The 72,089-nt window shown below is 32.1% G+C and overlaps 3 protein-coding genes, 1 non-coding gene and 2 pseudogenes across 4 annotated transcripts; 5 read left to right on the top strand and 1 right to left on the bottom strand.

The window, feature by feature from the left end:
* Nucleotides 1-12,735: 12,735 nt before the first annotated feature.
* LOC101955958 (olfactory receptor 6C6) lies at nt 12,736-13,698 on the top strand. The gene has a single exon (XM_013366150.2). The coding sequence runs from the start codon at nt 12,742-12,744 to the stop codon at nt 13,696-13,698; it is 957 nt and encodes a 318-aa protein (XP_013221604.1). The 5' UTR covers nt 12,736-12,741.
* A 13,605-nt stretch (nt 13,699-27,303) lies between these two features.
* Nucleotides 27,304-28,260, top strand: LOC101955662 (olfactory receptor 6C1). Its single transcript, XM_005342239.3, has one exon. It carries the CDS (start codon nt 27,304-27,306, stop codon nt 28,258-28,260), a length of 957 nt encoding a protein of 318 aa, XP_005342296.2.
* A 7,176-nt stretch (nt 28,261-35,436) lies between these two features.
* LOC101955368 (olfactory receptor 6C3-like) lies at nt 35,437-36,364 on the top strand (annotated as a pseudogene).
* Nucleotides 36,365-42,361: 5,997 nt separating this feature from the next.
* Nucleotides 42,362-43,073, bottom strand: LOC101954804 (ubiquitin carboxyl-terminal hydrolase isozyme L5 pseudogene; annotated as a pseudogene).
* Nucleotides 43,074-51,983: 8,910 nt separating this feature from the next.
* On the top strand, nt 51,984-52,092 carry LOC120888749 (U6 spliceosomal RNA). Its single transcript, XR_005732438.2, has one exon. It is a non-coding gene; the product is annotated as a U6 spliceosomal RNA (small nuclear RNA).
* A 1,350-nt stretch (nt 52,093-53,442) lies between these two features.
* LOC101976715 (olfactory receptor 9K2) lies at nt 53,443-54,414 on the top strand. Its single transcript, XM_005342232.2, has one exon. The coding sequence runs from the start codon at nt 53,473-53,475 to the stop codon at nt 54,412-54,414; it is 942 nt and encodes a 313-aa protein (XP_005342289.2). The 5' UTR covers nt 53,443-53,472.
* Nucleotides 54,415-72,089: the final 17,675 nt, after the last annotated feature.

Below are 72,089 nucleotides of genomic sequence, written 5' to 3'. Positions count from 1 at the left end.
CAGCACTATACTATTAAATTGCTGGGGACAGGACCAGGGCAACTGGGGACACGACCATTTCCTATGCTGTTGTGCTACTCAAGTGTTTTTTGCCTTCCTACTTGGAGCATCAGAATTTTACTTGTTGGCATCTATGTCTTATGACCCTTATGTGGCCATCTGTAAGCCCCTTCATTACATGACCAGCAAAAACATGCATTCAGCTGGTCCTCAGTTGTTGGCATGCTGGCTTGTCATCTTCCCACCACTCATCTTATGTCTAAATATTGACTTCTATGCCTCCAACGTTGTTGATCATTTCTACCGTGATACTACACCCCTCATGCAGATCTCCTGCACAGACATACAGCTCCTGGAGATGATGGGATTCATTTCAGTTTTGGTGACACTCTTGGTCACACTGATCATGATGATGGTATCCTACACCTATGTTGCTCTGATCATTCTAAGAATCCCTTCAATTAGTCAGAGGAAAAAGGCTTTTTCCACATGTTCTTCTCACATGATCATGATATCCCTTTCCTATGGCAGCTGCTTCTTCATTTATCTTAAACCTTCAATCAAACAAAGAACATCTTTTTCCAAGGGAATCGCTGTCCTTAATACCTCAGTTGCTCCACTTTTGAACACTTTCATCTATACCTTATGGAATCAACAAGTGAAAAAGCCTTTGTTAATCTGATACACAGGATTGTCTCTTTCTCAACGAAATTAATGTTTTACTTTGTTATACAAAGGATATGAATAAAGAAGGCCCAGGTAGTATCAACAGCTCCCAAGAGATAGTTTCCTCCTTTACTTTTTATTTCATTGCTTTGACATTTAATTTTATATCCTTTGAAAAATATTTTTTTCATAAAACTTTGGTTTGAAATGCTATTTTTTCTTTTAATCTCCATTAAAGCTGCCTTTTATTTTTGACTTTATTTCCTCCTTTCTCTTAGTTTTCTTTCTATGGACATATGAAAATGTTGAACTTTCACATTTAATATGTCTCTTTTGTCCCTTAAGAATTGCAAAAAGGTAAGACTATAAAAGTTTTTCTCATTTAAAATTGCATTTGACTTATGACCCATCAAACTAATTTAGAATTAATATTTATTTTTATGCTTCCAATTAACTGATGTATATTGTATTTAAGTAAATTAAAAGAAAATTATAGCAGAGTTTTTCATGTTTCCTTTGAGCACTATTTATCTTTGACATGTATATTCAAATATTTTATATGTGTTTCTCTAATTGTATATTCACACATATCTATGTATATGTGCATAAGCTCTAAAATAACGAATCACTTAATTTTTATCTGAAAGAATTTACATTTATAAATGATTTTTATCATAATTAAAAGAAAATGTGATTATATTACTGGCTCATTCTGAAAATCAATAATAATATAACACTTATTTGATGGTCTCAATCTCCCCCAAATTCCTCTGATTAACTTGAGATAATCCTAAAGCAAATTCTAAATGATTTGTGAATCTTTGTGAAATAAGAGCAATGCTAATTCTATTTTGTTTTCAAATTTTATTTGTCTGACTTCAATGTCTGACCTAGGTATATATTAGTACAGATATGCAGATTGATATAGTTATAGTATACTTCCTACCAGTGATACCAAGATAGTAGAAGATTCAATTTCTAGCTTACTGATTTCCTAGCTTACTGAATCTATTAGGAGACTCTGAAATTTAAATTTTGTGGAATAAACAGAACTTCAAAAGAATAAAATATAATAGTATTTTTAAAGATACACATCTAATTTCATGAACATTTTCCTATAAACATCTGTATTAGATCGGATTTCCTTTTTCATTTCATTTTTTAAAAGTGAGAATCTTAGTTGGAAAAAATATATTTGAAAATATCACCCAAAGGGATGGGATTAAATATACCCAGGGAGAAAAATAAACATAGCATATAATTAGACAATTATATAAGTTTCTGTATAATTTGTAGAATGAATTGAATATTAGAAAATATTTAGGTTATAAACATGATTTCAGGAAAAACTATTTAAACAATTGATTATACATTATTTATAGTTTTTTTCATTTATGTATACATTTTTTTCTAAATTGTCCATTTACACCTGATGATTGTAGAATTATCTAAGGTTCTGAGATATGAAGAGAACACTAAATTATATCTGTACACATACATATGTACATATATACACACACATATGTATAAATATCTTGTGACAATGTAATAAAAGTCAAGCCTAAAGAACTCTCAATAGATTCACTAATTTTGATTCTGTTATATATCAGTGAGGACCAATTTGCTTAAAACAAAAAATACCATTCAAGTTAAACTACTTGTCATTTATTCTGAAATACTTCATATATTAGCTTTTCTGAGCCCTCTGAGTATTCAGTTCAAATATCACTTTTCTTAAGTATCTGTTTTTTCATTTCAATGCAGAGTTATCAATCAGTTCTCTGTGCTACTTATTTCATAACTTTTTTTAGTAACTCAATGACCTATCCCACAAGTCATTCTAATTTGCCAGTTGATTTACCCATAAAATTAATTATTTGAATTAAATTCTTTGAATATAGATTCTAATAATTATACACTTCCATTCTGACTATGCAAAGAGCCATGTTTTTTTACTCATCAACTTAATCTTCCCAAATTGAAATAAAGTATTTAAAGTGAAAGACCTTTATTTATTATTCAAAACAAAACTGTCAAATACAGCTAGTTTGGATTAGGCAGAGTGGGGTGAAGGAGGGTAGGGTGAGGGGCACAGAAAGGATAGTAGAATGGATAGGATATCCTTACCCTGTATGCATGTATGACTACATGGCTGATATAGTTCTACATCATGTACACTCAGAAAAATGAGAAGTTATTTCAAATTTATTATTTGTAAATTTAATGTAACTAATGAGAATAAATTTTAAAAAATATATAAATGAGTGAAAAATGGAAATATAGGTAAAATTTTGTAGGAAAGTTTATATAAATATATATGATGTCACAACTGAAAAAAGAAAACTGTCAGAATGTTTTTTTTATATTAAAACAAATATCTCAAAAATGTGATCAATTAAATAGTAATAAAAAATCCCTTACCTTCTAAATAAATAATTTTATTTGTACATTTTAATGTAAATATTTCTTTAATAATTTTAGTTAGAGAATAAGTAATTTAATATTATGTTAGCATTAATCTATGATTAGACTCCTTAAAAGCTCTATGTCATTTATACACATGAAATAAATTCTCAGAATTTTGAAGTTTTCTTTTGAATAATACAAAATATAATTTTCTAATTTTTAATTTGTTATCTTTATTGTTCTCTATCTCCAAACATGTCATAATCACCATATTCAGATGTTCTTACAAATTATATTCATTTTCTAAAGATGGTCATAGCTTGAAAGTTTTAGTAACAGATTCTCTGTTTGCTAACTTACTTATTGAGCTAATTTTACATTCCATTGACAACATTTTAAATTTAAAGTTGAGTTGGGATTTTTATTGTGATCAAAATACTTGAGATATTCTGGCTTTTGTATCACAGTGATATCTCATGAATTTGTAAGTATTCCCTTATTTTTTTCAAAGAGTTGAGGAATTGATATTAATTCTTCCTTGAATTTTTGTGGAATTTATCTTTAAAACTATTTTATCTTGGGCTTTACTTTTTGGAGTGAAGTTTGGTTATGACTTCACTTTCTTTATTTTTACTTAGTTTTTTCAAGCTTGCCACAGTCTGGCTGGGCACAAAATCATGAGCCACTCAAACAGGAACAAACTTTATTTTTGAAACTCCCGCCAATGCCTGTATGCTCCCAGGAAATATGCCTACCCACACACGTGGCATTTTCCCCCCCAGACACACACACCAACAGGAAATCCCTCCTCTGGAATTCCCTCCTACGGCACTTCCCCAACCAATGGGAACTCTCCAGGAGTCCCATAGCAGGCTGAGGTGGACAGCAGGGGTCTAATATCCATTTGAATGCAGATCTTAACATAATCATATCATCTCAATGGCTTGCTGGCATCACCTTTCAACCAAAAATGCCATGCATCATTTTTACTTGGCTATGGCTCTTAGCAAGGCTATTCATGATTGAGTCTTGATGGGTATATATTTTTAGGAATCTGTTCATTTCCTCTGGTTTATGTAATTTTGGGGACATAAAATTTTTCATAATAGTCCATTATGATTCTTTTATTTTTGAGGCATCTGTAGTAATGTTTCTCTTTTTCATTTTTGATTTTACTAATTTTATTTTTCTCTTATTTTGTTTTTAATTAGACTGGTCTAGGATTTGTTGATTTTGTACTTTGAAGAACATAACTCTTGTTTAGAAAAAGTAAAACATTATGCACAATTTCTGAAGGTAGAAAGAAGCAAACAAATCCTTTTTTGTGACTCAATAGGATAATTAATTACAAAATGAAAAAAGTTCTCAATTATTTTACTAAAAGTTCATTAAAAACTCAATTAAAATACCAACAAGGTTTTTCTTATGATTGTAGGTAAAATCAATTATATATGATAAAAATAGTAAAGCAACTATTGCCTAAAAATTTGTTAAGAAAAGAAAATCTACAAGGAACAACAATTATCAGGGATTGAATATTTAATAAAATATCAAGTTATATGTGTATTAATAAATAGGTAAATTGGAATAGAATGAAGAAATTGATATATACTATATTATATATGAAATTTTGCATATAATAAAGATAGAAGATTACAGGAAATGTATGAACTTTTAAATACATATTATAGGGAAAATTGATAAGTAATTTGGATATAAAGGTCACTCATTTCTTAAAATATAAATAAAAACTGAGTTCAAATAGCTTAGGGATCTAAATGTAAAAAATGAAACTAAACATAATTAAAAGAAAATGTGGGTAAATTCCTTTTTGAATTTTTAACTGATACAAAGAACATAAAATTATATTTATGGAATATGATCTGAAGTTTTTATGTATACCTTATGAATTATTTAAATAAGGGAAAACACATATATCTCCCCAAATATTTTTTATTTCTTCATGGTGAAAACATATACTTTCCTTTCTCTTAGCTTTTGAAATATATAGTGTCTTTATAATCACCCTATTGCAATAGCAAAGAACTTTGTAATCCTATCTAAATGTGTCTTAATTCCCAGTAATATACCAGTTCTCATCCCTCCTTCTTCCTTGTTCTGCCCAGTTCTGTTAACTGTCATTATATTTTTGGATTTCGTGAAGTAAACATTTTTACATCATTGTAGTACTTGTCTTTCTTTGCCTAGCTTTTTCCATTTAACATAAAGATCTCCAATTCCACCCATGCTTTTTCAAATGGCAAGATTTCATTTTTTCTCCAGGTGTTGGTTTTAGTGCATGACTGTACCATGTTATCATTCATTAGTTGATGAACATTTAGGTTGTTTCATTTCTTGTATAATTTGAATAGTCTACGATAAACATAGGAGTACAGCTGTTTCTTTGACATACTGATTTCATCTCCTCTGAATATGTGCCTAGCACTGGGATTGTTGGAACATATCGTAGTTCTATTTCTAATTTTTGAGGAAGTTTTATGCAGTTTTCCATGATTGTCCTAGTTCACATTCCCACCAATATGGGAAAGGATTCTATTTTTTCCACATCTTCACTAGCACTTGGTATCTTTTGCCTTTTTGATAATAGTCACTCTTATTTGAATGACATAATATTGTGGTTTTGATTTGCAATTCTCTGATAACTAGTCATCCTGAGGATTTTCTCATGTTTGTGTTGGTCATTTTTTTCATAAATATTTGTTTCAGTTTATTGCCCATGTGTAAATAAGATTATTGTTTTTTGTTTGCATGTTTTTATATTTATTTTCTTCTTTCTCTCTCTCTCTTTTTTGCTAGCAGATTCTTTGAGTTCCTTATATAATCTGGGTATTAATCCCTTGTCACATGTAAACTTTACAAAATCTCCCATTAAAGAAAAGCCAAAGACAAGAGGATCTCTCTTCTGAGTTTCACCAAACATTTAATGAGAAACTAATATTAATTTTTCTAAATTATTCCAAAAAAAATAAAGAAAAAGAAATTCTCAAAATTTATTCTAATATCAAATCCAGGCAAGGACACACACACATACACATACACACACACACACCACAAAGAGAAAGCTATATTCTAATGTCCTCAGTAAATATAGATTCAAAATTCTTGACAAAATACTAAAATCTGAATACAATGGTACACTAAAAATTTATTCTGCATAATCAAATGTTATTCATCATAAAAATGAAAGGATCATCCAACATGTAAATTAATAAATGAGATACACTATGTCATCAGAATGAAGGACAAAAAAATGATAATTTTAATACATACATAAGAGGCATTTGATACAATTTATTATCCCTTTGTGATGGAAACTCTGAACAAATTATATTTTGAAGGAAATTATCCCAATATAATAAAGACTACATCATACTAAATGGGTAAAAGATGAAAGATTTCTAAGATCTGGAACAAAATGATGATGCCTATTTGACTAATTTTATTCAACCTACTGCTGGAAGTCCTAGTCAGAGCATTGTGGCAAGAAAAGAAATAAAAGGCATCCAAATTAAAAATGAGGAAGCCAAAGTGTCCATGTTTACAGATGACATGATCTTCCTAAATGTTTCACCAGGCAACAATCAGAATAAATGAATTCAGCAAAATTACGGGATATAAAATCAATATATAATACCAGTTGCATTTCTATAAGTCACTGGTGAATTATCTAAAAATCAAGAAAAACATCCTTTTATAATAGAAAAATATAAAATATGCAGGAATAATCTCACAATGAAAAAAAAGTATTAAAGAAGGGAATCAAAGATGAAAGTCGCAAAACATAAGAAGACATTCCATGTTTTTCAATTAGAAGTATCAAAAGTTAAGGTGTCTAAATTACACAAAGTGGTCTACACACTCAATGCAAGCTCTATCAAAATACTAGTGGCATGCTTCACAGAACCAGGAAAAAAATCCTAAAACTCATATAAAACCACAGAAGACCCTAAATGTAAGGGTTCTGTGTTGAGGTCTCTGATACCTTCATGACTGTGGCATGCTTGGTGGCTATGAAGCTTCTGTGCAAAGAATAGAATGCCTGGCTGCTATGAAAACTTCCGTGCAAAGACATGGAATGCCTAGCTGCTGCAACAATTCCTGCATGCTCTGTACTAGTCTTATCAGCCTTGACCTTGATCTCAGGTGCATAGCTCTGAAACTCTCTTGTTAGACAACAACAGTATTTTACCAAGCTCCACTGTACCTGAACCTGCCCACGTAACAGTAACTTTAAACTATAGACTTTCCTGAGAGCTAAACAAAGCTCCTAACATTGCACATTGCAACTATAGTAGGTAACTGAGGAATAAGCTGCATAATGTTGTTAACTCTATAACCTGCCTAATAAAACAATGAACAATATTGTACTACCAATGCCAGTGACTTAATGTAACATATTATTATAAATAAAGCTGGTTGTGTGTCCATTCTGCCATTCTGCCTTTTTTTTCTGCCTCTGAATCTTGCATATGTGTCTCTTTTTTATTTTCTTTACAACACCTAAATAACCAAAACATTCTAGAGCAAAAAGAATATAGCAGGAGGCATTACACTTCCTGCCTTCAAAATATACTGAAAAATTATAGTAATCAAAAGAGCATGGTATTGAGATAAAAACAGATACATGGACTAGTGGAGCAGAATAGAAAGCCTAGAAGCAACCCACACACCTATAGCCACTGACTCAAGACAAAGATGCTAACAACAAGCATTGGAGAAAAGATAGTCTTTCCCATAAACAGTGCTGGTGAATTTCAACATACAAATGCTAATGAATGAAACTAGATCCCATCTCTCAGCAGTTCCAAATACTAACTCAATGAGAAGAAAGTAGTTAAATGTGAAATCTGAAATTATGAAACTACCAGAAGAAAATAGAGAGAGCATTTTTAAGTCCTTGGAATGGGCAAAGATTTTTGGATAAGACCCCAAAAACCACAGACATAAAATCAAAACAAAACAAAACAACAATAACAACAACAAAAATGAATGGAATTATATTAAACAAAAAGCTATACAAGAAAGAAAACAGTCAATATGATGGATTATTTTACATATTTGATGTAAGAAAAATATTTCTAGCTGTTATAATCAAATACAAGTACAATAAAAATGATTGACACATTTGAAGACACAAAAAATAAAGATCTTTTTCCCCCTACATCTACTTAGACACAAACTAATAAAAAAATCAAGTCATGGTCAAATAGGAGGAAATATCTATCACACAGCAAAGGTGAAAAGATGATATTAATTATTTATAAACAACTCTTAAAAGGTGTAAGAAAATAAAAACTTGATAGAGAAAATTAGCTAAAGACATACATAGACAACTCATAATTATATAGAAAATAGCAGTTTGATTTGTGAAATGATATTCAATCCAACATATAATTAGAGAAATGCAAAGTAAAATGATTCTCAACTACCATGTCTAAGACATAGGAGAGCTAACATTTTGTAACTATATAAATTTACTCTGTTGTTAAGGTTAATGAAAAACAAGAACCCTAATAATACAATATTAACGGGAATTAAAATAATTTGTGTAGAAAATGATTTAACATTGCTAACTGACAGTGAATGGGGTTTGCTTTTGATTCAGAAATCCCAATTTTAATAATTTATATTAGATTATGTAATTTAAATTTTATTAAAAACTTACAAAAATATGTATGCACAATTTTCATTTGTGCTCTCTACTTGTCAAAATTGTAAACAATCTATTAGCCAAATATGATAGAAATTAAATCAACTGTGACACATCCTTACAAAGAAGGAATATGCATCCATTAACACATTTGAAATATCTCCATGTGTTGATGTATGTGTTTGAAAGGATATTCTTGTTTAGTGAATAAAACAAAAGGAAACATGGTATCTGTCATATAACTTATTTAGCCTGAGCTTAATTAGTCTATAAGAGGCTATATTTTTATATCTTATTTTCTCACTTCTCATAGCCTAAAAATATTATTCTTTCTGTCTACTTCTAAACTCCTCACTATGTAAATGGGACTGAATATGTGGTAGGCAATCAACTAGTATAGCAACATATACAGAATTCATTGAAAGCATAGTTAGAACTTATAAAAGTGTGTGTGTGTGTGTGTGTGTGTGTGTGTGTGTGTGTGTATGTTTGTGTTTGTAGAAAACATTTTGGCCATCCCTTAGGAAATGATATTCTGGGACGTCAGTTATCCTGAGAATTCTTTGTTCTTATTAAATATTTTCCTGTAAAACAGAAGACATAAATCCTTCACAGTATCAAGTGATAATTAATTTTCATATTGTATAGCACATCACATTTAGCAAGTGGTATAATATTTCAGATAAGTGGGTTATAGTAAATTTTAGAAAGAAGTTAGTTTGATAAATTTTCTAAGAACATATAATAAATTAGTCAAAATTAATATTTCTAAAATAACATTTAAATCAGTCATGTTTATGTAGAATTAAGTACTTAGGGAGAAAAATGAATCCTCATTGCTTTCTGCTCACCAGGATGATGAATTAAGTATGGAAGTGCAGAAGTTTGGCCCAAAGAAGCAGATACAAATCTGTGTTAAACTATTAAAGGTTAGTGTTTTAACTATTATCTGTACTTCAGCTTGTAGATATGGATGAAAGTTAATTGATAAGATAACATATGATTTAAAAATGACTAGCATTTTAAGTTTCAATTTTATGTTATATTTACTATTTCAACAAAACTGCATATAATTGTACTTATTGGCCCATGTTCATATGATGTTATATTATTTTCCCACAAAATATGCATTGTACAGATACATGGTATGTGAGATTGTTGAATAAGCAAAAATCAGCCATTTGATATGAGAAAATTGTAGTTTACTATATAATTAAACATTTATATTAGTGTTGTCTTTGGGATGTTTTGTGTTTATGAGATAAATTTACAATATACGATTTACATTCTTTTTAATGTGGTAAAGAACTCTGGACATAGGACACTGCTCTTTCCACTGGTTTATACTTTTATTAAAGATGATTAAACAGGGGAACTCTAAATACTATTTTCAACCAAACTATGTTGGAGCCATTGATTTTCTTTGGCTTATCCTGCTTCATCTTTCTAGCATATCTTGTCTCATCTTTTTATCTCCTTTTAAGGCCCATCTAAAGATCCAAATACTCAAATATCTACTTCTTTAAATTTCTGTACAGAACACTGGTAAGACCTCTATTTTTTGGTTCACCTTTGGTTCTTTTATGTCTATTTTTATATGTATTCTGCTGTCTTAAAGATAAATTATACATTTTAGGTTGAAAGTAATTCTGTTAATATCCTCAATACAAAACACAAGATATCACATAGTAACCATTTAAAATAGGTTTAAATATTTGGTGATGATCATAAAACACCTAAAAAAGAATTTTTACATAGGGATATCAGTAATTCCTTTTAGAAGTATTGTACTATAATTCAGCTTCTAGTTAAAATTTTAAAACAAAAAGCTTGCATAAAAGCTTTTAGAAATCTGTGTAATTTTAAAGCCAGGACTTCTGAAAATAACCTCTATTAGTCTAACCCTTTGCTCCAAATGTAAACCTGAGAACATTTATTTAATATTTAATCTCATTTGTCCCACATAACACATACAGAGCATTAATAAAGTAATTGTTTTATACATAGTTCTCAGTGGGCACCAGATTATAGGCATAGACTTAGTAGCTTGTTTGCCTGACATATGAATATCATTGTGTTGGGAAGGCTCTACATGCTATCCAAAATTTGTCTGAACTACAGTCCAACTTACCCAGTGTAAGTTTAAAATTTATCACTAACTTTTCTTCTCCTTCTAAATTATGCTGACTTAAAGTATACTCATGATTGTAGTCTACACTTTGTGGAATCAACAAAATGGTATGTTATCATAAAGAAGCATATTCTGTTTTAAATTTTTCCCTTATTACATATATATCTTTCTGTATTTTAATCATTCAATTTTTCTTAAGCTAATGCCCTAACTTTTTAAAAATATAATTTTTTCTTTAGGTTTCTATGACCCTTTCTTTCTCCTTACATTATACTTCCCTTCTCATAGCACATCCCAAACACATTTTTATAGTTCTGTGCTTTTGAAAATCATTACTGTACATTTCACATTATTGGATCTTATCAAATTTCAAGCTATAACTAGAAGAAAAACATTTTTTGTTATATATAACAGCATTACCAAATTATTCAAAATGAAAATGTTTTGGGAAGTGTGTGGCATCTGGAATAGATGTTATCAGAGACGAGGAGATAGAAATTGTCACAAGAAAAGCAAATAGATTGTACCTTGGTTGTTTGGAAATGGTTGAGGACCAGTAGTATAATTAGTCATAAAAGTCATTTAATATTCAGGCATATTAAACTTTCATACAGCAGAGATGGCCACATTCTGGTTACTTATATAGACTAGATTTGTTTCTCTGTGTATGTTAAATGGCAAATATAGATTGCTGTGTATATGGTTCTACTTTACAAACTAATCAAGAACTGATGTGCCATCTCAACTCTTGTGTATTAATCAAAAAGGTGCATTCTCCAAGATTTATGGGTCTTCTAACTATTCATATAAATAACCAACACTCATTACATTTATAGAATCATAATATTGCTAAAATATATAAAGTTTTAATTTTCTGTCAAAGTATTCTGGAAGTTCAAATTATTTTTCTTACCAGCAAATTACCTGTGCATTATGAATGAGCATTGCATTACTCTACCTGAAACATAATTTTGCTGATTGTAACTTAAGCACTAGCTATTGCTGTTATTTAATAGATAGAGCTTCTTTCCTAACCCCCACCATTCAGACTTGATAAAAGTCAGAAAATGGTAATGGGAAACCATACAGTAGTGGCTGTGTTTATCATAGTGGGTTCAAATGATGACCCACATTTGAAAGTTGCGTTATTTGTTTTCCTGCTTCTCACTTATATGCTAAGCACTATTTTGATCTGATCATTTCCACACTTACCCTGATGGATACTCATTAGATCCTCATATATATTTTCTTCCTTATAAATCCTATACTGGTATATGTATCTTCAAATTTTAGTTATTATGGCTACAGGAAAAAAACCACTATTTCCTATCACAATTGTATCATTTGAATGAAAATTTTTTTGAAATATTAGCTAAATTCAGAAATTTAAAAAATTTAAAAATATCAATCCAGGCATGGTGGTGCGTGCTTGTATTTCTAGGGGCTTCGAGGCTGAGACAAGAGGATCTGGAGTTCAAAACCAGCCTCAGTAACTTAGTGAGACCCTAAGCAACTCGATGAGACCCTGTCTCTAAATAAAATACAGAAAGGGGTTGGGAACCGGGCTCAGTGCCCCTGAATTCAATACTTGGTTCAAAAAAATAATCAAATATTTGAATAGCTTATCATAATAGCCTATTTTAGTAAAGCTTTTGAAAGATTGGTCATAGAAGAATCTCTCAGTGTTGTTACAAAGATGATGACTGAAGTTAAGGATATGTTCATTGTGATGAACTCTAAGATGATTTGATAAATATTTTTGAATTGGTAAGTTTCTGAAAATGAAACTTTATATAGATGAAAAGGAAGAAATAACTTCTTGTAATATTAATTTTATTTTATGTCAATTAGATAGAACAAAAGAGAAATGAAGAATCAATCAGTGGAGATACAGTTCATTTTGCTTGGACTCACAGATGACCCTGTGCTACAAATTGTGATTTTCCTCTTTCTATTTTTCAATTACATCTTGAGCCTGATGGGGAACTTAATCATCATCCTCCTCACCCTGCTGGATCCCCGCCTCAAGACTCCAATGTATTTCTTCCTCCGAAATTTTTCTTTCATGGAAATTTTGTTCACAACAGTCTGCATTCCACGGTTCCTGATAAGCATTCTCTCAGGAGACAAAACAATTTCCTACAATGGTTGTACAACTCAGTTATTCTTTTTTTTCCTAGTAGGGGCTACAGAGTTTTATCTCCTGGCTGCCATGTCCTATGACCGCTATGTTGCCATCTGCAAACCTCTGCATTACCCAGTCATTATGAACAGCAGAGTGTGCTACTTATTGGTGCTCAGCTCCTGGGCCGCTGGATTCTTAATCATCTTTCCCCCTTTGCTTTTGCTACTCAAGCTGGATTTCTGTGCTTCCAAAGTGATTGATCACTTCCTGTGTGAATCTTCTGTCCTGCAAATCTCTTGCACTGATACACGTTTCATAGAATTGATGGCTTTTGTCTTAGCTGTGATGACACTTGACATCACATTGTTATTAGTGATCCTCTCCTACACATTCATCATCATAACTATTCTCAAATTCCCTTCTGGTCAACAACGAAGGAAGGCCTTTTCCACCTGCTCCTCACACATGGTAGTTGTCTCTATTACTTATGGAAGTTGTATCTTTATGTATATGAAGCCATCAGCAAAAGAAAGGGTGACTTTAATTAAAGATGTGGCTGTGCTAAATACCTCTGTTGCCCCTTTACTCAACCCTTTCATTTACACCCTGAGGAACCAGCAGGTGAAAAAAGCTCTCAAGCATATGCTCCAAAGGTTTTGTTCTTTTCAAAAGAACAAGTCAGTGATTAGACATAAATAATATTCTGTTGGAACTTGAATAAGAAAATTCAATATGATTATTTATTGCATTAGTTTGTATGTGTAATATTTCACCCCTTGAATATTTATATCTTATTAGGTTTTATGTGTCTATCTACACTTCTCTGTTCTTTCTGAGTGGATTTTCCTAATTTCTATGAGTAGATTGTCTTCTTCAATCCAGAATATTAAATTCTATCTTGACCTGGAAATGTCTATTCTCTTAAAGGATAGTTTTATACATTGAAAATTTTTGCAAGTGAACCTTGCTAGACATACTTAGTTCAATATTTTGATATATGTGTTAATTGCTAAGCATTGCATCTGCTCTTAAGTATTTTGCATTGCTAAAACTGTCAGAGACACAAAACATGATCATTTATTATGTAATATAATTGCTGTTGTGATAGAAAAGTAGTAGAAAATCTAAGCAATTTTAAAGTTCAAGGTAAACTTCCAAGAAGAATCAGTATTTATGTTGAACATTGAAAGATGGATAAGGAAAATAAAAATGTAAGAATATTGTGATGAGAGCTATAACATATGAAAGGAATGGATATTCTACTGAAAAATTTTCTCCTGTGGAATTGTAATAATTAAGAATAAGTTAAACATAAACATGAATAGTTGTCATTTGAGGTAAAAAAAAAAAAATTGAACTCCAGGCTTTGCTTCTAACTTTACAGTTTCTGAACACTACAGGTGATACTATTTCATGAAAGAAATTCAACCTACAATTCATTTATATCTTGGTTTGGAAAAATATTTACATATTTAAAGCATGTGTATAGAATCACCTCCATCAGCCACTGAAAGAAACGATACACTGATGATTTTTAGTCACTGTAGATTAGGACCTGTTCTGAAATTTCATATAAATAAAACTATGGTTTGAATTTAATGTCTGACTTCTTTTGTTCAATATAACAAGGTTCACCCATGCTATTGGATTCATTCATATCTTCTTCCTTATGCTGATGTGATTTAGCAACATGTCTCCTGTTCTTTTGAAATTGCCAGTTTTTCCTCACTTTAACCAATAGTTTGGTATTCATTGTCTGAGGAATCTCTCCACAAAAGTAATTCATTTCCTTGATTAGTGTGAAAAGTGAGTAAATTGAAATGCCAATCCCTGAAAATTTCTATCCTTACATATTGAAATAAAATATGTCAAAATAAAATTAATAAGAATGGAATTCTTATTTTTTGATGATTCCACTCTCCAATTCCCATCATCCAGGCAGAGAAGATTAAGAAATTGTCTCTCAAGGAAAAGAAGAAGTAACTGTAAAGGAACATATTCCATGTTTTGTTGCTCTCTCCACGGGCCCACTTCACCTGAAAATAAACTTGATAACTTGTTTTTATAATTCAACAGACTCCAAGACTCAACTTCGTTTTGAAGACCTGAGGGAGCCAAAAGCCCAAGTATGAGTATTGTTGACAGGATGTTGAGCAAACTAATACTGAAGATTTCAGGATGGAGGTCTGCAAAGAAGGTGAGGCAGATGTGAATGGGAAATGGCAATGCATTTAAGTAATTTCTGAGACAGTGTTTACCGAAAGCCTTAGCAGTAAAGTAGGTAATTCCTAAACACTTAGTGAGAAGATACCCTGGATGTCACTTTGGCTCAGCTGCCTGACTACAAACACCTCTGGGGAACAATAAACTTTGCAAGTTTTTCACCAAGTCCTCTCCTGGTTTTAACTTACCATAGTGAGATGGAAACACTGGGAAATGGCCTCCCAGTTGGTCCTCTGCTCTTAGAGAACAGCTAGAAAAGTCATGTGTGATGTTGACTCAGCAATGTATAGTTCAATGGAGATCCTATAAAACCAAAGCCATGGTATTAGTGTAAATCATTGCTTTTATTGCTGACTCAACTCAAAGAATGATGTTAGTGTTGTGGGCAGGCTGGAAGGAATGAGATGCATTTTTCATCTTCTTGTTCAATTTAAACCAATTATAAGGACTCTTTGAAGTTTCTGTCCATTATGAATGCTTACATCCATGAAATCTACTCATGCTATTTCAAATGGCTTTGATGTTGGTGAGTGTTATTTTAGAGGGCTTAGTAGATGATTTCTGATGCAGGGAAGAGTCAGAAAAAAAGAGCAAAAATCATAAGGATATATATTACTATTAAAGCAATTTAATTTTTCCAAGCTAAAACAGGTCTAGATTTTAAGAACTATATGTGTTCCTTGTAGAACAATATCTCAACTCCAAGTTCTTCTGGGACAAATTCTTCTCAGTCATCAAATCACAAATCCTGGGAACAAAACTATGTTCATTCTTTTATTCATAACCTCATCAAACAGCTATCTAAGAACTTATATCATACTAGACAAAATAGGCATGTTCCTGGAAATTGAATGTTGATAGTTTCATTGACAGTAGATTGAGTTCTATAAAATAAAATGTCATAGTACAAGATATATATTTGGATGCTAAAACACATGATAGAGAATTCGAAGTAGCTAGAGGGTTAGGAGTGTTTTTTGTTTTTTAAACAAATTTTCTTCTGCTTATTCCTTAACTACAGAAGTTACACTCCTCTAACCATAAGCAATTTACATTTCAGTTAAAGATGCTTTCTAGTCCAGTAAAGCTTAGTTAGTGATGGATAGGATAAATAGGGATAAGCAGGAATAATGGGAGGTCACAAGGACATAGTCACAGAGGGAGATAAAATCAGCTTTCTCAAGCAGACAGTATGTTCAGTCAGTTCTTTCTAGAGAACAAAATATCTTAGCCCTGATAACAAGGTAGGATTACCAACCACAAGGGCAGGACAAGGACTGTCTCCCTCTCCAGATGGAATTCAGGCCTTGAAACATAAACCAATTAGTAAATATGCCCATGCAATCTGAGCACTTAAAAAGAGACCTAGCAACATACCACTATGGTTATTCTTTGTTCAGTCTGACAAAACCAGTAATTAAATATGTATGTGGACAGGACTTCCAGGGAACATGGGGCTATTCTCTGTCTACAGATGGGCCATTCAGTGTCTACACTGCATATACGTTTGCTTTCAATAAATCTTGGACGTATGCAGCCATGTGAGAGAGAAAGTTCAGGCCATCACTAATCTTGCCTGGTCAGGACACAGGAAACAAAGGACCCACTTCCTTCTGTGATATTCCTGGTCTTCCTATGACATTAGGACCATGTTGTCTTTGGCTCAGGCAAATGCTTTTTGTCTGTGCTCTATGGTTCATAAACTCTAGACAGACATCTGCAATATTCTCTGTAGTGACACTAATTTCAATAATTTACACTTGTAAATGAATGAAATGGGCCAAATCAGTGTTATTTTGAAATCCTCTTCATAATAATCTTGTTTTCTATGAAATCAAAGTAACCAAAGATGAATCTTTCAGAAGAAATTGAAAATAAAACCCTAGGAGTCAGTGGATGGTACTCAAAATTTAACAGTCTGAGAAGATTCTCAGAATTATTAAAAAATAATAATGTTAATTAGATTTTACTAATAAATAAAACTTTATAAATATGAATACTAAATAGGAACTTCCTGTTCCTCCAGAGTTGTTTAAGAATCCAAAATACACGGCATAACTTTTCAGATTCTAAAGGTTGTCATCAAAGAGGTAGAAGTATTGACCTTATAAACAAATAAAGAATGTGGGTTGAAAAATTATGTGGTTTTATTAACTTCCTGAAGGCAAGTTAAAAGCCAAGTTAATGAATAAAGTATCTGTACAAAAAACATATGTATGTTTTCTGGCTGAAATCTGGCTGAAATATTGAATATTCAGACCTACAGTCTGGTACCTGAGAAGAGTCTGTGTGTTATACCCCCAGGGTAGATTTATTGAATACAGTTTTTTTTAAATGCATTTTTTTAGTTGTAGGTAGACACAATACCCTTATTTTATTTTTTATTTGTTGCTCAGTCTCAAACACAGTGCCTCACATGTGCCAGGGGAGCATTCTACCACTGAGCCACAGCCCCAGCCCCACTTTTTTTTTTTTTTTTTGGTACAAAAGGGACCATGACTGAGAAGTTGACTTTGTTTTTTGAGAAAAAAATAATTGTATATACTAATTGACACTGTCCTGATGTGAAACAATATTATATTTTTTTGTTAATAGTACAATTTTAGAAAAGTGAATAGATTGTATGGGCAAAAGTCATATATTTATATGCAATTTTCTTTCAACATGATGGTTCAGTTTTTGTCAATACATTTTTTTTAGAAAAAGAGAGAGTAGAGAGAGAGAGAGAATTTTTGAATATTTATTTTTCAGTTTTTGGTGGACACAACATCTGTATTTTATTTTTTTATGTGGTGCTGAGGACAGAACCCAGAGCCCCGCACATGCCAGGCGAGCACATTACCCCTTAAGCCACATCCCCAGCCCTTTGTCAATAGATTTTTAAAAGCTTTATCAAGTTATACTTTTATTTTTCCAGAGTAAATATTCAGAACTATAATGGCTTGGCTATATGGGAGGTAAATGTTTGGTTATTTAAGAAAGTGACAAACTATTTTCTGAAATTGTAATATAATTTTATATTCCATCAGCAGTGTGTGAGGTTTTCAGTGATTCCACATTCTTACCAACAGTTGTTTTGACAAATATGTGTGTATATATATCTTTAATCATTCCAAAGTGTATATAGTTGTATCTCACTGTAATTATAATTTCAGTTCTATAGAGATTAATGATGCTGATCATTCTTTTTATGCTTTTCTGCCATTGAATAATTCCTTTGATAAAATGAGTGCTTAAATATATGCCCATTTTATTTTTTATCACTCTTATTATCATTTGAGATTCTTTGTGTATTGCAGATACAAGTTCTTTTCCAGATATGCAATTTTCTTATATATTTTATATGTTGTAGCATAACATTGATTATTTATATTTACCAATTATTTTTCTTTATGCCTCATGTTTCAATTTAGCTCAAGATAATATCTACTGTCAGTTTTGTGTTTATCTGGAAATTTTATACCTTTATTTTTATAGCTATGACTTATTTGAGTTTTATATATGGTATGAGTTACTGATCATGTGAATAGCCATTTTTTTCACATATTATTTGTTTAAAGATACTCATAGAAAAAATATTTATCATGTTGGCAATGTTAATAGTTCCAAGATTAAAAACGCTAATCTATACAAACACACATGATTGAGAGAAAATTACAAGACATGATTTATCAAATGCCATCTAATACATGCCTTATTATCATAAATAGTGTTTCATAATGTGCTAAAAATTTAGCTTAAACTGAGCTTTATGAAATTAAACATAAATTAAAACTTAATGCAGTACTATGGTAAACAATTAGAGGATTATTCTGCTATTGTCCATAATTCATAAAATTAGAGAATGGGCAGAGAGAGGTGATGATAACCTTTGTGTGTCAAAAACTCAGATCAGTTTTGTTCATGCATTCATTTATCTTTGAAATGAGATCATGACAATGAAGAAGATAAACATGATGATAAAATGAAGATATGTAGATGGTCCTAATAAGACAAAGGGTGAAGAAAGTTAAGAGATCATGGGACATGAGCAAAGATGAACACATGAAAGAGTGTTTTTACACTGAAAATCAAATGATGTTATAATTTAAATTAGGAATGTGTAATACAGTTATACCAGAAAAAATCACCAAAACCACACTCTGAGATAAGTTAGCCTCTTCAACAAATATCTGGGGAAACTGGAAATCCATATGAAATAGAATGAAAATTAACTCCCATCTCTCACTCTGCACAAAAATCAGCTCTAAGTGGATCAAGGACCCAGGAATCAAAACAGAAACACTGAACATACTAGAGGAAAATGTAGGCCCACCAGTTTAACATTTTGGCACATGAACTGACTTCTTTAACAAGAGTCCTAAAGCAAAATAAATAAAGAATCAATACATGGGTTGGCATCAAACTAATAAACTTCTTTATAGCAAAGGAAACAATCAAGAGCATGAAGAGAGAGCCTATAGAGTGAGAGAACATCTTTGCTACCTGCACCTCACATACAGTATTAATTCCTAGGATACGTAAAAAAAAAAAAAACAACAACAACAACAAAACTCAAAAAGCTTAACACCAATTAAACAAACAAAACAAGACAAAACTAGAAAAGAAAAAATAAAAACAAACAAAAACAAATAACCCAATTAACAAATGGGCAAAAGAACTAAGCAGACACTTCTCAAAAGAAGAAATGTGAATGATCAACAAATATATAAAAAACATGTTTAACAACTTTATCAATTAGAAAAAATGCAAATGGAAACTACAGAGATTCCATCACACTCCAGAAAGAATGGCAATTATCACGAATATAAGTAACAACAAATGATTGTGAGCATGTGGGAAAAAGGGAAAAATCATGCATTGTTATTGGAACTGAAAATTGGTGCAAACTTTCTGGACATGGCGATTCCTCCAAAAACTAGAAATGGAACCACCATTGACCCACTCCATGGCATATATCCAAAGTATTTTAAATCAATGTACTACAATAACACAGGCACATCAATGTTTATAGCGGCACAAATCACAATAGCTAAGTTATGTAAGCAACCTAGATGCCCATCAGCAGATGAATGGATAAAGGAACTGATGGAGTATTACTCAGCTATAAAGAATGACTTTATGTGTTTTGCTGGTAAATGTATGGATCTGGAGACTATCATGCTAAGTGAAAAAATCCAATCCCCCCCAAAAAAATGAAAGTTGAATGTTTTTGTTAATATGTAGAAGCTAAATCACAATAAATGTGTGGGAAGGGAATCAGAGAAGTTTAGTAGATTATACAAAGGAGGATGAAAGGAAGGGAGTTGGGAAAGGAATAAGGAAGAAGGTAGAATCAATCTAACTTAATTTTTCTAAGTACACATATTAAAATACCTAAGTGAACCCCACCATTGACCCCCTACACAAGAATGGGGTCTTAATTAGAATAAGATATATTCCATCCTTATATAATTTTATCAAAATAGAATCTACTCTCATTTTTAACTAAGAAGACCCAATTTAAAACAGATTGTATACTGGGCTTTCAGAAAGTGGAGAGGAGATTTATATAAAATTAGAATTTGAAGACAAATCACTTTTCTAGATGGCATGAAAAAAATTGTCATAATTGAAAAATGAAATAGTCCTTGTCAGAATTGCTGTGTACTATGGAATAAAGGGACTGAGGCACAAGTAATTATTGATCTGAGTTCACATACACTTCTACTTTCACATTTGGAAGGCACTCCTGGAAGACCCAATTGAAAATGCACAGTACGAAGTAAATTTACCAAGGACACAGGAATATAATTCTCAAATTTTCTGGGGCTATTCCTGATGCAGTTACAGGGAATGTGAGTGAGTTATGCTCCAGGGAATGATATGTGAGCACAGTGGCACATTCATTCCTGCATCACTCTCTCTAAACAGAGTGAGGATTCTGTCCTGTGGAGGGAAACCTTCAAAGTCTAGGGATACTAGGACAGAAAGCTTTGTGATTTTATTATAGACATAAGTTAATAAAATATTCCAAATGAATAAACTAGACTTTTTGTAATTAGTTATGATTTTAAATATGTAGCATAATTCCTAAAACTCAGCTAAAAGTTGTTTTTTTGTTGTTTGTTTATTTTTTTGCTTTATGAGACACTCACATACTGTGACTGTCTCATAAATTTATACATGTGTTTAAATATATACATGTTTAAATATATAATTTAAATATATACATGTGTTTAAAATTAGGCAAATATTTCTAAAGTATTGCTCCCATAGTTGTATATTAGACTAAATCATGACCCCCTTATTGCCCACTGTCCCCCAACCTTTCATTTCAAACTTCAGTAGTAATGTGTATTGTGTTTATATTCCTTTGAGTTTTGTTTACATTCTTCTTCTGGAAGTCTTCACTGAATTGGTCCCTTGAGTCAGTGACAGAGAAAATGGATAAAAATCTTAAGTAGCTCATGATATATAAAATTTTTATAGAAACCACATCAAACCGTTTTAAAGCACTTCTGATATTGTTTCTATTTTATATTTTTGCTTCTTTCTCACGATTTATAGTCAAAGATATATATATGCTCTGGATAAAATGGAAAAATAAGACAAAAATTTTGACAATATAAAAATTGACTTGTATTTTAAGTGGTACATAACCTGAAACAATTAAAATAAGCATACTAGTTCAGTAGAAGAAAGAGGGAATGTTTTTAGGAATACTGGTTTCCCTGGATTACAACAAAGCCATTGTCTATTTTTTTTTATTCCAGTCATTCTGGTTATTAGTGAAACTGGATAAAAGCCAGAGGTAAGTTGGATATACAGAGAATGGAGGAAGACTCTCAAATTTCAGCATTGATTCAATTCTTAAGAGCTCAACTTTTAATCAAGGTTAAATAGAACTCGACATATTAAAAGTCATAAAATGGTTAGCATGTTTTGCTTTACTTAATCAATTCATTTTCTATTGATTAAAAGCAGAAAATTACTATTTGTATCTCTGTATTTTAAACTGATTATCGACTTGTAGTACTGTGTTAAAGGAATAGACTTGAGTTGTACATAGTCTGAGAGTGTATTCCACATTTGCTAGCTGTGTGGATTAATGGAAATTTTAAAATGTTGAGTCTCAATGCTTCTTTAGGAATAGGTGGAACAATTTCACACTTGTGTTATGATAACTGAGATAAAATTAAAATTTTTCAGTCACTGGAATAAACTTCTGTTTAGTAAACCACAATTACTATTAGTATTCTTCCAAGAGTTGAGAATGAATTCCAACCAAAAGAAAAATCATCAACACAGCTATTTTTAGAACCTAAGCACAACATGATTGATGGAGAACATTTGTTTACATGATTATATTTTAATTCTCAAAAACAGTCTTGAAATTCCTTTTGCATTTTAAGCAGAGACTGAAGCTTAATGAATTTAAGTAATGCATCCAAAGTCACCAATCCATTGCATGACACATCTGTATTTTTGATCTACATCTAAAATCTAAGCTCATACCTAATGTAATAAAGAATAATCTAATCATGTTTTGAGATGATTATTTCCTATTCCTTTCTTGTTTAAATTACAGATAACTAGGTAATGAAATTAAAATATAAACACTGACATGAGTGTTAGTATTTATGAAATGATCATCAATTGTAATTCTATGATCTCTCTTTTCCCTTGATTTCTTTCTCTGTAAGCTGGTATGATTACAGAGAATTGAATCTGCCCATCATTACTGAAATTAATGAATATAAATTATTCTGACTTCTATTACTTTTTAGGCAAAAGTTTTCTAAAATAATTGAAAGAAACAGTAAAAATAAATTCTCATAAACAAATGTTTTAGCCACTCAGTTGGTGCTCCTAGGGAGTCTTTGCTTTAGTCATGCTGACAGACTGTTTCAGGAACCATCATCTCCCATGTCCTGGCTCAGAGCCTGAAATGCCTGAGAAGCCTAAAAGTGCATTTTAGTGTGGTTACAGAGCTGAGCTAGAGATTGCCCACATGTCGAATTCAATAATTAGCTTGTTCTGTAATGCACTAACCTAGACATGAACAGATCCTGAAATTTATAAAGTAGAAAGAAAGAGTGTAACAGGATCAGATGCTCTATGAAACTTTACTAGTGATTTCCACTGGGGCTTAAGTGAAGAAAAGAGAACTGAGCAAACAAAATATTGAAAAACTAGAGTCTCAAAGTTATTGCCTTACTAAAGAGGATTCCAACCCAGTGCTATGTGTGTGTGTGTGTGTGTGTGTGTGTGTGTGTGTGTGTGTGTGTGTGTGTGTGTATACAAAACAAACAACCAAAAGACAGAGAGAAAGTGGTGGGGTGGAGATCAGAAATCAAATGGAACCAAAGTCTTTTATCTCATTCTCTAAAGAACATCCTTTGATCCTTCACACTTAATATATATTTTAATATAGTGTTTCTAAATAAATATATTGCCCATATCATATTGGCTTTATTTATATGGTCATTATTAATATTCATTTGATAGTAGAGATTTGGAAAGTGCAAATTTTACTTAACAAGTTATGAATATCACTATTAAATTTCATTTTGAATGATTCAAAGAATCTGTCTCAAATTCTTTGGAAAGAAAATAAGAAGTAATTTTGATGTAATGTGTAAAATGAAATGAGACCTAAATAACCAAAGACATGTTCTTTCAGGAGAAAATATAGAGTTTACATTCATAAATAATAAACTAAAATGATGAGTTAGATCTCTGCAGATACCCATCATCCTCCATATAAACACATCCTTAGTTTAAGGATCAGGAATCATATATATTTTATTCAGTATTTAATTAATTTTCTTTCAAAGGAATAGAAATACTCATAAATTTTTCATGCTCATTTTATATTAACAAATGAAAACAATCCATTGAATATTTACAAATTTTTATAGAAAAGCACAGTATACCACACTTAATTATTGATGTTCAATTTCCTACTGCCAGAGTATCTGAGTTTCTTTAAGTCTGTTTCTTTGGTCTTTGGAAACTTTCTATACAAATGTTCATTTTTGTGTGATGTGCTCATAAAGCCTTCTTCTGTTTATTTATATCATTCTTCCCAGCTCCTCCTACATTTCTTCAGAACTTTAATTAGTGGCAAAAAAATAGTGACTCATGATATTATTAATATTCACAAAAATGTTAAAATTAACAAAGATTAGAAAGATATATAGATATTCAATAAAGATGGAAACAAGGATAAATAGAGTGCATTCATACATTTTATTATGGAATAGTAATAATGTAAATATATTTTTTAAAATATGAGTTCCCCATATCAGTAAGTTATTATAAGAACTTTGAAATTGAGACTGTCACCAAGTCTTGTCTATTTGATGGGAAGGTAGTTTATTACTTCAAAGTATTATGAAAAACTCTTGATTTCAATAAAAACAAACACAAAGGAAAAGTAGTATTACTGGAGGAGGCATAAAGAGAATTGAAAGAAATGTTAAAAAAGTAATTTAGAAATAATGTTTAATGAAGTTTTAAAAAATTTATGTATCAATAAAATGTGATTTCCCTGACTTTATTTTTGTTTTAAATTCATTCCATATAGGGACATTGGGCTAAGTGTTTAAGTTATCTTGTAAGGTAATGTGTGAAAATACATCTTATAAGAGAAAAATAAGACATAAGTATTGCCCAGGCTAGAATAGAGCATAAAATAGGGAACTGAGCCTGATGGTAGCATTTGTTTCAACAACAAACTCAACATTAACTGGATGAATCTTTCTTTTAGCTTTGAAGATAAGATCCTGTCCTTTCAAGAATGAGTACGGTAAGGACAGAGTTCACAGGAGACTACAGCATAGTAAAGGTGTGGTGCGTTGGGAGGAAAGACTAGGGGTTCTTATAACATTATACAATGGATATTCCTCCTGTGATGGAAAGAGGTAATTTGGGATGTCATTACAATGAGCCATTCACAATGCTAGTTATAGCTTACTTAAAACTTCACAATCACTTCCAGAAAGATTACTACTAATGAGTACCAGAAAAACAAACTAGCCATGGATAATGTTAATATTCTGTGAATACATAATTTTCTCAGGTACAATGATCAAATCCTGCTAGGGATGGGAGTAGAGTGTGTGTACAATCAGGTATTTCCTAGTCTATTGTTGTTGTTACTCTTGTGTAATTCTCTTGGGATAAAATGTATTTGTTCCTATTTATCTAAGATAGCCTTTGACTCATAACATTATCCTAATCTCAAGGTATTTTTCTCAGTGGTTAGAGAATATTTTATGCATAGAAAATGTCTATACAACTTCCATTAAATGTTAAGCATATTTCCAAATGCTTCACATAGATTAACTTATTTAAATCTTACAATTATCAAATGGGATTGATTTGTACTGTAGATAAGGAAACTGAGCACAGAGGAGTGATTTTAGGACCTAAAGAGTAAATTGGATTTACAATCAGACATTCCCATTCTTTCATACGGAAATATCTTTGATAATAACATTAAACTTTACCTCTAAAAAAGCATTAGAACTTATTATTTTTAAAATAAAAATAAAAATAAAAATGTTAAAGCAAGTTTACTTGGAGTATGCTTATCTATTTTTCTGAGTCCATCCTCAAATATTAATAACAGTAATAAGGATATATTGCTTCAATTAGAAAACAAAATAAGTTGACTAGTAATAAACAACATAAAAGTGACACAAGTAGACTAAAATGTCATAAAATCTTGCAAGAGGTTTACATCCAATAAACCTCAGATTCAAACCTTCCAGTGTTCATTGTTTCCTGCTCCTTTCTCCCCTCTATCCTTCATTTCTAGGCTGCTTATTGCAATGGCATCAGGATTTCCAACTTCCAATGAGATAGGAGGAAGAATTGGAAAATTTATTAGCATTAGTAAATGTTAGTAGATGACTAAGGATAAAAAAATCACTTTAAATAATTATATGTCTTTTCCATTTTTGGTAATTTTTAGTGAAACTAAACTATTACATAAGGGAAAATGTCTGTAGAGATTGGAGCATTGTCCTAAAAGGAAGATATGACGTAACATTTGGAATCAGAAAAGTCTGACTAAAACCTTAGTTAGCCCTACCATTTTAAGCTGTATAATACCAAATTATTTTCTTATTATCTTTAAACTTATTTTATGCACACATATTAATTATACATTTTAATGAAAATCAATGTGATATTTCTGTAGATATATACAACATTCATTGATCACATTCAATGACCCTTCTTCCACTGTCCCATCAACCCATCCCTGCATCCTTGCTAATTGCTACTAATTACTATTCTACTTGGTTGTTTATTTTATTTTGTTTTGTTTTTTAGATTATGAATATGACAGAGTACAGTGATACTTGTCTTCCTGGTCTAGCATATTTCACTAAAAATAATGCATTTTATTCCATCCATTTTGCTGCAAATGATTTCATTCCTCTTTGTGGTTGAATACTACTACTTTGAGTATGCATACTACATTTAATACATCCATTCCTCTGTTGAAGAGCACCTAGGCCCTTAATATTTTACAATTGTGAGTTGTGCCACAATAAACATGGGCATGCAGGTATATGTTTAGTATAATGACTTCATTTCTTTTTTATATATCCCCTGTAGTAGCTTGGCTGGATCATTTGGTAGTTCTATTTTCAGTTTTTTTTCACCTATGTGCTATCCTTCATAGTGGCTGTACTAATTTACATTCTTACCAACAGTTTATAAGAATTCTTTCTCCACATATTATCCTCAGTATTTCCTCGTGTGTGTGTGTTTGTGTGTGTGTGTGTGTGTGTGTATTTGACAATAACCATTCTAACATGGTGAAAGGACACCTCACTGGAATATTGATACTAAAGCAGTTTTTAATCTATCTTAACTAAAGTGTTTTTCACTGTAAGAGTGAAAATTAAAGGGTCATTGTCATTGTCAGGTGGCTTTCCATTTCCCTTGAAGGTGGAAATGGCAGAATATTTTAGCAAAATTCCAGCTTCAGACTGGGATATTTATTAATCATCAACCCAAGTTTTTTGTGTGCACTTTCTTCTATAGGTTTGACAAGAGCAAACATAAACAACTGAAAGCCAGATGAGAAACCACACGGAAATAAGAGCATTTATCCTACTGGGCCTGTCAGATGATCCCAGGCTCCAGGTGGTAATATTCATCTTTCTCTTCCTCACCTACATGCTCAGCATCACTGGGAACCTGACCATCATCACCCTTACTCTGCTGGATCCTCATCTTCAGACTCCCATGTATTTCTTCCTCAGGAATTTCTCTCTATTGGAAGTTTCATTCACAACCGTCAGTATACCCAAGTTCCTAAGTACCATTATTTCAGGAGATAAAACCATTTCTTTTAACAACTGTATAGCTCAGTTGTTTTTTTTCATTCTCTTGGGAGTCACTGAATTTTACCTTCTGGCTGCCATGTCCTATGATCGCTACATTGCCATCTGCAAACCTCTGCACTACATGACCATCATGAATCGCAAAGTCTGCACAATGCTTGTCTTTGCTTCCTGGCTGGCCTCGTTTTTAATCATCTTCCCTTTGCTCATGATGCTGCTACACCTTGATTACTGTAGGTCCAATATCATTGACCATTTTACCTGTGATTACTTCCCCCTACTCCAACTTTCTTGTTCTGACACTAAATTCCTAGAGATAATGGGGTTTTCCTGTGCTGTGTTTACTCTGATGGTCACTTTGGCCTTAATAATTCTGTCCTACGTATATATCATCAGAACGATTTTGAAGATTCCTTCTACTAGTCAGAGGACAAAGGCCTTTTCTACGTGTTCTTCCCACATGATTGTCATCTCCATCTCTTATGGCAGCTGCATTTTTATGTACATTAAACCCTCAGCAAGAGAGAGAGTGTCTCTGAGCAAGGGAGTGGCTGTGCTAAACACCTCAGTGGCTCCTATGCTCAACCCCTTTATTTACAGCCTGAGGAATCAGCAGGTCAAGCAAGCCTTCATGAACACGGCAAGGAAGATTGTGTTTTTTACAAGTACACGGAAAGACGTGGTGTCTTGAGGTAAAGGCACATTAATGTGTAATTAAAAGTACAAAAAGAATGAAAATTTAGTAGCCAATTCAAATAAGTATCGCCCCTCTTTTCATTCTTGACATCCACACTTTTCTTTTTCCTAACAGTTTACTGGCATATTTGTTTAATATATGTCTCACCAAATTTAAATCATTTTTGTATACCTTTCTGACACCATGTTTTTCTGGTGCTTGTTTATTACAACTTCTCAAGCAATAATTATTTTACAAAGAAAATTGCAATTTGAGTTGTGGTCAGGACAAGAAGATACTTCATACACAAGTGACACAAATTACAAAATATTTATATATTTTATTTAATACACACCAAAATATAAATTGTAATTCTATTTATATTCTATAAAAATTTCCTTGCACTTTTTTCAAGGAAACATCTTAAATGCTACTTAAATGAATGAAAACTGTAAATTTTACTCATTTAAAAAACAATAAATGGTCTAGGGTTGGAGCTCGATGATAAAGGACTTGCCTGGAATGTGCAAGGTCCAACTTTATTCCCCAGCACCACAAAAATAATGATAATAATAACAATAGTTCATAAGTTAAAAATTAAAATAAACCAAGAAAAATGCTGCTTGTCTATTCACAAAGTAGCATGGACCATTAATAATGCATCTCTAGATTTAGATGCTAAATAGACTTTCATATTTCCAAACCCTACAATTTCTCAATAGATGCATAGGTAGACACACATAAAAATATATGCATACATATGTATATATACACATACAAGGACATAATGAACAGATGTTATAGAAAATAATGAAGAAATAAGCATTGGATACATGGGATAAATTTATTTTCTGAAATTCCATTGTGATTAAGCTCTTTTCTGAATATGAGCATGCCTGTGTTTGCATGTATATATATGTATATATATATGTGTGTTTATATATATATAGATAGATAGATAGATAGATAGATACATATGATCCTTGAAAATAATCAAAAAAATGATATATATGTATACATATGCATATATATATAAAATCTCTTAACATATGGATCTTTTGAACATATTATATGCATGAAAAATATATAGATATGGGTATAGGTATCCTCATGTTTTGGACTTAGAAACAGGGCACATAATCAAATTAGTAGATACTTAAGTAAAATTTTGAAAATTTCTATCTTGTAAAAAATAAAAGCTTCATTGCAATGAAAAATATTCCCTTATATATAAAGTCATGATTTCATTTGTTAAAATTTCTATTCCACACATTATGCTTAAAATACTTACAAAGTATTTAATAAAGATATGGGTGTGTCTGTGTATATGAAAAACTTGAAAATATGGATACTGAGAAGTATTTTAACATGTGAGAAAACCTACTGTAATTCTCATCAATGGAGGTACATTTTTAATGTTATAATCAATTGAGAGATTGAGTATGAAATTTCCTGAAAGAGGTAAAAAGGGATTCCAAATTTTGGAGGAAAATTGTACATAATTTGTAATTTAAATTTCTTCCAAATGAATTGCGATTTTTATGTTAGGAAGTAAATATTTGAAAAACCTATCTTTCTGTAACCTCAAAGTACATATTTCCCCACAAATAAATAAGGAATATTATCAAATAAATGAAGCATAAATAACATTATGAGGATGAAAACAAATCTGTATGTAGATTACATAGAATAATTACCTATATTAATGACTACCAGCAATTATTATAATTTTCCCTAGACACAGTGAGATAGTTTTGAACACTTTCAGATAATATTTGTTATTGGAATAAGAAAATTTAATGTAAGATCTAATCACATTGGCAAATTTTAAAATCACAATACAGCATGATTAAATAGAGGCACAATACTGTACAGCAGATCTCTAGAATTTATTTATCTTGGAAATTCTATACACCCCTTGAATAGAAACTCCTATTTCCTTTTCTGCCAGTCCTGTAGCATTCTATTTTATGCTTCTATGAGTCTGTTTTAGATACTTCATATAGGTAAAGTCATTCAGTGTTTATACTACAATGATTGGCTTATGTAACTAAGTATATTGTCCTTCAGGTCCATTCTCATTAAACATGGTAAGATTAAGTTTTCAAAAAATAGTGTGTGTGTGTGTGTGTGTGTGTGTGTGTGTGTGTGTGTGTATGAAAAATCTTATGCCAGTTATGTTGGGATCCCCACCACACCTTTTCCCCCAATTATTTTGCTTTTCTTGCTGTATAAGATAGCAATCATTTGACCATTGACTTTCTGAATATGGATTATTTCACTAAGCATGATGTTCTCCAGTTCTACTCATTTACCAGCAAATCCATTCTTCTTTCTGACTGGTAACAACTTAAATGGGCCTATATATCACATTTTCTTAATCCATTCATCTGTTGACAGGCACCTAGGCTGGTTTTATAACTTGGGTAATATGATTTGCACTACTATTAATATTGGTATGCATACATCACTCTCTTGGGCTGATTTTAGTTCTTTAAGATAAATTCTGCAGAGTGGAAGAGCTGGGTCTTATAGGTCCCATTCTTAAGCATTTTAGGAATCTGCATACTACTTTACAGAGTCCTTGTATAAATTTGCAGTCCCACCTACAACCAAAGAGTGTACCTTTTTCTGCACATCCTCACCAGAATTATTATTATTTGTACTCTTGATGATTTCCATTCTAGTAGAAGTGAGATGAAATCTCAATATAGTTTGATTGTGTTTCTGTCATCTCTAGAGATGTTCATTTTTGTGTGTGTATTTGTTGACTATTTGTATTTCATCTTTTGAAAAGTATATCTTTACTTCTTTTGCCCATTTATTAATTAAGGTATTTGTTTTACTGGTGCTGAGTGTTTGAGTTCTTTGTATATTCTTGATATTAATCCCCCGTCAGAGGAGTTGCAGGCAACAATTTTCTCCCATTCTGTGGGCTCTTCTCTTCATGCTGTTAACTGTTCCCTTTGTTATGTGGAAGCTTTCAGTTTTCATTCCTTCTTGCTCATTTATCTGGGTTTTATTTTGTGAGTTTTATAGGCCTTCTTAAGGAAGTTGGTGCCTGCACCAATATATTGAGTTATTGACCATATGTTTTCTTCTAACAGTTGCAAAGTTTATGGTCTAATTCCTAGGTCTTTGGTTCACTTTGAGATGATTTTTGTGCAAGAGGAGAGATCAGGATCTCATTTCATTACTCTACATATGGCTGAGCAGTTTTCCTACCACCATTTTTTAAAGAGGCTATCTTTTCTCCAACATATATTTTTGACACCTTTGTGAAGTATCAGATGATTCTGTCTTTTTGGGTTTGTCTCTGTGATTTTATTCTATTCCATTGGTCTTTATGTCAATTTTAATGCTAACAACAAGTTGTTTCTGTTACTATAAGTCCGTAGTATAATTTGAGATTAGGTATTATGATTTGTTCACCCATGCTCTTCTTTGCTCAGGATTGCTTTTGCAATTCTGGGTCTCTTAGACTTCCAAATGAATTTCTGGAATATTTTTTTCTAGTTCTGTGAATAATTTTATTGGTACTCTGATGGAGGTTGCATTAAGTCTGTATGTTGCTTTTGATAGTATGGCCACTTTGACACTATTAATTAGACTACCCAAGAACATAGGAGGCCTTTCTATCTTCTAAGATCTTCTTCATTTTTTTTCACAGAGGTCTATAATTTTCATCATAGAGCTCCTTCTTTCTCAACAACATCACCATTGGAGTATAGAAAAGCTATTGATTTATTAATGTTGGTGTTCAATTCTGATATTTTGCTGAATTATTTATCAGCTCTGAGTTTTCTGGTGGAGCTTTCTTTCTTTCTTTCTTTCTTTCTTTCTTTCTTTCTTTCTTTCTTTCTTCCTTCCTTTCTTTCTTTCTTTTCCAGGGCAAGTCTTATAGATTTAGGATCATATCATCAGCAAATGGAAATAATTAGACTTCTTCCTATATATATATATATTTTAATTTCCTTCTCTTGCCTGATTTTTCTGGTTGGCTCGACATATATAAAACAACAAATGTGATTTGCCACATAAATAGAATTATAATGACATTTAAACAGATGTAGAAAAACCTTGGACAAAATCCAGCACCCATTCATGTTGAAAATGCTGAAGCAACTAGGGACAGAAGAAATTTACCTTAACATTTTAAAGGATGTATATGACAAAATTAAGGACAGAGTTTTATCTCAGATAACCATTCCAAATTGTGTAAGAAGACAGCAGGAAAGTGCTGTATTATGAATCTGGAAAATGTAGTGGATTAGAAGAAAGCCATCAAAATTTAAAATGTATGTTCAAAAAACATCAACAAAACAAAACAAAAGCAAAACAAACAAACAACACTTTGCTCATAACTGAAGCACTCCAAAGAGGTCAGATTGTTAATTTTAATTTTCTGTGATATGTTTATGTCAAATACTAATGTGATCTAATAGAATTTCAAAGTTATAAATTCATATTTCCATATGATTCAACATAATATACTTCAGAACCAACTCAGAATACTGAACAGACAACAGAGAAAGCATTTATCTAAACTTTTCTCTAGTAGTCGTAATAATAATAAGCAAATGGTAAATGATACATTGGAAATATTACAATTTTGTAGCATATAATGAACTTATGGAGTCAACTGTTCATCTCAAATGGGCTGCTCAGAAAATTTTGAAAACTTTGTTAAGCATGTATTTCCTTTCTGAAACAGTTTTAAAAGAACAAAGGGAAAAATGCTATTAACCTGAATTAAATATCTAAATCTAACTATTTACTATGGGAGATTTATATATATTGAATGATTTTTATTACATAATATGTTATTAGTTTGTGTAATTATATATTAAATATATGTGCTATTATCTAATGTTATGATTTGGATATGAAGGGATCCATTAAATTCATATAAAATAAAATAAAGGAATGTTCAGAGGTTAAATGATTAGATGATGATAGCTGGAAAGTCATCAGTGGATTAATACATTTGATGGATGAATAATTTGAATATAATACTGAATGGTCACTACAGGCTGGTAAGATTGGAGTGGAGGAAGTATATCACAGGGGTCATGCCCTTGAGGAGTTTATCTTGCTTCCTCAGATCCTCTCCTGCCCCTTCTCTGTCTCCTTTCTCTCTCACTCTTTCTTCTCCTCCTCCTCTGTCTTGGCTTCCATGAGGTGAGAAGTTCTACTCCACCATGGCTCTTTCACCATGACATTCTGCCTCACTGGGGCCCAGAGCAATGAAGTTTGCAGACCATGAACTGAACTTCTAAAACCATGAAGCCCAAATCACATTCCTCCTTAAGTTAGTGTTGTCAGGTAAATGAACCACAGCAATGAAAAACAAACACATCTGATATTATATTTTCCTTGTAGAAATATTTGAGAAGCATGAAGAACGTGAAGGAGAATAATATGTGTAATCCACTAGACAGGATGTCATATAAATGAAGGTTAATCATTTTGTGGTTATTTCCTATTAAAATATTGAAGTAATGATAAATAAAGGTAAAGCCAAGATGAGTAGTAAGATGAGGAAATTTGACAAAGCAATTAAATACTGCAGTCTGCAATGAAGATGAAATTAGTTAAAGAATGTAATAACATTTTGTTAATTATGAAAAAAATATGAACTTCATAATAGTTATTTTTAAACTGACCATTATAGAATAACCTTTAGTTTACAGGGGACCAACATCTAACAAAGTATTAACAATCAAAAAGGATTATGTAGACATTTTTATATTTAAAAATATGATTAAATATTTAGATTTAGAATTCAGGTTTTGTAACAAAGTATGCTTCATAGTTATTTTTATTGCTCATGAAATATTACATACTAATAAAATATTAAGTAATCACAATTAATGGAAATACATAGTTTGTCTAAGACAGCATTGTAGATTCTCTGTGGAAAACAAAAATACCATTCTCAAGGGAGATCCACAATAGAGAAGAGTTAGGAGGCTTCTGAGAAACTGAAGGATGGCTAACAAAAATCCCTTGAGGTTGATAAGATAGCAGAGATGTGGCCTGGCCTTTGTCTTGTTCCCAGGAGATTAAACCTTTGGAAAACAAACCAAGTCGAGTTAAACTATTTGAGATAAAATGTACAATCAGTTGGAAGCAGTATAGTGATTTAATAATCTAAAATCATAATACCCAATTTTATCGTATGTGTTTCTGTTCTTTCGTTAAATATTACTTTTTTAAACTTCTAGATAAAATTAGTGGAGGGGAACATAGTGTATTGTCACATTTTCTGAAAGTTTTGACATTGCATCTTTATTTCCTAAAATACTTCCCTTCCATCCTCATAAAATAGAGAAAATATAAAATCAAATTTGATTAGTGTGAACATTGCTAGTGTCTGACAAAAAAAGCAATGATTTTACATTCTGCCCTTCACAGCAGAAATTTGAACATCTACAATATGGAAAAGACAGCTATCAGGACTTAGCAGACTAAATCCACAGAATAGCATACCTCTCCTGTGTTTGAAGAGCTGGGGGCTAACTGAATGGGTTAAGGTGAATTGAAGATGTTTTCCTGTATACTTCTAGACATCCTTGTGGATAAGTGAATCAGTGGAATGAATGGCTCATGTCAGACAAAATGACAAATCAAGAAAACACTTTTTCATAAAACTTATGAGATAAGGAAGGATGATGTTCAAATGGAAACTATAATGTGCTATAACCCAAGTGACAGAGCTGCTAAAATCTAAGGCAAGTACTTTTGGAATTATGATTCAAAGCCAAGTGAAAAATAAATAACATGTTCTTTTAAGCTCAAAATGGAAAAAAAAGTTTGTATACTGTGTGCCTGCATGTATACACACACACACACACACACTTCTAACAAATCATCAAAGACATAAAACTTCACAGATTTTGAGAGAATTATAATATAAATCAGTAAGTGAACATGTTTCCTGGTTACTACATTAAATAGTCATATTATTACAAATAATATTATTACAAATATGTATTAAAATATAATGAAAAGAATATAATCAAAATTGTTACAGATTGTGGAACATATTTTAGAATTATATCAATAAGGACTGTACTGATCATAATAAATTATATCTTTCTTCTCTATTTAATTCTGTTGTACCCCCAATAGCTTTAAAAGAGAAAGAAGGAGAGACTAAGAAACAGGAACAAAGAGAAAGAGAGAGAGATGAACCACACAGAGATCACAGAATGTGCTTCTAGGCCTTTCTAATTATCCTGAGCTTCATATTCGAATTTTTATCTTTTTATTTATCTCTTATGTATGAAATGTCACTGGGAATCTGACTATCATCACTCTAATCTTGGTGGAATCCCCTCTATAGACTACCATGCATTTCTTCCTCCAGAACTTCTCTTTCTTAGAGATCTCATTTACAACTCTATCTATCCCTAGTTTTCTAAGTGCTAGTCTCACCCAGGATAAGACCATTTCCTATAACAATTGTGCAGCACAACTCTTTTTCTTTACTTTCATGGGAGTGACAGAATTTTATATTCTCACTGCCATGTCCTATGACCACTAGGTTGCTATCTGCAAGCCCCTTCATTACGCAACCATTATGAGCAGGAAACTCTGCACCCTGCTTGTGCTGTGTGCCTGGGTGGGTGGGTTTCTGACCATTTTCCCACCCTGATGCTTCTGCTCCAGCTAGATTACTGTGCTTCCAATGTCATTGATCACTTTGCATGTGATTATTTTCCCCTCTTACAACTATCTTGCTCAGATACATAGCTCCTAGAAACATTGGTTTTTACTTTGCTCTGGTTACTTTGCTATTCACTTTGGCATTAGTGGTTTTATCTTATATGTACATTTCCAGGACAATTTTGAGAATTCCATCTGCCAGTCAGAGAAAAAAGGCTTTCTCCACCTGTTGCTCTCACATGATTGTCATTTCTATTTCTTATGGAAGTTGTATATTCATGTATGCTAATCCGTCTGCCAAAAGGTATCATTGACTAAAGGAGTAGCTATTCTCAACACCTCTGTTGCCCCCATGCTGAACCCTTTCATCTACACCCTAAGGAACCAGCAAGTAAAGCAAGCCTTCAAGGATGTGCTCCACAGGGCAGGGTATTCTACAAATAAATGAAAGAAAATTTGTCAAAAGTAAGGGACACTGTAAGAAACAACTTAGTAAAATCTCAAAATTCATAAATATTTTTATTAAGTATCCTTGTTCTCTAAAGGTTTCTTTATATGCCACATTATATTTGACTGGAGATTTCCCCAGTCCATTTTTCCACACCCACACCCAAGTATATCCAACATATTGTTTACTGAGTATTTTAAAATATGCTGAAATTTTCCCCTACAGAATTTTCTTGAAATGGTATGTATTTATATAAAACATAATCTATGATATGGTAAAGAGTTTTAATTCTGTGTATATCACTCCATAAAAGGCACATGTGTCACTATGTTGTACTTCAGATGTATAACTTTAAATTCTGTGTAATTTCTCCCATGTTTTCAAAGTGAATATTGATAATGTCATAATGTTTTGAGATTCTACATGGTCTATATCTTGGTTTATTAAATATAATGTAATGTTCTATTACATTATATCTTAAATATCGGGTTGTAACCTTTGTGAAATTGAAGGGCACCACTTTCATTTTCTCTTTAAATTGAGTTCCTCATTAAATACACAAAATAAATTTAGGATTCGCTATAGTTATGTTAGTCATATGAACATCAACTCAATAATTAAATTTTTGTCATGAGTTATCACTTAATAGTTAGACCATAGGATAATTTCAACTTCAATTGTTCCTCTTTAAAAAAATTTTTTTCAAGTAATATTGATTAGAAAACTTTAAGACTAATATACTTTATTTCTAAATTTGTGGACTACTGTAATTTACAAAGTAAATATAAAAATTGTTTTAATTATTTATAAAATAAAAATCATTACATGAATCTAATACATTCCAAAGGATTCTTAGTCTTTATATCTCAACAGTCTGCTAAAATCTGGAAATCAAAGGATTCCAATACAAGAAATTAAAATGGTAATGCCTCTCTGAGAAATTAAATCTTTAGGAATTTTTGTGATTTAAAGATGAATGCATGCCATCAGTCATAAATTCAATACAACTCAGTGTTATTTTATTTTTCTATGAGTTAACTAGTTGCTTACTCAACTTTTCCTTTCTCTTCTATCCCACTTTCAAATACTGTCAAATTTTAATCTATAAGTGATTGCACTTTTGAAATTTTATATCACATGCTTTGCATACTTGTGATATTCGTGTTATATATGAAAAATAAGAAGAAATTGCTAAATGGAAAATGTGTGTTACATATATACTTATGTATGATATATGATTGCTATACTTTTCTAGTCATAAAACTTATATCTCTCAGTGTAGAACAATTTTAAATACGTAAGTTTAAGTATTTAATACCAGATTTCTAACTATTTATTTTCTTGGCTCACAACTATTCCTGCAGTGAGAGGTTGTCATATTATAAATATAAGCAACAATTCAATGAAAGTATATGATACAGTGAAAGGAAGTAAATGTAACTTTTAGCAAATATTGCTATAACATTAGCTATGGGCATACGAATTCTCTTCCTAAATGTAAATGATGATAGAAGGATAACTCTCATCAGAGATCCTTAACACTGGTCATTTCAGAAGACACTTAAGTCAGACTAGAAACTCAAGCAGCATTTTCTAACATATCCCTATGTTATTGTGAGGAAGATCTGACGAGGTTGCCAAAATTTACGGAATGCAAATATGCTAACGTTCTTAAAGATCCAGAATTTCTCAAAGAAAAAAGCATAACCATAGGAGAATCAAATTCTAAATCAAACTTTTATACATCCAATACCACATGTTATTTATATACTTACTTTATTAACATCAATATAGGTACTGACTTATCAATATTTTTAAAATAATTTTTTAGTTGTCAATGAACTTTCTTTTATTTATTTATACATGGTGCTGAGAATTGAACCAAGTGCCTCACACATGTTGGGAAAGCACTCTACCACTGAGCCACAATCCTAGCCCTGGTCTTTTTTATTAATATTGATAAGACAGTTGAGGCTGGGGTTGTGAGTTCAATTCTCACCACCACATATAAATAAATAAAATAAAGTTGCATTGACAACTAAAAATAAAATTTTTTAAAAAATATGTCAATGGTTCATTTATATCTTTTAGTGATGAGTTTCATTGGCAATCTTTGTTTACTTAATGAATTTCCAAAGTTATAAGAGACAGATAAAAATAGGCCAGCTCCATTTGTATAGCATACATAGATAGAAATAGTTCTTATTTTATATTGTTCAAATCACATTTGCCAGAAAATGTAAAATCATCAAGAAAGTCCAGAAAGTTAGCTTGATATTATTCAATTATTTAATTTTTAATATTACGAGGGTTTTAAATCTGAAATTGTATATGCAAACTGTATTTTGAAAGGTACAAATGAAATGGAATATGTATTAAATTAAAGAATAACAAACTTACTTGTTATTTATTACTGGAAATATCATCAACAGCGTCCCAAGACAAGAACACAGCAACAGGCCTGTTTTTTTTTTTTATTATTATTTTTCCTTATGTTTCAATGTTATGCTATGATAGAAATGGGATCCTCTATCTGAAAGTGGGCATTCTCTATCTGAAAGAATATCTTCTTCTCAGCAGATTTTAATTTGATCATCCACTTGTTCATTTGCTATAGCAATATTGGAAAAATAACTAAACCATGTATTTTATAAATGAAAAATTTTCTAGGCAATGATTTGTTTAGGGAAAAGAAGTTTCCCTTTCTTGTCCTTTTAGTCTTTTTACTAGAAAAGTAAATGAGGCATAGAGGGTAATTACATTAGCCAAACCTTAAAATGGGAAATTTAGGAAATAGTATTGACACATTTTCCAAATAAACGTGTAGTTTCTAAAGTAGATGATTATTACAGTGACAGGTTGTTAAACCTGTGAAAGTTGCCTAAAGTACATGGGCTTGAGTTTCTCAAAATATAATATCTGAATGTAAGCTGAAATAAACTTTGAAGACTTTTCAAAGTCTTCTTTCAATTGTACTGTATTCTAGACTAGCTTTATAAGATTGAGGAAAGAAAAACATCAATTACAATATTTTCAACAGTTTTATAAATTAAACATTTTTGCAAATAATTATAAACTAAATTTTAAAGATATACTGGAAGATATAGCTTCTATTTAAATATTATCACCATAAGCTTTTACCTATGGTCTGTAACAATATATTTTCAATGAAGAGAGTTCAATATTTAACTTCTGCTAATACAAGTTATTTGGATGTGAGATACAATGGAAATGGGAGGGGGTTACTGTGAACACAAGGTTTTATTTTATTTTACATAATACTCATCTTTATGAATCTTTTTAAAGTGTTATGCTCTATCTTCAATCTCATGCTAATATTTTTACATTATAGGGGAACTTATATTTTTATGTTCTAAAGAGGAGAAAAAAAGGATTGACAATGAAAAACCACACTCTACCCACAGAATTCTACTAGGGCTAACAGGTGACCCTGAGTTCCAGGTTGTGATTTTTATCTGTTTAATTATCACATATATATTGAGTGTCACTGGAAATATGACAATCATCACTCTCACCTTGGTGGACTCCCATCTACAGACTCTTATATATTTCTTTTCAGGAATTTCTCTGTATTAGAAATCATCTTTAAAACTGTCTGTATCCTTGGATTCCTGGGCACAATTATTACTAAGGACAAATCAATTTCAAATAATAATTGCACAGCTCAAAAACAAATTGCACAGCTCAGTTGTTTATCTCCATCTTCTTGAGTATAATTGAATTTTACCTTCTAACAGCCATGCCCTATGATCGCTATGTAGCCATCTGCAAACCCCTGCATTATACCACCATCATGAACAAGAGAGTCTACATATTGCTTGTCTTTTGTGCTTGGTTGGTAGAATTCCTAAACATCTTCCCACCAGTTATTCTTTTTATCCAATTAGATTACTGTGGTTCCAATGAGATCACTTTGCTTGTGACCATTTCTTTCTATTGCAATTATCCTGCTCAGACAAATGCCTCTAGAAGTGATTGAATTTTCCTCTGCAGTAGTAATTCTGCTTTTCACTTTGGCATTAATAAATCTATCCTACATGTTCATCATGAGGACAATACTGATATTCCCTTTTGCCAGTCAGATAAAAAAGGCATTTTCTACATGTTCCTCTCACATGATTGTCATTTCTTTCTCTTATGGAAGTTGCAAATTTATTTATCTTAATGTCTCTGCAAAAGAAAGAGCATCATTGACCACAGGGGTTGCTATTCTAAATACCTCTGTTGCTCCCATGATGAATCCATTTATATACACATTGAGGAATTAGCAAGTGAAGCAAGCCTCTAAGGCCACCATCCAGAAAGTGATGCTTCTCTCTGGTAAATGAAAGTATTAGTAATGTTAGTAAAAATAAATTTCTTGTAAATGTTTTCTGTTATGTACAACCTCCCCAAACTTTCCTTCATTTATGGTTGTTAGGATTTTTCTTCCCCATGTCCTTCTTAAAATTTCCCCCATATTGTTCTTAATAAATTATATAAAGCTAAATATTGCTTCAGGATTTTCTAATATTTCAAATATTTTATTCAAATGTATTTGGGCAAAGGAGAAAAACTGGGTTAATTACTGTAATTTTAAATAGAAGTAGTTTGCTTTGGAACAGACATTTAGTTTGATGGAAAGTGGGTCAAGGTAAATGTGGACTTCAGAAATTTTCATTCTTACCTGGTAATAAAAATAAATTTTAATGCTAAAAGTAATTATGACAATAATGAGGAGAAGTATTAAGAGGATGAGAGGAGAAGATGAAACAAATTTTTCAGTATTATTATATGGTCGACTAATTCTTTTTTTTTTAAACAAGTCATACTTCTTTATTCACAAGGAGGAAAAAAAATAATTGATGTAACAATGCATTTGCAATCATGAATGAGGAAGCAGATATACCATGGTAAACTATGGAAAATAAAAGGAGACACAGAAACAAGATGCAGAGACAGGAAAAGAAGTGGGAGAATGACAGAGAGGCCAAGCTGTCAAGCTTTATTTATGTCAATAGGTTAATTTAGGTCATTGACATCATTAGTACATATTGTTCATTGTGCCATTAGGCAGGTTATAGAGTTAACAACACTATGCAACTCATTCCTGAGTTACATACAAAGGTGGAATGTACAATGTTAGGAGTTTTGTGTAGCTCTCAAGAAAGTCCATTGTATAAAGTTACTGTTATGAGGACAGGTTTAGTCTCAGTGAAACATTGTGGTTGTCTAACAAGAGCGTTTTTTTTTATTCCCGGGAGCTGTGTGCCTGAGATCAAGGGCAAGGCTGATAAGACTCTAGTGGCATTGCCACAGCAGCTAGACATAGCACATGTATTAGTTCCTAGGAGAAATGGCAGGGTGTTCTAAAGATGGGAAACAGAGCCAGCTGCCCAGCAGGAGTTAGCTCACAAGAGGAACACTTCCCTGTATATTCTCATGTTCAGATTCCCTACAAAACACTTGAAGAAACTTTGCTAAAATAAAATTATTATATATAACCATATCTTTTCTACTGGCAGCAATGGATATTACTAGAAACTGCAGTCCTGCTCTTTTCAAACGAACTTCATTAAAATTAAATAAGTGGTTTAAGAGGAAAAATTCAGTTTTAAGATCCTCAAAACATATATCAAAGATGGAAATATTGATTTTTTCCATTAATGATAAGAAGAAACAGAATACCCTGTTTAATTAAGATCTGACATTTAAAAATCAAAAGTATTTATGCTAAAAAAATCAAAAGATGAATTAGAACAATTACAGGTAAAAAATATCATTTGTGCATTTTCTAGTTTCATTAGTGTAATTCTATATCTAGAATACCAACAAGAGTCCTCAGATCCAGAGCCAAAGAATGGAATCTGGGCAAGCACTCTCAGTATCACTTATATTTAATATGCACTGTATATGTATGATTCAGATAAGGATAAAATTTATTATTCGTGCATTAAAGACAAGGCAGACTGGTACTATTGCCAAACATGCACTGAGTCAAATAGGATGTTGCTCAAAGTTCCTCATACTTAATGTTGCCATAAAATAATAAGTGTAAAAGCAGAAATATGTACACATCCCAAAGTATTCTCTTCTTTTGCTTTCCTGAACTTTCTCTGCATTCTATTTTTCTTTTGCCTTTTCTACAAGAGATATTAACTGCTGGTATTCTGCTAAAGTCTTGAACAATTCCGTAATGAAAGGCAGATTATTATTCTTTTGATATTTTCTATCTTCTATCTTTTTAAATTTCATACTTCTTCTTCTTCAATAAGCATCTGATTTTTGGCAACTTCTGATTGAATGGTACTTAACATATTACTACCCTGATCTGTGTCCATAGGTTCCTCTGCAAGTTGTCTTTGTAACTCTGCTACCTTCTGCTGACGCATCATTTTTTTTCTGTTAGAAACATGGCCATTAAGTTAAATCGAATTTCACCTTCACTGTACTTTTGTATTCTTTTACCTATGATTGGTGGTACTGAACTCATCTGGTCATCTTGATTGTATGAAACTACATCAATTGGTTCTTCTCTTAATCCATCCAGTTCATACAGTCTTCCATCAACAGGAACATAACTAAAAAAGTGAAAAGCATCTCCTTCTTTGGCTGATGTCTTGGCATCAAATTCAAATGTTTGCTGTCTGAAAAAACTATGGTGTATCTGTTGAATCATATCCGAGTTGCTGAAGGCCAAACCCTTCATAACTGCATCAAAACTTTGTGAAAATTGTTTAAACTCTGATAATGTCTCTCCTAAATGGACATCTTGATGGGTACAGTTCAATACACACTTACCATGGCTTGAGTTGCACATGCATTTTTAATTACTGGCTTCGCGAAAGATATCGTGTCAAGTCTGAATTCCTTAACACAGTGCATCCTGGTCCTTCTGGCTGCCACTTGAGAAGAAAAATTAACTTTAACTTTTAAAAATTTAACTTTTTTTCAAAATTTAACTTTAACTTTTCAAAATTCTCAAGTTCTAAACTCCGTATTTCTTCTACTTGAGCCCCCTTGGTAACCGAATCCTTGAATGAGCTCCGTAAAGACCCAGGAGAGACTTTCCATGAGGCACCACTCCCCAGCCTTGCAGTACTCCATGGCCTTCTCCGCTGCTTCCAGCACCAGCTGCAGTGGGTCACGGATCTTAGCAAACCCGCAGCGGAGCACCAATTCTTGAAACAGTTGCCATTACCTACGAATTTAGAGTGTAGTTTTTGATATAACTTTTTCAATAAAACCTAGGGGCTCATTTAATTCTTTCAACAATTTTATGAGGTATATATAATTGATATTTTTCATTACTCCAAGGTATTTTTCTTTAGATATATTAAATAACTACAAAATTATATACATATGAGAGAACATCAAATGTAAAACTTAAAGAGAAAAATAAAATCAATCAGATTAAATCATGTTATAAGCAGGTACACAAAATACCATAATGAATCCCATCATTCTGTATAATTAATTTGCAGTAATAAAGGAAACCTGCACATGAAAAAATGACTGGGATTATGATAAATTGGTGAACGTTTAACTTAACTTACTGAAGAACTGAAATTGAGAGTCTAGAAATGACTTTAGAGTTTTTAATAGTAGGGATAAGAAATGACATCTCTTGTAATAATATTCTATTTACTCTATTTTTGTATTAAGCAAATCATATACAGAATTTATTTTATAAATTTTATAAATTCCCTTAGAAAATAAGTAGTGATATTTGTAATTTATAGCAAATGAACAAAGTGAAGTAGATGTTGAGAATTTAATATTTCAGAGATTACACCTTGCAATTATGGGATAAGTCTACTTCTCTAATAACACAAACCAGATTTATAAATTTCCAATACACTGATTTTCATTTGAAATATTGTATTAAAAATTTCTGATAAATACCAGAATTGTTAGAGAAATTTCCATTACTTCTATTATTATTAATTCTGGTAATCATTAATTATCTTATGACAGGATTGGTGGATATTGTGAGGAAAAAGAGTGATTCTGTCTTAAATGTTCTAAAATTTTCATGGGGAGAAATAGTCCAGGCAATATTATCATTGATGATGATAGAAGGTTGGATTTTCAGCTTTTTACCCTACCAGAGTTATGATCAATTCTATAATAATTGCTAAATGTGAGCACATTATTTTCATAAGCCTATGATAAATCTTCTCTTCTTTTGTTGTCCCTTTAGTTAGTTAATTCTTACCATATTATGTTTTGTGTTTTAAAGAATCACATAATTTATTTACTAAAAAGATTTACCAGACATTATCTCAGATTATTTAACATGCATAAATTGTACAGTTTTCCTGATTGCTTTGTGCATGGACTTAAATCAGAAAGTAACCACAGTGTTTCCTGCATATAAAATGAGAATCTGATTATAGGAATCCAATGGGTAGTAGTGAGGAATTCAGTTGTGACAACTGTGACCCTCTGAGCTGATATGGGCAGGTATTTCCTTGCTGTGATTAGCTACTAATAATAAAATGGGCCTGCAACTTATGCAGGCTCTACACCTCAGAAGAAACAGAAATTCTGGTTTTATTTCAAACCCTGTTTCCAATACTACAATAAGCCCTTTGGGATTCTGGATTATCCCAGGTACCACACTTTAGTTGTTTTATTAACTTGAAATGTTTCCTTACACAAAATGGTGAACTATTATAATGACACTCAACAATATGATTAGCTTGGGGAAGTCCTGCCTCACTCCTGGATCATTCTATGTGATCTTACTCTCAATCATCCGTTCTCACACATGAAAATCAGGAACAATAATTTTCTCAGAGGGTATTTGTGAATATTTATTAAGATGAGGCTTAAAAGTTCTTAGAAACATGCCACTACTTTCCAAGTGCTTAATAAAGTGTTACTATTAACATTATCTTAAACAACATAGCATACACCATTTACATACAATTTGCTCAAAAATAATTCACTTGTATGAAGTCCAGTAGTATTAACAGGACAACTGTCCTTACGTGGTACCAAATGTGGTTGTCCTTAATCACAATTACAACATTTCAGCTTAGTCATTTATAAATTAGAGATTATAAAAATGCATTTATTATATTCATATAGTACTTTTATATTGAATTATATTAAATTATATTTACATTAAATATAAATTTATATTTCATATGTATTATGATAAATTTTATTCAATTTAATTATGTGAACTACATTTCTTTTTATTTATTTATTTTTATTTATATATAACAGCAGAATGCATTACAATTCTTATTACATATATAGAGCTCAATTTTTCATATCTCTGGTTGTGTACATAGTATACTCACACAAATTCGTGTCTTCATACATGTACTTTGGATAATAATGATCATCACCTTCAACCATCATTAATTAACCCAAGCCTCTTCCTTCCTCTTCAACCCCTCTGCCCTATCTAGAGTTTGTCTATTCCTCTTGTTATTTGGTTTTTGGGGATTGGCTAACTTCACTTAGCATTATGTTCTCTAACTCCATCCATTTACCTGGAAATGCCATTATTTTATTCTCTTTTATTGCCAAGTAATATTCCATTGTGTATATATGCTACATTTTTTTAATCCACTCATCTATTGAAGGGCATTCTAGGTTGATTCCACAGTTTAGCTATTGTGAATTGTGCTGCGATAAACATTGATTTGGCTGTGTCCCTGTAGTATGCTGTTTTTAAGTCCTTTAGGTAAAGACTGAGGAAAGGGATAGCTGGGTCAAATGATTGTTCCATTCCCAATTTTCCAAGAAATATCCATACTGCTTTCCATATTGGTTGCACCAATTTGTAGTTCCACCAGCAGTATATGAGTGTACCTTTTTTCCCACATCCTCACCAACCATTATTGATGTTTGTCTTCATAATAGCTGCCATTCGGACTGGAGTGAGATGAAATCTTAAAGTAGTTTTGATTTGTATTTCTCTACTTGCTAGTGATATTGAACACTTTCATGTATTTGTTAATTGATTGTATATCATCTTTGAGAAGTGTCTCTTCAGGTCCTTGGCCTGTTTATTGATTGGGTTATTTGTGTTTTGTTTTGTTTTGTTTTTTGCTGCTTGGCTTTTTGAGTTCTTTATATACTCTACAGATTAGTGCTCTATCTTATATGTGAGGGGTAAAGATTTGCTCCCAAGATGTAAGCTCTCTATTCACCTCACAAATAGTTTCTTTTTTAGTTTGAATCCACCACACTTATTGATTCTTGATTTTAATTCTTGTGCCAAAAGAGTTTATTAAGGAAATAGGGGCCTAATACTACATAATGGAGATTAGAGCCTAATTTTTCTTCTATAAGACTCAGGGTCTCAGGCTTTATTCCTAGGTCCTTGATCCATTTTGAGACAAGTTTTTGGCATGGTGAGTGATAGAACTTTAATTTCATTTTGTTGCATATGGATTTCCAATTTTCCCAGCACCATTTATTGAAGAGGCTATCTTTTCTCCAGTGGATGTTTTTGGCACCTTTGTATAATATAAGATAATTGTAATTTTGTGGGTTAGTCTCTGTGTCCTCCTCTGTAACATTAGTCTACCAGTCTGCTTTGGTCCCAATACCATGCTGTTTTTGTTACTACTGATCTATAGTACAGTTTAAGGTCTTGTATAGTGATGCCACCAACTTCACTCTTCCTGCTAAAGATTGCTTTAGCTATTCTGGGTCTCTTATTTTTCCAGATGAATTTCATGACTTTTTTTTTCTATTTTTATGAGAAATGTCATTGGGATTTTGATTGAAATTGCATTAAATCTGTATAGTGTTTTTGGTGGTATGGTCATTTTGATAATATTAATTCTGCCTTTCCAAGAGCAAGGTAGATCTTGCCATCTTCTAAGGTCTTCTTTGACTTTTTTCCTTAGGGCTCTGTAATTTTCATTATGTATATATTTCACTTCTTTCTTTAAGTTGATTCCCAAGTTGTAGTTTTTTGTTTTTGAGGCTATTGAGCATGGGGTAGTTTTCCTCATTTCCCTTTCAGAGGATTTGTCACTGACATACAGGAATGCCTTTGATTTAGGGATGTTGATTTTATATCCTGCTACTTTGCTGAATTCATTTACTAGTTCCACATGTAAAAGGTGGAATTTTTACATTCTTCTAGATATAGAATCATGTCATCAGCAAATAGTGCCATTTGGAGTTCCTTTATTTTTTCTATGTGCATCCCTTTGATTTCTTTTGTCTGTCTAATAGCCCTGGCCAGTGTTTCAAAAACTATGTTACATAGAAGTTGTAAAAGAGGGCATCTCTGTCTTATTCTAATTTTTTAGAGGGAATGCTTTCAATTTTTCTACATTTAGAATGATGTTGTCCTGGGGCTTAGGATAGATAGCCTTTATGATGTTGAGAAATGTTCCCATTATCCCTGAATTTTTTAGGGTTTGAACATGAAGGGGTGCTGTATTTTGTCCAATGCTTTTTCTGCATCTGTTGAGATGATCATATGATTCTTATCTTTAAGTCTATTGATGTGATCAATTACATTTATTGATTTCCCTATATTGAAGCTACCTTGCATCCCTGGGATAAATCCCACTTGATCATGGTGCACAATCTTTTTGATATGTTTTTGTATTCAATTTGCCAGAATTTTATTCAGAATTTTTTGTATCTATGTTCATTAGAGACATTGGTATGAAGTTTTCTTTCTTTGATATGTCTTTGCCTGGTTTGGGAATCAAAGTGATATTGGCCTCATAGAATGAGTTTGGAAGTGCTGTCTTTTTTTTCTATTTCTTTAAATAAATTGAAGAGTATTAATATTAGTTCTTCTTTAAAGGTCTTGCAGAACTCACCTTGTATCCATCGATCCGGGGTTTTTTTTGATTGGTAGACTTCTGATGGCATCTTCTATTTCATTGCTTGAAATTTATCTGTTTAAATTGTGTATATCATTGGGATTCAATTTGGGAAAATTATATGACTCTAGAAATTTTTTGATGCCTTTGATATTTTCTATTTTATTGAAGTACAAGTTTTCAAAATAATTTCTAATTATGTTCTGTGTTTCTGTAGTAATATTTACTTTTTCATCATGTATGTTAGTAATTTGAGTTTTCTCTCTCCTTCTCTTGGTTAGCATTGCTAAGAATCTACCAATTTTATTTATTTTTGCAAAGAACCTACTTTTTGTTCTGTCAATTTAAAAAAAATTGTTTTGATTTTATTGTTCTCAGCTCTGATTTTAATTATTTCCTGTGTTCTACTGCTATTGGTATTGACTTGTTCATCCTTTTCTATTGCTTTGAGATGTGTTGTTAACTCATATATTTGTTGACTTTTTCTTCTTTTAAGGAATGAACTCCATGCAATGAACTTTTCTCTTAGAACTGCTTTCTGAGTGTCCTGGATATTTTGATATTTTGTATCTGTATTCTCATTCACCTCTAAAATTATTTAATCTCCTCCTTGATATCTTTTGCAACCTATTGCATTCAGTAGTATATTATTTAGCCTCCAGGTCTTGGAGTATCTTTTGTTTCTTATTTTATCATTGATTTCTAATTTCATTCCATAATGATCTGAAGAATGCAGGGTAGTATCTCTACCTTTTCATATTTGCTAAGAGTTGCTTTGTGGTATAATATATGGTCTATTTTAGAAAACATTCCATGTGATGCTGAGAAGAAAATGTATTCTCTAGTTGAAGGATGAAATATTCTATATATATCAGTGAAGACTAAGTTATTGATTGTATTATTGAGTTCTATAGTTTCTTTGTTCAGCTTTGGTTTGGAAGATCCTAATCTACTGATGAAAGAAATGTGTTAAAGACACCCAAAATTATTGAATTGTGGTCTATTTGACTCTTAAACTTGAGAAGAGATTGTTTAATGAATGTAGATACTCCATTGTTTGGAGCATATATATTTACAATTATATTTGTAATGGTTAATTCTTGTTGGCATATGGTTCCCTTGAGCAATATGTAACATCCTTCTTTATCCTTTTTGATTGACTTTACCTTGAAGTCTACTTTATTTGATATGAGGATGGAAACCTCTACTTGCTTTCACCATCCATGTGAGTGGTATGATTTTTTACCAACCCTTCATCTTCAGTCTGTGGATGTTTTTTCTTGAGATGAGTCTCTTGGAGACAGCATATTGTTGAGTCTTTTTTTTTTTTTTTTGGTCCAATCTGCTAGTCTGTATCTTTTTATTGGTGATTTTAGGTCATTAATATTCAGGTTTATTATTGAGACATGATTTGTATTTCCAGCCATTTTTTTTTAATTTTTGGTATTTAATATGACTTGGTTTCTCCTGTGATTAGATTTTCCTTTAGTTTAATACCTACCTCTGCTGATTTTCATCATTGTTCTTTATTTCCTCTTTATGAAATATTTTGCTGAGGTTGTTCTGCAGTCCAGGCTTTCTAGTTGTAAAATTTTAACTTTTGTTTATCATGGAAGGTTTTTATTTTATCATCTAATCTAAAGCTTAGCTTTGCTGCATGTCAAATTCTTGGTTGGCATCCATTTTATTTCAGAGCTTGGTATATGTTGTTCCATGATCTCCTGGCTTTGAAGGTCTGGGTTGAAAAATCTGCTGAGATACAAATTGATCTCTCACTGTTGTGATCGGGTTCCTCTCTCATGGCTTTTAAGATTCTTTCCTTATTCTATATGCTAGGCATTTTCATTATAATGTGCCTTGGTGTAAATATGTTGTAATTTTGTATATTTGGTGTCCTACAAGCCTCTTGTATTTGGTTTTTGCAATTTGTTCTTCATGCTTGGGAAATTTTCTGATGTTATCTCATTGAAGAGATTGTTCATTCCTTTGGTTTCAAACTCTGTGCCTTCTCTATCCCAATAACTCTTCGATTTGGCCTTTTGATGCTGTCCCATAATTCTTGGATGTTCTGTTCATGGTTTCTTACTATATTCACTGTGTAATCCACTTTATTTTTCAGATTATATACTTTGTCTTTATTATCAGAATTCTTTCTTTAACATGATCTAGACTGTTGGTTATGCTTTCTATTGAGTTTTTTATTTGGTTTCTTGTATACTTCATTTCAAGAATTTCTGAATTTTTTTTTCAGAGTCTCTATCTCTCTTTTGAAGTAATCTTTTGCTACCTGTATTTGCTTTCTTATCTCTATTGGAGTGATCAATTTTTGTCTATATTTGCTCAGTTAGATAGTTCTTTAATTCACAGATTATGGTTATTTTAATTATGAACCTTCTGAACTCCTTTTCTGACATTTCATCAACTTTGCTCTCCATAGGTTCTGTTATTACAGTATCCTGGTTTGTTTGGGACACTTTACTCCCTTGTTTTCTCATGTTGTCTATGTGTCTTCCTTTCTTGCAGTGTGCATCTGAGATATTACAGTTTCTTCCCTATATTCTTGTAGTACCCATGCAAATTGTCTGTAACTTAATTCTATGTTGGGCTTCCAGACCCTGCTGGTGTCCCTCAATCTATATTACTGCATCTAAAGTTGGTGATGGTAATAGCAGAGGTAACTCGAGATAATAGTTAAGGTGTCCCAAGATGGAAGCAATGTCTTACAGAGATAGGGCTGAAAGGCTGGGCCTCACACTCTCTTTTGGATGCCTTCTCTGAGAAGCAGCTGCTTCTAGGCCCTTTCTGCTGTCAAAATTAGGATTTACTGTGTGGGGAAGTTAATGGCGATTAATGCAGTGTCTCAAGATGGAAGTGAGTTAGGCTTAGGCTCCCAGGGGAGGAACTCAGACCAACTCTGGACTTGGGTCCTACACAAGTCGGTGGGGGTGGATGTGGGACGGGTCTGGCCTCCTGCAGTAGTCTACTGGTTGGAAGAGGTGGTCCTGTGCTGGAAACTGGGCTCAGGTGGGTGTCTGCCCCCAGCGGAGGTGATGAACCCAATTGTACAGTGAGCCTGGGACCCACCAGGGTGGTGTGGGCAGATCTGGGCTGGATCTGGGCTCCTGGGGTAGTCTGCTGGTCAGAAAGGGCTGTCCTGTGCCAGAGACTGGGCTCCTGTGGGTCAATATCCTTCTCTTCACACTGAAAAATTTTTAGAGAATTGAAGAAATATTTTTAATTAAAAATAATTTTCTAAAATAGCCTTGTAATTAACTTATGGGAATATTTATGGGGAAAAGACTTAGACTATTGGACTCATTAAAACTAATATGAGGGCTGGGGATGTGGCTCAAGCGGTAGCAAGCGTGCGGCCCGGGTTCGATCCTCAGCACCACATACCAACAAAGATGTTGTGTCCACCGAGAACTAAAAAATAAATATTAAAAATTCTCTCTCTCTCTCCCTCTCCTCTCTCACTCTAAAAAAAAAAATAAAATAAAATAAATAAAAAATAAAAAATAAAAAAAACCAATATGACTTGTGATTTTAATCCAGGTCTCAGTTACACAGTATTTTCTAAGGAATTTTTACACATAGATTCTGATCACTTAGAAATATTTTTACTGAGGAATTTTTTATGACTGTATTGATTGCTATCATATCTTTCATTATATTTTTGAATTATTTAGTATTAAAGTAAAGAAAAGCATGAATAAGCAAGACATTTGATTTTGAGTTTGTGATTTAAAAGACATTTGCCATATCAAGAAATAGATGAGTCAACAAGAAATATTAAAGATTTTCTGCTTTGGCAGCACATATACTAAAATTGAAATGATACAGAGAATGTTGTCAGGATCCATGTGTAATGATGATATGCAAATTTGTGAAACATTCAATTAAAAAATATTTCAAAAATTCAGGGAAAATAATGGGCTTTTAAATTATATTCAAAAGTAGTTTGCCACAAAATTTAAATAATTTTTAAATAATACAAACTCTTTAAACTATTTCTCTTTGTTTATCAAATATTTGCTGTGAAAATAACCGAAAAGATTTTCTGTTCAATAAAGTCCAGAGAGAATTCTCAAAGGATACATGCAACCAGACATGGAAAAAAAAAAAAAACTTTGTACTTTAATTATTATTAGGCTATTTTGTTTATATCTTATACTCTTTGTTTATATGTGAGGCTTCTGAAGTCCTCATGGACAATAGCCCAAGAGCCTGCATGTAAGTGACTTTATGATTATTCCTCTCTCAGTGGACTCCATCAGAGATGAGCAAAACTTTTATGATGAAATACTTTGTAAAAAAGTTTTATAGAATAAAAATAACTAAATCCTTCAAAGACAACCTCTATTCTGGCAGATAATCATGGAACCTGGATGACACAAGATTGGAAAGGTCCTTAAATATCCATGGTTATTCCATTTTTTCTCATTTTAAGATGCATAAATATACCAGAATTCAAAAAAATTGTTTTTTTTAGATTTTTGACTTTGCCTGCCTTGACTACAGAGTGAGATCCCTTTAACTTAATAGACTCAGCCTTGTTAGAAATACATCCCTTGCAGTGGAAGAACTGAATTATTTTCCAGTTTATTGACCCACTTTAAAAAGAGAGCCAAGAGATTATGAAATTTTTAAATTAATCAAATACTAATGAAAATGAATACTTCTTAAGGAGAAAATAAAATGTATTTATTTAGGAAATTCATTCATTTATTTTTAAAATATCTCTACATTATTTAGCTTTACTAGCTTTAAATTTTGTTTGATGCAACAAAATTGAATATGTTAATAAATCATTTTTTATACTTCTAACAAGGAAACTAAATGGATCAAAGCAAAACAAGGTAAAAATATTTTTTAAATTGTTTGTTACTGTAATGTGATGATTCAAATACTGACATTGTTATAAAATAGTGGCTAAAGAGAACATGGTATGATTATATATAATATTCCTAATTTAGAATATATATAATACTGCTATGTTAGATAGAGATAATTCTTTAGCTGTAAATTATGACAAAATTAAAGAAGTACAAAAATGAAATGATTAAAATCTACTTCTTCTTAAAATGCCTTATACATTTTGATTTAAATACAAAGACCAATATAGAATTATAATTTCAGCAGCCTAGGGATATTGAATGCAAACTCTTGTTTGTTTATATGAAAATAGTTTCATGTGCAGTATTTCACCTGTAAATATTCTATTTCTACACTTAAAATACTATAATCAAAAAGAGATTTGTTTTGCCTTATGCCTCTCCTTAGGTTTGTGCCATGGTTGACCAGGAAAGAAACAACCACACAGAAGTTAGTGACTTCATTCTCATAGGATTTGAGGTCAGCCCAGAACTCCATCTTCTCCTCTTCCTGATATTTCTGCTTGTCTATGTCATGATCCTTCTAGGGAACATTGGGATGATGACCGTTATCTTAACTGACCCCCGGCTGAACACACCAATGTATTTCTTCCTAGGCAACCTCTCTTTTGTTGATCTCTTCTATTCATCTGTTATTGCACCCAAGGCCATGACCAACTTCTGGTCTGAAAGCAAGTCCATCTCCTTTGCAGGCTGTGTGGCCCAGCTCTTTCTATTTTCACTCTTCATTGTGACAGAGGGATTTCTCCTGGCAGCCATGGCTTATGATCGCTTCATTGCCATCTGCAACCCACTCCTCTATTCTGTTCAGATGTCAGCACGTCTCTGCACTCAGTTGGTGGCTGGGTCCTATTTTTTTGGCTGTGTAAGCTCAGTTCTTCTAACTAGCACAACATTTAATTTGTCCTTTTGTGCTTCTCGGACCATTGACCACTTTTATTGTGACAGTCGCCCACTTCAGAGATTATCTTGTTCTGACCCTTTTGTCCAGAAAATGGTAACTTTTACCTTATCTATCATCATTATCTTGCCAACCATCATAGTCATTATTGTTTCTTACATGTATATTGTGTCCACAGTTCTAAAGATTCGCTCCGCCGAGGGCCGCAAGAAAGCCTTCTCCACTTGCAGCTCCCACCTAGGAGTTGTGAGTGTGCTGTATGGGGCTGTCATCTTCATGTACCTCACCCCTGACAGGTTTCCTGAACTGAGCAAAGTGGCCTCCTTATGTTACTCCCTAGTCACACCTATGTTGAACCCTTTGATTTACTCCCTGAGAAACAAAGATGTCAAAGAGGCTCTTAAAAAACTTCTAGGAAAGAAAAATGGTATTCTATGATTCTTATTTCTGCTCAAACAGTTGTATTGTGGCTATTTGTTTCATAACTCTTGTGATCACTAATGTTATTCTCCTTAAAATGACAAAAGTACTGTTAGTAGCATTTTCCAGGTGATGTATCCTTGCCCAAGGGTCCTTCTTCCCCTCTTGGACATCATTAATCCTGAAAATCCTGGATATGAGAGATGCTCTGGAAGTTAGGGAATTATTTTCAGGATAAACCCTCTCAATGATCTCTAATAACATTTTATTTCACAGAATCAATGTGTATGCCATACTGTTGAACAATGTTTTCATATTTTATTATACTGTTCAAACAAATCTTTAACTAGTATGTGTCTTTGGGCTTGTCCTTCCTTGTATCTGCAATTATGGGTAATTCACAGATGCCTATTTTTTAAATACTATATTTTTTCAACCATATAGCTAGTTCCATTAGTATATGTAGTGGTAATGAAATTTTCACCTTGATTAAATATTTTATATGTGCTACACACCAAGGAAATAATAATAGTAATGATCCAACTATAGATAGCTTCACTACATAAATTAACTTCGAAAGTTTGATTTCTAGCATGCCAGAAATTTTGGATACTCTGAAGCACTTAGTTACTGGATCCTAATTAAAAAACTGAAAGGGAAATAAAAACTCAAAATACTTTTGAACACTCATTCCCTTATTCAGATATTTATAATTTTGTCTGTGTTAATTATTGCCAAGGAACAATTGAAAGAGGAATGAAGGGAGTCATCAAAACAGAGTGTGGCCCCCATATTGTATATGCTGATCATTCCCACATTAATCTTTTTATTTACTCTGTAAGAAATAAAGATATAAAAAAGTTCTAAGAAATATCCTGGGGGAAATATTTTTCCACTAGTGCATATTAATTTTACAGAAGAGTAGGTTTCAGTGTGGCACATCTGTACATACCTATAACATCATTTTATCAATTTCATTATACAGTATTTTCCTTACCTTACCTGCTCAAATTCTTCTCTCTTTCCTAATAGTCTCCTTCTGTCCTGTTATTTTCTTCTATCTTCTGAATGTGAGAAAAATATTTGATACTTGTCTTTCTGAGTTTGGCCCATTTTGCTTAATATGCTATCTTCCTGTTCCATCTATTTTCCTGAAAATGAGTTAATTTCATTCTTTATGGCTGAGTAAAACCCCATTGGGCATATATACCACATTTTCTTTATGTATTCAAGCATAGATGGACATCTAGGGATACATTTTTTGTGTATTATAAACTCATTGATCTCCAGTAATATTTTATGTCAAAAAACCAGTGTGTATGTCATAGTATTAAACAATGTTTTTATATTTTATTATACTGTTCTAACAAGTCTTTTTTCAAGTGTTTAAGTTAGCTATTGAGAATTATACTGTGAAAATAAGTTAAAGGTACACTGACATTAATTCTTTGGATAAATATTGAGCAGTGGTACAGCTGGATCATGGGTACTTTAATCTTACATTTTTGAGGAACTTCCATACTTATTTCTATAGTGGCTATACTAATTTACATTCAAACCAATCTTTTTTACAGCTTCCTTTTCCCTGTATCCTCACCAGCAATTATTGTTGTTTGTATTCTTTTTAAAACTTTATTTATTCTAATTTCTTATACATGACAGAAGAATCCATTTCAATTCATAAAATACACATAGAGCACAATTTTTCATATTTCTAGTTGTACACAAAGTAGAGTCACACTATTTATGTTTTCATACATGTACTTAGGGTAATGATGTCCATATCATTCTACCATCTTTTCTACTCCCCATGCTTCCTTCCTTCCCCTGTCTCCTCTTTTCTCTAGTCAAAGTTCCTCTATTATTCCCATTATCCCACCCATTCCCATTATAGATTGGCATCCACATATCAGAGAATACATCTAGCCTTTGGTTTTTTGGTATTGGCTTACTTCACTTAGCATTCTCCAACTCCCTCCATTTACCTACAAATGCCATGATTTCATTCTCTTTTAATGCTGAGTAATATTCCATTGTGCATATTTATCACAGTTTCTTTATCCATTTAGCTATTGAAGGGCATCTAGGTTGCTTCCACAATTTAGCTATTGTGAATTGTGCTGCAATAAAGATTGATGTGGCTATGTCACTGTAGTATGGTGTTTTGAAATCCTCTAGATATAAACTGAGTGGATTGCTGGGTCAAATGGTGGCTCCATTATGAGTTTTCCAAGGAATCTCCATACTGCTTTCCAGATTTGTTGCACCAATTTGCAGTCCCACCAGCAATGTATGATGGTGCCTTTTTCCCCACATCCTGGCCAAAACTTATTGTTGTTTGTATTTTTAATAGCTGCCATTCTAACTAGAATGGGATAAAATCTTAGAGTAGTTTTGATTTGCATTTCTCTATTTGCTAGAATGTTGAATATTTTTTTCATGTATTTGTTCATCAATTGTATATCAAATTCAAAGAAGTGTGTGTTCAGTTCTTTGGCCCATTTATTGATTGGGTTTTTTTTTTGGTGTTAAGTTTTTTGAGTTCTTTATATATTTTAGATTAGTGGTCTATCTGATGTGCTTGTGGTAAATATTTGCTCTCATTCTGTATGCTGTCTCTTCACCTCACTGATTGTTTCTTTTGCTGAGAAGAAGCTTTTTATTTTGAAACCATCCCATTTACTGATTCTTGGTTTTAATTCTTGTGCTGTAGGGTTCATATTAATAAAATCAGAACCTAATCCCACATGATGAAGATTTGGGCCTACTTTTTCTTCTATTTAGACCAGGGTTTCTGGTCTAAATCCTAGGTCCTTGATCCACTTTGAGTTGAGTTTTTGCATACATATGAATTTCCAGTTTTACCAGCATCATCTATTGAAGAGGGTATCTTTTCTCCAATATATGTTTTTGGCACCTTTGTCTAGTCTGAGATTACTGTATTTCTGTGGATTTGTCTCTGTGTCTTCTATTCTGTATGATTGGTCTACATATCTATTTTGGTGATAATACCATGCTGTTTTGTTTCTATTGTTCTACAGTATTGTTTAAGGCCTGGTATAGTGATGCTACCTGCTTCACTCTTCTTGCTAAGGATTACTTTGACTATTTTGGATGATGTTTGTATTCTTGATGATTCCAATTCTGATTGAAGTGACTTCAAATGTTGATATAATTTTGATTTTCAAAAATGTTGAAATTTTTTTTATAAAATTATTGGTCATTTGTACTATTTTTTTTAAATGTCTCTGTAATTAGTTTGCTCACTTAATAGGTGATTTGTAATTTTTGTTGTTTCTATTGTTTTTTTTTTTTTTGAGTCTTATATCTATTCTTGGTATGAATACTCTTTCGAGAGAATAGTGAGCAAATTTTTTCTCAATTGCATAGGCTGTCTCTTCACTCTGTTGTTTCATTCGATGTACAGAAGATTTTTAATTTGGTGTCACTGCATTTATCAATCGTTGATATTTTCTGAGCTATAGGAGTTATATTCAGGAAATCTTGCCTTTGCCTATGTTTTGGAGCTTTCCCCTATTTTTTAAAATAACATTTGCAAATTTGGAATTCATACACCATACACCTATGTCTTTGATCCATTTGGAGGTGGTTTCCTTTTATGTGTGTGCAGGTGACTAGTAAGGGTCTAGTTTCATTCTTCTGCATGAGGATATCCATTTTTTCCAGCCCCATTTGCTGAAGAGTCTGTCTTTTCCATAATGTCTTTTTGGCATCTTCTTCAAGAGTGAAATTACTATAGCTTTGTGGTTTTGTCTCTCTGTGTTATATTCTATTCCATTGGTCTATATCTGGTTTTTTTTTCAGTTTTAGGGTCATAGTTATTTTTATTATTATTATGTCCCTAGAGTATTTAATCATTTTAAAAGAGGAATTAGAGGTGAGAAAGAAATAAATAGAGAGAAACTACATAAACATATTGAGATTGAACCATATTAATTTAAGTGAGAAAAATATATAAAAGCAATGAGATAAGAAAAAGTGATTCTTGGTAACAAATGAGAACAGAGAAACAGCATATCAGAATCTCAGAAATAGTATGCAAGAAGTGTTAAGAGTAAAGTTATGTCACTGAGTATTTAGATAAGAAACAAAAAGATTCCACTAAATAACTGAGTGGTACAACTCAAATCCTTAGAAAAACAAGAAGATACTCATTCCAAAATCAGTAGAAGAGAAGAAATAATTGTAAGATCTGAAATTAATAAAATTGAGAAAAAATACAAAATATAGGTTCAAAAAGTGTTGGTTATTTGAAAAGATAAATGTAATTGAAAAAGCCTTAGCTAAACTTACCAAAAGAAAGGCAGAAAATATCCAAATCAATGAAATTAGATAAGAAAAAGGAGGTAACTCCAAAGATACTTCAGAAATCTAGAGGATCTTTAGAAACCTTTTAAAATTTACACTCCAAACAACTAGAAAATGTAGTAGATATGGGAATTTCCAGATGCATGACATGCCCAAATTAATATATGAGGATATAGAAAACCTAAACAGACCAATATAAGGCAATGACATTAGCAGCATTTAAAACCCTTTCAACAACAACAACAACAACAGAAAAACACAGGACCAGATAGAATCTCAGCTGAGTTCTGCCAGACCTCTGAAGAGAAACTGATGATAATGTTTTTCAAAATTTTCCATGAAATAGAAATGTAGGGAACACTTCCAAATTTATTCTGATAACAGTATCACTCTGATACCAAAACCAGACAAAAACATATCAAAGAATGAAAATCACAGGAAAAATTCCTGCTGAAGAACAATGTAAAAATTATTGATAAAATATTAGCACATGAATTAAAAATGCATTAAGAATATAGTAGACAATTATCAAAAAGTTTTCATTCCTGGGATGCAAGTTTTGTTCAACCTATGCAAATCAATAAATGTAATTCACCACATAAATAGAATTGAGGACAAGAAACACAGAAAATATCCTTTTATTTCTTTATCACCTCTAATTCCTCTTTTAAAATGATTAAATATTCTAGGGACATAATAATAATAAAAATGACTATGAACCTGAAACTGAAAAAAAACAGATATAGACCAATGGAATAGAATACAACACAGAGAGACAAAACCACAAAGCTATAGATAAGAAAGAAAGAATTTGAATTTTTCCTATTTTCAGATGACATATCTATATTCATTCTTTCTAGCACCAGTTGTTTAAAAGGCTAACTTGTGTCCAACATATGTTTTGGCGACTTTGCCAAATATCAGATAACTATATCTGTGTGGATTTATCTATGTTCTGTTCTATTTTTTCATTATTTGTCTTCATGTTTCACTACCAATACCATAGTTGTTTTGTTTTTGGAAGTCTGTAGTATAATTTTTGAACAGGTATTGTGATGAATCCATCACCACTGTTCTTTGTCAACATTATTTTGGCTATTCTGGATCTTTTATTTTTCCAAATAAATTTAGGACTGTTTTTTCTATGTCTATGAAGAATTTCAATGGTATTTTAAAAGGTATTGCATTGAATATGTCCAGTGATGTTGGTAATATGGCCATTTTGAAAATATTAATTCTGCCTATCCAAAAACATGGAAGGTATTTCATGAGATCTCTATATGCTGTGTTTTGGAAAGGTCCTGTTTTGATCTTGTCTATTTAGAGTTCTAAATGCCTTATATGTGTGGATGACCATCTCATTTCTTAGGATAAACTTTTTTTCCCTATTATTTCACTTAAAGTTTCTTAATGCCATTAGCATGTATCTTAATATTCTTTTCTATCATACTGACTTCAAAATTTGGTCTGGATGATTTGTACCAGATATTGTGCCAGAGTTCTTGTATACTCTGATCATGGTCTGTTCTTTTTTCCTTTATTGCATGCTGAATGTTCAAATTTACTTTCTTTGTCTTAAAGGACTGATTTTCTGTCTTCAAGGCTGAAATTTTATTTCCTAAGTAATCTAATCTGTTAGTGACAGGGTGAAGTAAATTTGTTATTTGATTCATTGTGTTTTTCATTTCACGTTCTGATTGGTTTATTTTCATTATTTCTATTTCTTTATTGAAATAATCCATTATCTTTTGTATTTGCTTTCTTAATTCATTCCTTAGATCTTTTTTCTAGCTCTTTGAACATTTTAATAATCAAATTTTTATCTTTTTCTGTAATTGCATCCACTTTTATATTCATGGATTCCTTTCTTGGAAGATTGTACATTTGATAGGGGAGGGAGACTTGTTTGCCTCTTTCTCCATGTTTTCAGGAGTTTGGGACTTGTGAATCTATTGAGATGGATTCGGATTCCTTTTTACGCATACATAATTTTGGTATATAGTTTTCATTTTTATTCTTGGGAATTCTTTCTGTTTTTACTGTTTGAATACATGTGAAGAAGTGAGATGTGATGGAGTCCCCTCTAGCTATTCCTACTTAAGGTCTGGTCATCGATGTGTGTTTTCTATTCTATGTGGTGAAGTATTGTTAGAGCTTAAACAGAGATAGTTTATGAATGAAATGAAATATATTGTTACTTGATTCAGTTGTGAGTGTATCTCAGCAGCAGGATCTCTATGCTGTGATTTTGTAGTATCTCAATTACTTCCAAGCCCTTCTTATAAAAACATGGAACAAAGAATAGCAATAAGGGTAACAACCAATAAGCAGATTAAAATACATGTCTAATGCTTACTATGACATCTTTATCACAATTGTCATATGAAAATGGTGGGCTTAGCTTTAACATCATCATTAACAATAAACAGCTATGAACTAGATCTAACATTAAACAGAAGTTGTCAACTACGAAGTTCACCATATAAATAACCACCACAACATGAATGATGAGAGACAGGAATTATATAAATTAAATAATTCAAACAGACAGTAAAATTATGGTCCCTTAAGTGCAGAGAAAATGAGGTAGGAAGACAAAATAAAATTTGAAATATTTGAAAAGTTAACAGAAGTTTAAAAGGATACTAAAAATTGAAGTTTTACCTGGATGAAATATATCAACAAACTCCTAGATCATGAATTATTTATGGCTCTAAATGGGAAGTCCCACTAAATGGGATTTAATTCTGGCCAGCATTTGGATCTTTGTCAGAAGATATATGAGATAGATTCACATGCACTATTGCCGGGCGGAGAACAATCTTTGTCAGATGTCTGGGGCCCAAGAATCTTGTTAAAATGCCACTCTCAGAGTAACCCTCCACAACTCTCACTTACTCCACTGCCATGAATGTGAATTTTCCCAAGATCAGGCCTGGAGTGCAAGTATGGCTGTTTGTCCAGTTTTCTGGTCTCTTCCCAGCTGATTGCATTGGCCTCCAGCAACATCAGAAACTCAGCTTCTGTTTCCTCTATATCTCAAACCTGAATTTCTCTGGGTATAATCCTCTTGTAAAGTGTTTTAGTCACACTGGTCCAGGCACATTCTGGATCCTACAACAGAGTGTGCTGGGAGATACTCTTTGACACCCTTTATGAACTTCTAATCTCCCACCTCTGCAAACTCCTGCCTGGCCACTTGTAGATGGTTCTCAACATGACTCTCCACTCAAAAGTCAAGACATTCTGATCACTTTTGTATTATCAATTTGACAACTATCTCTGAGTTGGTTAAGATCCCTCTCTATTCCAAAGGTTCTCCTCTTTTTTTGCCTGGGTTATCCCTCTCTTCGGCAGTGAACTATGGCACTGATGCTAATGCTAACAAAGCTAGCATATCTCTAATGTATTATTTATTTCTCTACATTCAAAACTTCTGAATGTCTTTGTCCCTATGATTGTTTTCCTGTCCAAGGCTGAATATCAGTAAATTTCCTCTGGCATTCACCTCACCAAAAAGCAATACTGCTGCTGGAATCTCAAATTGAGGAGCAACTGGAGAGTGCACCCTTACTCTAATCCACCATCAGTCCTCTCTTCAGTTATATCTTATTGTAAATTGTGTATTTAATCTCAATTTACTACATTAAATTACTTATATTATGCATGTTCCTATAATCCATTATGGAAAATGTCAAAATAAAGGAAGATTCTGCTAAAAATTTTGAAAGCACATAAAATGTTATATTCTCAATTTTAAGCTATTGCTTAAAATTGATATGATATGTGTGATATTGGAATCTGAACTGGTTTAGTAATACCCTTTCACAGTCAGGCCCTCCTGGAAACTGTGGAGATAATCTTGGGAAATAGGAACTTTGCAGATAAAAATCAAGTTAAGATATAAACAGTCGTATACATTATAGCAAGTTTTCTACTTGTCTTCATTTAACAGGTCCTCTGTACTGTATGATTACAAATGATTTAGGCCTATGGACAAGCATCATATATTCTTACAATAATAATTGTAATTAAATATCAGCATTTTGTGGCATATTACTCAAGTTCTGGATTTTTACCTTTGATAAATTATTTTGATGTACATAGAATTTAATATAGGTTTTGTGTTGATTTTTTTTATTCTGCACTCTACTTCTTCACTTTTTCTTATCATAGTAATCTTATGTTTTGAATAAGAAACAATAATCAATCCAAATTTTCATTGAGTTTGAAATATACGGGGCTCTGAGTTAAATACCAACTAAATAAAAGTCTCAAAATAATAATATGAATGAAGACTTTTCAGGTTAAACCAATGAGTAATAAGATAACCTGTGGAGAAATATTATATGTATTGAAGTTAGGGAAGTCAATCTGAGATTTAAAAATAATGTAAAATTCTCACTACTTTTAATAAGAGTAAAAAGTTATAAACTAAGATTAAACTCAACACATAAGAAGTATTCCAAAAGAATGATTGAATGAATAAATGGTAGTTATCATAATCATAACCAAGTTTTCTATGTTATCAGTCAGGGGAAATATAAAACCTTAAAGATAAATCTTACATCTTTTATAATGTAGACTAATGGGGATTGTTTTAGGCTATTCTAAATGATCAGAATGAATTCTTAATTTTTCCCTAAAATAGAAAAACTTTGCCCATTCATTGTTTTGTGTGTTGCTCTTTAGAGAATGTTAATCTCTGTTACTTTGTACTTTTGTTTCTTCTCCTTATGAAGTCATAGATTTTAATGAAACATTCAATTTTCTAAGGCAATATTAGCACTTGTAGTTTACAAAAATGAAATTAGGAATCATTCATGTAAAGATTGCTTCATATTTTGGTATGTTACCTCGTGATAGGTAGGGAGCAAGAAAAAGCAGATCCAAGAAGAGTATATTTGTAGCCTTACAAAACGCAGTTTTAGGGGCTGGGACTGGGGCTCAGTGGTAGAGCTCTCTCCTGACACATGTGAGGCACTGGTTTTGATCCTCAGAACCACCTAAAACCAAAATAAAAGTATTATGTCCACCTACAACAAAAAATATATTCTTTTTAAAAAGAATATTAAAAATATTTAATTTTTAAATATTATTTAATATATATTATATATTATTTAATATATATTTAAATATTAAATTAAATAATATTTAAAATATTCTTTTTAAAAAGAAATGGTCTGAAATGATAAGAAGCCAAAGCCCTTGCAAAAAAGAAACTTTTTTTCCAGAAAAGTGATAAAGATAAATGTCTCAGCTCAAAGTTATATTTCAATAGATTCAGTTCCATCTCCAGCTATAAGACTGCATATGGATCTTATTGTGAAAATCCTGGGGTAGAGCATAGCATGCTTGTGTAGCTCCCTCTCCAGACTCTACTATTATATGAAGCCTAACAATGTTAGGGAAATTGGTTATCCATTGGAAAAGCAAAAAAGAAAATAGAAATATATCTCGCATACAAATTTGTACTGATTTTTATGGCTGGATATTTAAATCAACCAATGGACATTTGCCTAGCATGTGTGAAGATCTATCTGTGGGTTCTATGTAATTGTTGACTTATAATTCTGAATAGAATACCAGATACTGTAGAATTTAAATGACTTTGCTAGTTATTCTTTTTTTTGTATTTTTTATTAATTATTAATGGATCTTTATTTATTTACTTGTTTATATGTGATAGTGAGAATCGAACTCAGTGATTCACACATGCTAGTCAAGTGCTCTATCACTGAGCTACAGCCCCAGTCCCACTAATTATTCTTATAATGAAAATATTTTATATTTCAATGATGTTTTAATAATCTAAAAGTTTCTTTTTTCAGTCACAAGCATACAGTTTCCTTTTTAAATTTAAATGAACTCTGAAATTAATGTCTGTCACAATCTATTTTCATGCTGTTTTATGCATGTGTCCAATTATTTCCAGACACTAATGGACTTGGGCATTTGTTTTTCCCCTTAGAAGTAATTGGAATATATTCTGTATTTCCTAGTTATCCTGATAGTATATGTTCTATGCAGTTTTATATGTTCTCCTTTATATATTTGTTCTTCAAATCTGTATATAAAAAATGAATGTTTAGGTTGCCACCATTGCTCTTATGCAACATGCAAATCTGAGAGAAATTTATTTATTTTTATTGTTGTTCCTTTTAGAAAAGAATTATTTATAAAAGAATTGCTATTTTACAAAACACACTATTTCATATCTTTTTTTGGACTATGTTTGTTCTGTATCATATCTTACTCAATCATCACAGTTATGTGGCAATTTAGAAGAGGTTATGTCCTTTTTATAAATATGTATATTGATGCTTTAAGAATTCAGTTACTTAAGATTATTGAGCAATAATAGCCAATAAAATAACCTGATTTAAAAACAAACAAATAAAAACAGTCTTTGCCATATTTTTATATTGTGTACTGTTATTTTTTGCTTTTATTCTATCATTTCATTTCTTTTAAATATGACTATTATTTCTTTTAAGCATTACTATATTACAGTTGTTTCAGAGAGGATACTAGTTTAAAATATTATACTTAACATATAAATTACAGCATTAATGAATTAAAAAAATCTTTAGTGCTAATGAGCAATCGAATAAACAAGAAAATATATAAATTATGAACATTATTATGATAGCTAAAATTATTAAATGAAGACAGATTAAAAATAATGAATATAATAAATACATTTAGTAAAATATAGCAGTTCCTCAATTTGAAAAGTGTCATGGACATTAAGTAGAGATCACAGTAGGAATTAAGATTCTGTATTTTGTTACTATCTCTATCCCAGAAAATATCATCAAGGGAAAAAAATTTTCAGACTTTGTGTTGTATTATTCTTATTTTTTGGTGGGGCTGGTATTGAACCCAGGACCTTGTGCATGTGAAGCAAGCACCTTACCAACTGAGCTATATCCCGGCTCCCCTGACATTGTTATTTTCTTATTATCATTTTTCTCTCTGTCTCATTGGACACTGTTCCCCAGCTCCCTTTTTGAAATTCAGTTCTAATTTATATTATGCCTTATAGTCCTTTGAGTATGGTGCACATTCTTCTTCCGATTTTTACTCACTGAATGAGTCCCTTGAGCCAGTGGAGATAACATGGATAAAACATTAAGTAGCTCATGCTTCACACAATTTATGTATAAAACATGCTAAATAATTTTAAAACACATTCTGATATTTTCTGTATTTTATATTTTTGTTTCTTAATCTCCAAAGCCAAAGAAATAGATGCACTCTGAATAAATGGAAAAATAAAGATAAAAACATTGATGGCCAAAAGCATTGATGAAAGAGGGAACATTTTTTAGAACTTTAGAACTGCTAGTTTTACTAGATTATGTTAATGGCATTGTTTAATATTTCTACTGTTCAATAGCCATTCTGAGTAATAGTGAAGTTACAAGAAAATCAGAGGTAAATTGAACATATAGAAGGCAGAAGAAGACTCAAATTTCAGCACTGTTGCAATAACATGCATTCAATCATATTACATTCAATCATATTAAATAGAATATATTTGTGTTATATTTTAAAATAATATATTAAAAATATATAAAATGATTAGTATTTTTTATTATATTAGGTTATTCATTTTCCATTGATAAAACCTAGAAATCACTATCTGTATCTCTGTGATTTTAATTAAATACAAACTTGTAATACTGTGCTTAAGAGTATATAGACTTTACTTTTGGATAGTCTGAGATTATATTTGACATTTGCTAGTTATATGAATTAAAGGAAATTACATATCTATGAAGTTCAATACTTTTTTTAGCTTTAAGAACAACAATTTCATATTGTTTTATATGAATTGAGATAAAATATAAGTTTTCAGTCACTGGAATAAATTGTGCATTTAGTAAACCACAAGTATGACAAATTCACTTTCCAGAGTTGAGAATTATTTCTGGCTAAAAGAAAAATAAAATAATTAACACATCTACTCTTAGAATCTAAGTGTCACATCATTTATGGAGCACATTTGCTTATATAATTCATTTAATTATCAAAAATACTCCTAAAATTCCAACTACATTTTTCAAGAGAGAAACTAAAGCTTAATGAAATTGAGTAACTCAAAGTAACAAATTCATTGCATGGTACATTTGTATTTTAAATCTATGCCTCTTTAACAGAAAAGCACAAATACTTTCTATGAAAAAAATGGCTTTATGTCATAAATGCGAAATTAAGCACATTTAGATAAGATAATTTTATTATTACTTCCCCTTCCTTTCTTGTTTAAATTATAGATTGCTAATTAATGGAATAAAAGTATGATCCCTGACATATATGAGTGTTAATATATATGAAATAATCATCACATGTTATTTGATAAACTATTTTTTCCCATGGGTTGTTTTTATATGCACTGCTACAAATGCACAGAATTAAACTTGCCCATCATTACCAAAATTAATAAATATAAATTATTTTTATTTATCTACAGAAAGTCACCTAAATTATTGTGATAAACAGTAAAAAATGGATTCTAATAAGTCTTCTAAATACTCAATCAGTGCTCCTGAGGAATTTTTGCTTTATTCATGCTGACAGACATTCTCAAAGGAACCAACTCCCATGGCATGGCCCAGAGCCTGGAATGCTTAAGCAATGCCAGGAGTGCATTTTAGTGTGGTTATAAAGATAATCTAGAGTTTCCCACACATTGTATTAAATAATTAGACTATTCTCTAATGAGTTAACCTAGACTCTGATAGTTTTTAAAAGTAGCATTTAAGTTATTGCATTGCTAAGAAAGATGTGAACCCCATGCAAAAACAAAAAAATTATTACAAACGAGAGAGAGAGAGAGAGAGAGAGAGAGAGAGAGAGAGAGATATCAGAAATCAAATGGAACCAATGTGTCTTATCACAGTCTCTAAAGATAAGGATAAAGAATGGGAGAGCAGAGCAGTGTCTGAGATTGGGGTCTCTGATGACCTCATGGCTGTGGTGTCTGGGAAAGTTTCTGTGCAAAAGTGCAGGATACCTAGGTGCTATGGTAATGTCCTCCATAAGGAGGCTCTGTGCTAGAGTCTTATTAGCCTCAACCTTGATGTCAGGCACACAACTCCTGGGAATAGAGGAACTTTCTTGCTAGACAATCACAATGTTTCACCAGCTCCACTGCTCCCGAACCTGCCTGCCTAACAGTAACTTCAGACAACAGACTTTCTTGAGAGCTACACAAAGCTTCTATTATTGCACATTGCAACTGTAGAATGCAACATTGAGAAAGTTGCATGATGTTGCTAATGCTATAAATTTCCTAAATACAAAGAATAATACTTGCATAGTCTTAAATCTAATAATGATACATATATAAATAAAAATTGCTGGCATAACTCTTTAAACCTGATTCTCCATCAGAGAGCAGCACTCCACCTGACCCCAGCTATTATCTCAAAATATGCATCTGTGAGTTTTTATTTTTCTTATCCCCCTTCATCCCTGACCAGAACCTGCTAGATTGGTAGCTCTGATAGAGGCACTAAAACATAATGGATTCTTTAGTGAGAATTTTTTTTTTCACATTGGGCATCAAATATATTGCCCACATATATTGGAGGATCATTGTTAATATTATTCTTGATGGTAAGCATTAAGAAGGAATTGGAAAGTCCTGACCATGTTTTGTTGCCTCTTATTTAACAAATATTAAATATCACTATTCATTTTCATTTTGAATAATTAAAGGGATCTGTCTGATCTTTGAAGGAGAAATAAGAAGTCATTCTGATGTAATTGGTTAAAGAAAATGGGATTGAATAACATAAACCATATCATATATGAAAGCTGGAATGATGAGTTAAGTGCTTGGAGATATATATCATGTGTTACACAACTAAGTTCTTAAAATAGTTTAAGACTGAAAATCACATGCACCTTATTAAACATAAAAGTTGTATAAATGCTCACAATTTTATTAATCTTATTTAATATTGGCAAATGAAAAGCAAAGTATTTCACCCTTAATTATTTATTATAGATCATCTGCTACTAAAGTTTCTTCAAGTATTTTCTCTGGTCTGTGAAGAATTTCTATGGAAATGTTTATTGTTTTGATGCTCTCATGAACCCCTCCTGTACTTATTGATGTCTTCTTTCATATCTCCTTCCACATTTCTTCACAGATTTAATCAGTAACAAACAATCAAACAAAAAGGAGTGAGTTATTTAAGAAGAAAATAGATACACAATAAAGGTGAAGCATGTTAAAAAACTTTTTCACTATGTAACAATAATGTAATATATGTTTTTAAAATAAGAACCTTCCACATCTGCAAGTAATTGAAGTTTCTTCAATAGAAACCATAACTTTTTTCTTTAATGAAAATGTAGTTTGTGACTTCAGGGTGTTTTGCTTTTAATCTCTCTCTTAACTTCTAAAGGGTGAAACTAAGCACAGAGGAATATGTAGTTTTCTGACCTAGAAAATGCAATGGGTTCAAAGCTGTATGTTCTCATTCCTTTCTATGGAAATATCTATGGCAATACAATTTACCGTTCTTTCTTTCTTTCTTTCTTTCTTTCTTTCTTTCTTTCTTTCTTTCTTTCTTTCTTTCTTTCTTTCTTTCTTTCTTTCTTTCTTTCTTTCGCACTGTGGATGCAACTCAGGGGTGATTTAAGACTGAACTATCTCCATTAATTTAACTATCATCTATCTATCTGTCTATCTATCTATCTATCTATCTATCTATCTATCTATCTATCTATTTTGATAGCAGAGATTGAACACAGCCCATTTTATCTTTTATTTTGAGAAAGGGTCTCACTAAGTTGCTGAGGCTGGATTTAAACAAGTGAACATTCTCTGCGTCAGTCCCCTAAATTTATAGGATCACAGACATGTACAACTCACCTAGCCAAATCACTTTTCAAAGGATAAAAACTTACCATTTTAAAAAATAAATAAAGGCACAAAGGTCATAAAACAACACTTATATCTACCAAACCATCATGAAATTTTACAAGAAGTTCACATGATATAGAACTCAGACTCCAGCCTTCCAAGATATATTATTTTTCTACTTCTTTCTCCCTTATATCCCTGACAGGTTGTTTATGGCAATGCCTTTAGTATTTCTGACTTCTGTAAGGTCTGTAAACAAGTCAAAATAACACCTGGTATTTTGCCAGGGGAATGTTAGAGTTCCTAAACAAGTCTGGATGGTGCCTGGCAAAATGCCAGAGTGGTTTGAGAAGTAACAAAAGTGAGCTATTAAGTGTGGAGATTCCTTATTGGTTGACTGATGTATCTAGTTTATGCTAATTAAGATAAGCTGTGTGGAATGCATAAATAGCTCTGTTGTCCTACAATAAATGGCTCCCTCTCCTGCTGTATCAAAGTACAGAAGTTATTCGTCACCCCCCCCCCTGCAGATGGTGGCCCGTTACGGGGAGCCCGGGACACTCGGGGGTAAGTGACAAAAAAAAGCTGCCCGTCCATAGATAGGACAGGAGCAATCTGCTCGTCCCTAGGTAGATAGGGCGAGAGGAAAAATGGCCATTTTGAGAAAATGGAGAAGATTGATACAGTATGTTTGTGTCTTGTTTTGTCTCAGTGTATTGTATTGTCTTTATGATGAAAATATGGAAGGGGTGAGAAGTAAATTGATAAGGGAAAGAGACACCCCAGTGGAACCAAGAATAATTAGGGCATATGTTGATAAAAGTCCAGGAACTCTAGTCAGAAAGAAAAAGAAAAAGAAAGTTAAGAAAAAAAAAGGATTATCAAAAAAAAAGTTGAAGCAAAAGGGTATTACTGAATACTTTTCGTTACCGGAGGGTGTGTGAATCTGTGCAGCGGCTGCCACGAGCACGAGCGGGTCACAGTGCAGCAAGTACTCTGCAAGCGGCAGCGGCAGCCGGCTCTTCCACTGCAGGGAGCCCAAATCTAGACCTGACCTGGAGGCACAGTCACCCAGGCTCTTGCTCCCTGTGCCCAGCGGCAGTTTGAGTCCCAGACACTTCCCAGGGCCATCTGGGGCTGCCCAGGATGCTACAGCCCGCAGAAGACACTACCAGCGTCCCTGATGTTTGGTCATTTTCAATGCCAATAACTAAGCTACAATGGTTCTCTCACACCTGAAAGCTAATGAGTAATGAGCACTATTAAGGCTTATTTCAAATGTAAAAAACCTTAAGATAATGTACTAAATTGGTCAGAAGGTTGTTTTCTTAGTGGAATGCTACAAGATTTTCTTCAGCCATCCGGAGTTCCTGCCTTCATCCCAGTGCCGGTGAAAATGAGGGTGGACGAATTTCCAGTGTTGCTGAACCGGAGGAGACTTCGGCTGAGAACTGGACGAGACTTCGGATCAAGCTAGCTGCCTGCAGAACTTACCTGGACTGTGATTTAAGCTAGCTGCCTGCAGACCTGGACTGTGATTTATCTGGACTGTGAGTTATTCTATTGAGACACTGCTTTACCTGGACTGAGACAACAAACCAATCTACAACAAATTGTAACTTGGTATCTTTGCAAACAGTGTCATTGCTGGTATAATTTTTCCAATGGCTTCTTGCATGGAGCCATCAATTGGCTTGGTATTGTGACATTTTGTATCCTCCCTTTCTGTTTGTAGCAGGTTATTTATGGTGTTTCTGTAAAAACCACTATGGTCGTTATTTAAATTAAACAAAAGGGGCAACTGTTAAGGTCTGTAAACAAGTCAAAATAACACCTGGTATTTTGCCAGGGGAATGTAAGAGTTCCTAAACAAGTCTGGATGGTGCCTGGCAAAATGCCAGAGGGAGTGGTTTGAAAGTAACAAAAGCGAGCCATTAAGTGTGGAGATTTCTTATTGGTTGACTGATGTATCCAGTTTATGCTAATTAAGATAAGCTGTGTGGAATGTATAAATAGCTCTGTTGTCCTACAATAAATGGCTCCTACTCCTGCTGTATCAACGTACACAATTTATTTGTCACCCCCCGGCAGACTTCCAATGGGTTAATAGTAAAGGTTGGAAAAGCTCATGAGTGGTAGTAAAAATCGATAGATTGCTAAAGAAAAAGCACTCACTTTATAAAAATAATGTATCTTTCCTATTTTTGATAATTCTCAAAGTAATTAAAATATTTATTTTTATTAGTCAATTATAGTTGTAAATAGGTTCATTTTGCTACAATCATACCTGCAGGGAATTTAATTTATTCCACTTCAGTCCCAAGTGCTCCCTCCCCCATTCCCTACTCTCCTCCCTTTCCCTATTCTCCTTCTCCTTCCCTTCTGGTTTTACTTTCCCTAACTTATTTATTTATTATTGTTTTGTGCTTTATAGATATGCATAAAGGTGGAATTTACTGTGGTATATTTATACATGTAC

The sequence above is a fragment of the Ictidomys tridecemlineatus genome, chromosome 6 (genome assembly GCF_052094955.1).
Source record: "Ictidomys tridecemlineatus isolate mIctTri1 chromosome 6, mIctTri1.hap1, whole genome shotgun sequence".
NCBI classification, from domain to species: Eukaryota; Metazoa; Chordata; class Mammalia; order Rodentia; family Sciuridae; genus Ictidomys; species Ictidomys tridecemlineatus.
Note: the sequence above shows the minus strand (reverse complement) of the source record. Positions and strands in the feature narration are given on the sequence as shown.

Bases quoted from the DNA above. Each gene is read 5' to 3' on its own strand.
- LOC101955958 (XM_013366150.2), top strand. From the start codon at position 12,742: ATGAAGAATCAATCAGTGGAGATACAGTTCATTTTGCTTGGACTCACA.
- LOC101955662 (XM_005342239.3), top strand. From the start codon at position 27,304: ATGAGAAACCACACGGAAATAAGAGCATTTATCCTACTGGGCCTGTCA.
- LOC101976715 (XM_005342232.2), top strand. From the start codon at position 53,473: ATGGTTGACCAGGAAAGAAACAACCACACAGAAGTTAGTGACTTCATT.